The 72,089-nt window shown below is 33.8% G+C and overlaps 2 protein-coding genes across 6 annotated transcripts; both read right to left on the bottom strand.

Annotated features, from left to right (window-relative positions):
• Positions 1-18,019: 18,019 nt before the first annotated feature.
• Positions 18,020-20,210, bottom strand: LOC139841687 (UDP-glycosyltransferase 87A2-like). The gene is made up of 2 exons (XM_071831890.1): positions 19,624-20,210; positions 18,020-19,049 (listed from the first exon to the last, which is right to left on the bottom strand). The coding sequence occupies exons 1-2, from the start codon at positions 20,090-20,092 to the stop codon at positions 18,172-18,174; spliced, it is 1,347 nt and encodes a 448-aa protein (XP_071687991.1). The 5' UTR covers positions 20,093-20,210; the 3' UTR covers positions 18,020-18,171.
• Positions 20,211-38,260: 18,050 nt separating this feature from the next.
• LOC139841679 (transcription initiation factor TFIID subunit 15b-like) lies at positions 38,261-43,138 on the bottom strand. 5 transcript variants are annotated; one of them, XR_011757423.1, is made up of 8 exons: positions 42,696-43,138; positions 42,470-42,587; positions 40,879-41,590; positions 40,246-40,396; positions 40,089-40,164; positions 39,154-39,379; positions 38,987-39,037; positions 38,261-38,462 (listed from the first exon to the last, which is right to left on the bottom strand). XR_011757423.1 is itself a non-coding variant. In XM_071831882.1 (6 exons), the coding sequence occupies exons 1-6, from the start codon at positions 42,955-42,957 to the stop codon at positions 39,262-39,264; spliced, it is 1,437 nt and encodes a 478-aa protein (XP_071687983.1). In that variant the 5' UTR covers positions 42,958-43,138; the 3' UTR covers positions 38,479-39,261. The 5 variants fall into 5 exon arrangements, 1 of the variants encoding a protein (XP_071687983.1); XR_011757421.1 differs by having other exon boundaries at positions 38,987-39,379; XR_011757424.1 differs by lacking the exon at positions 38,987-39,037.
• Between the last annotated feature and the right edge of the window lie 28,951 nt (positions 43,139-72,089).

Raw genomic sequence — 72,089 nt, 5'->3', positions numbered from 1 at the left:
AAATGGTGTAGATTTGGAAGTCTCCTACACCAAGTGAAACATAACTCGGAAGACTTAACTTCCTTAATATATGGTCTTGAATCATCCTAAAGCGCTAACGTTTGAAACTTTAAACACTTGGTTTTGGTTTTGTTTGGGTTCAAGACCCAATCTCCTCACAAGTACCATGTCATCATGAAATGATGAATGTAGAAATTGAAATAGTTTAATGATGAGGATCAAATATCCGTTAGAAAACAAACGCTCTTTGAAACAAACAATTAAAACACAAACGTGTTATTAATTGATAAAAAAATCACGTAAACATGGACGTAACTAAAGGAGAATAAACTCATATATTTATTAATTCAGAGATAGATAGCTCGTACACATATATTGAGTATATATAATAATAAAAGACACCTAACCAACTAGCACTCCAAGTTTACACCGACTCTAATCCAAGTAATTTAATAAGTTAAATTAATAGATAGATATATACAATCTCAATAAAAATAAACTACCAATCTTTTAACTTTGGCTCCAAGCAATTGTAGATCTCGGCCTAATCAAATTTCTAGTGTGGTTCCACATCAGTCTTCCCCACCTAAAAAGAGCTCGTTCTCGAGTTCCAACTCGAATAAAACAATATACCCGGGTCAAAGACAAACCAATCAATGACAACTCGGTGAACAGTGCAACTCAAATAATATGATATGCCCGGGTCAAATGCAAACACACCAATTACAAATTCATCATTTTCATTCCGAATAAGTTTGCAACGACCTCTTGAAAAAGTATTATGCTCAAAAACCTTTTGACCCTTCTCCCCTTCTTGACTTCCTAAATGGATGGTTGGATTCATCATCAAAGGTAATTTATGGCTTAATTGTGACCAAAACTTTTCAACAACTCAACAAAACAATTGGAAAAATGTTAAAATTAGGTCATAATTTTGTTTAAGGGTAAGTCCACGAGAATTTATCTCTCCCCCCACACTTGAGATTATATAATCCTCTCATTACATGAAATCGAGATAAAATAATAAATTCGAGAGGACAAAAGTAAATGTAGGAGAATTAAAGGTACCCGAGAAGAAAGGTCATTTCCACAAGTGAGTGTCAAATTGCATGAAATCATCTTAACATATCTGCATCGACAAACTTCCTTTAGTTTTGATTTTAATTAACGAGTCTTTATTTTGACTCGAACTCATCTTCTCAATTTTCTCACCGGATTGGTTCTCCCCGACACTTTATCGGACGACATGTAAAATCGGTGGAAAAGGTTTCACGAATAAATAATGTGAGCCAATCATTAACCCCTCGGGTGGTGTCTAAGAAAAGAACAATCTTCTTCATTTGCATGGAAAAGATTGAACCAACCCGACAATTAACAAAAGACTCTCTTCCAAACATGGTTTTGAACACTAGGTTTGCTTTCCTAATCGGCTCACACAAACATGAATCATCAACCTCGATTTGAAAAACCTCCTTAAAACCATCAATATCATACCCGAGAGGATTGTTATAAACTTTAAAATTTTCAAGTATGATATCTTCAACCTCATCTTCACTATCATACTCACAATCATCATCACTGTCATCTTTGTCATCACTAAGTGGATTATCATAGATTGTAAAAACGTTGGGTGTTGGCAAAGTTTCACTCACTTCATCATCTTTCGCATCACTCTCACTAACTTCTTAATCATACTCCTTACTATCATCTTGACCTTCATCATTATCCTTATCGTCATCTTCATTCTTCTCTTCATCATTGGTTATACAAAATTCAGGTATTTGTTCAATTTTCACCACTTCGGTCTTGGCATAAAAACATCATCATCATCATCATCATCATCATCATCATCATAAAAGACCCAATTTCGTGACACGTAAGTGGAGACTACGGGTGTGGTGGGTGGTGTAAAGATGGTAGGCTCAAAAATTTCCTCATTGGGAAGATAAAGATTAGCTGGTTCTTCAACAATTTGAATCAAAGAACTCATTGTATTCTCTAAGTGTTGGATGACTTCTTGTTGACTAGCTAAATTTCCTGTAAACCTTGCTTTTCTTGGTTGAGAGTTTCAATACAGTCAAAGTGGATCCTCGTGAAGTTTGAGAATAACTCTTGTAAATTCAGATCAATCTCCTCTTGTTGTTGATCTTGAGATTGATGCTGAGAAGAATCCGATGTCAATTCATCCCCCTTATAACAATAGTCCATTGGTTGACCCATAAAGTCAAAATTAGAAATAAGACCATTATCACAAGGTTGATCCATATGGGTAATATCATTCATATAATTGTCACCATAACCCCCGTTTGGATAATACCCATCATAAGCATCACAATAACCTTCCGGCTCAAAATTAGCTTTCCAATAATCTATATAACTGTTGCCATTTATACCCATGTAACCATCATTCATATAACAATAACCATCATTCATATAACCATAACCATCATTCATACCTATATAATCTTCATTGTTCATACCCATGTACCCATTATCATCATTCATGCCCAAATAACCATTATTCATATCCATGTGACTTGAGTCTTCCATTAATTATAGATCATCATTCATGGTTTTTGACATCAAGTAGTCATACAAAGCATCATACTCCTCCATTTAGCTTAATCACAATACAAACACACAAACGTTTCCCGAATACAAGCAAATATAAACAAAAAAGTAACTTTTGCAAGAATAAAATTCTCACAAAAGGATCGAACAACTACTAGCAAATTTCAAAATCCAATTAAAAAACCGCTCCCCGGCAACAACGCCAAAAAGTATTGATGTTGCTTCGAAACTCTTAATAAAAATTAGATTCAAATACCACTATAAGCACATAAATAGCGAGCAACTAGGACTCGATCATCATAGCACTTTGCATGTAAGTATCCAATTCAAGTTCGTCCCAATAGAGTGGGTTTAATTGAATATCAAAAACTAATAATCGTCTTAGGTTTTGATTGGGGGTTTTGATTAATTTTGACTAACAACTAATACTTGCAATAACAAGCAAACAACGAAATATCGAAATAGAAATCTAATAACTAAGAAGTGTCCACTTGTCTAATCCACCCTTATGCTTGGATTGCCCCTTTTTATCCCAATTGTTATTACATTCGTTGTTGAACTATGAAACGTTTAATATCACTATTAAACCGTAATCGAGTTAAACTTTGCAAACTCACATAAGCATCGAATAACAAGATCAAGTTGAATCATGAGAAAGCCATTGAGATTATGCTTGGATTAAAATCACTTAAAATCCTTTAGTTATCAAAGTCACTTAAGAAAACTATACACCACTAGTTTTAACTAAGAACATTTTGAAAACCAATCTAATTAGATGACACAATCACTTGTAATCCTTTCCTTGATTGTCTAGATCATGCAAACATGTTGAAGTACAAATTGAATCCCATTTGAAATCACTTAGAAATGATCAACAACTCATATAATCAAACTTTAGTCCAAAACAACAATAGCAATGGATCATTAGCTAACTCGACAATAATTTCTCAATTATTTCATTCAAACAACATTTATTCAATAGATTTAGGGCTAATCCATAAACAAGGGTTTCATAAACAAGTAAACACAATGAAATTAGCCAATCATGGCTAAACAAGCACTAATCAATGATAAACTAGCATAAACAAACATCATATTGTAAATTACAAGTAAACAAAGTGAAGTAATGAAGAACAAAGGTGAGAATTACAACTCAAATTGAAGATGTAACAATAGACTTGCACCCAATTGAGCTTGATTCTTCAAATCTTCCTTAATCTCCTACTAGATGATGAAATTAGGGTTCTTAAGGTAAAATTTGAGGATAAGACTGCAACTCTAATGATGCACACCCCCAAAAACCCTATTCTTTCCTTTTTATATTCATGCTCTAGAATTTCCAATCTGCAAGTAGGAACGTCATTCCTACTTAAGGAACGTCGTTCCTCAAAGCATGAAACAGGTACGCCGTTGTTGGTCTAAGAACGCTGTTCTTGATAACGTGAAGCAGGTATGCTATTCCAAAATGTAGAACGTTGTTCTTGAAATGACCCAAAACTTTCTAATGTGATTTTTCCAATTTTCTTTGTAATGGTACGTCGTTCCATAATTGAGGAACACCGTTCTTGATCTAAAGCACAAAGGAACGTCATTCCAAACAAAATAACGACGTTCTTGAACCCGGTTTTCAACACTTAACCAATTTTTACTCATTTTGGCTCAATACTTGGTTAGGTTCATTCCTTAGGCTTAAGTGATTCCTTTGCACAAATATGATCTCTTAGACTACTTTTGCCCCGAAACGATCAAATACCACAAACCGCTCACTAACAATCACAAATCGTATCGAAATGTCACGAATGTAGGGAGATATTGCGAAGATAAAAATGTATATTTTGAGCAATATCAATGACTTCGAACTCTAAAAACATGAAAAATCCCCCAAAGAACAATATATATCAAAAGACGTAGGGCATTTAATGCCCTACTCGCGGATCAATGCAACATTAAATGTCCATCAGATCAAAGCAACATAACTAGCAATGATTCAACATAAAGGGCCTGCCACAATCGCGTGTGTACTCATGCCATCATTTGAATAACTGTCAGATCATGCATGCAAAATTTAAATTGTGGATTTAACAGATGATGACACGTGTACGCACGGGATGAAAACCTATGTGACCCGACCTGTTTGGCGTGCCCTATAAATAAATGTACAAGCCTTAACTTTCATTTTTTTACAAACTGTTTATAAAACTCTTCTACAGAACAACTACAGAATCCTGAGATATTAGATATATCTGTTTGATATGGATTGGAAGAAATCAATGGAAGTATTCAATGAATAAATCTGTCTCTTCAATTGCCTTTGGAAGTTGTACAACACACTTCATATATGAATTTGGGGCGGTGACGTGAAGATGAGGGATTGAAAGAATTGATGGTGGTTTAGGTTTTCTAGGGTTTTTTTTCTTCCATTTGGGTAAAAGGAGAGGATCTGGAGATTTGTGCAGTATCTTTGAAAGGACCCGTCCTAATCCATCTGGACGAAGTCACCAACATCTGGTTCTATTGCGATGATCGACTCCAAATAACGTCTTTAAAATGAGCAAATGCACAGCGGAAGATTTCTTTCAGACCTGAGAATAAACATGCTTTCAAGTGTCAACCAAAAGGTTGGTGAGTTCATAGGTTTATCATAAAACAATAAAATTCTTCATTTTGATAGACCACAATATTTAAATCCTGCATGGTACAAATGGGCCCGAATCCTATACCCACCTGTAATGTACATGCGATATCTTTTAAATACAGTACACCTTTCTCGTGTACGAAATCATCTTTCATAAATCTTAGTAACCGTACACATATCTCGTGCACAAAAATAACATACACATAACCTGTGTATAAAATCATTCTCTCGATACATAACATTCATTTCAATTGGTGGCAATTATCATGTCCACATAATTCAATGGTGGCAATTATCATGTCCACATAATTCAATGGTGGCAATTATCATGTCCACATAATTCAATAATAATCCGCAGAATTTCTGTCTGCATAATAATTCATTCGAGGAATGTTTTGCTTGTGTCTATCTCGTCAAACATTTATAAAAGCATTTCATGTATTCGCAGTTCAAAATATATTTCAAAAGCATTTAATAAAGCAGTTGTAAAAGCAGCGCATGTATTCTCAGTCCCAAAAATGTAAAGAGTAAAAGGGAGCAAATGAACTCACCATACTGTATTTTGTAGTAAAAATACATATGACGTCATTTAACAAATGTAGGGTTGACCTCGGATTCACGAACCTATATTATTCATATATATATTAACACATATAATAATATTCAAATAAATATATATTTTGATTTTAGTAATATGCTTGTGATATTAAATTTAATTTTAATAATTACTTATGAGTTTTCATTATATATATATATATATATATATATATATATATATATATATATATATATATATATTCTATTAAATTATCATAATAATCTATTATATACTTTATTAAAATATTTTGGATAAGTACTTAGTATTAATGTTTTTAAATACTCATACTTTTTAATATGATAACATTTATAATAAATTCGTGTTATATTAAAACGTAAAAGAACATATTGTATTTCATTAGTAAAAGTAGTATACTTATTACATATACTTCTATATATTTAAAGTTTGTATCTAATTTATAATATCTATCTTTTTAGTTTTAAGATCATAAAAATACAGTTATATTTTATATACGAAATATATTTAAAACTAAAGTTATACGTAGTAATATTAATTAATATAATGATAAAAATAATACTAACTTTAAATAAAAAAATTTTTTAAAAATAGTGATACTTTTAGTAATAATGATTATAATTTTAGTAATACTGATAATAATAATAACAATATTGGTTTTAATTATCAGAATACTACTAATAATAACAATACTTAGCATAACAATAATAACAATAATAATACTAATAAGTTAATTGATACTAATAATAATAATAATAATAATAATAATAATAATAATAATAATAATAATAATAATAATAATAATAATAATAATAATAATAATAATAATAGAATACAACCTTTGAAGACAAGCCCTTTAAAAATAAACGCCTTAGCCCAGAATTGAACCCACGACCTCTCACTTAGAAGCCACACCCCTAACCATATGATCTGCCATGTTTTTCTGATTAAGCTTACAGGATTCAATTATTTAACCCATCTTATTTGTTTCTATAATTCTTCTCAGCCCAAATCAGGAAATGGGATTATCTCGGCCCAACAACAAATCACGGCCCAGTAACAAATCACGGCCCAACAACAATTGGAATTCTCTCGGCCCAGCAGAGAATAACTTCTCAGCCCAACAACCAAAGGAGGTATACGCTTTTTTTTTCTTTTTTCTTTCTTTTTACTGACAAAAACAGAAAAAGGTACACAACATTATCATTATTAACTCCTTACTGTATCATCATCATCATTACTTACGTTTCTAAATCATAATCATATTATTTTGTTAACATTAATTCGTTCATCATCTTCACCCTCATCAAACCTCATCATCATCATAGTTTTAGCAGGAAATAGGAAACAGAAATAGTAGAACAGTGAGTAGCAGTGACAGATTTAATAGAACGGGAAACGAATATCAGGAGGGTTGTAGCAGCAGGTATAGAGGAATAGAAGTGGGTTGTTTACGTCTATCTTTAAGTGGAAACAGAAACAAGAGTAGGGTGGAAGGTTTCGATGGTGTTTTGTTTCTAGGTTTTGCGTTGGTGGGTTAAACAGAAAACAAACACAGAACCCTTGTGGTAGTAGTAGGGTTTTGGTGTTGGTGATTCGATTAAACAGAAACCGAAAGGATTTGCAGCAGTGGTAAGAAAACAGAAAAGATGATGTGGCAGTATTGGGTGATTCTTGAGTTGAAACAGAAACGTATATATATTTATAGCATCTGAAATTGGCTGTAGGAACCGAATAGAATATATATATATATATATATATATATATATATATATATATATATATATATATATATATATATATATATATATATATATATATATATATATATATATATATATAATAGAACAGGACATGAAATAAAAACAGCGAAAACAGTTTGTAGTAGATAGCGATTTAAATGGGTTGTTGAAGGATTTGTTGTTGAAATAGAGAAGTAACCTTAACAGTTCCATCAATGATATTAGGTGGCTGTTATGTGGTGGGTTACGATGTTTGAATGGATTTAGAAATAGAAAACATATAAGTTTCATTTGGGTGATGGAGAAAGTGGCGGTGATGACTCCGGTGGTGGGGTGTCGACGGATGACGCTCAAGCATGAGGAAGGAAGGTAGTTTGCAATGGGAAACAAAATGAGAGAGGTGGTGCGATGGTTTATCATGGTGGCTGGTGGTTTGATGAGGTCGGAATTCCTGTGGTGAGAGCCGTAGGTGGGTGGATGATGGTTGCTTCGAAAAAAATATATAAAGAAAGTGGTGATGTTGTCATGGTGGTTCACGGTGGTGAGATTGGTGTCTCATGTTGGTGGTTGTCGATGAGGGTGAGTCTTGGGTGGTAACCGGCGGTTGAGGACGTCGACTAATGGTGAGGGTGGTGAAGATATATCTCTAACTCCCTCTAACTCAATACATATATAGATAGATAGAGAATAGATAAATATAATAGATTAATTAATGATATAATAATAGAAATGTTGAGTTGTTCCTACTAACAAAACACTATTACCAGTTTTTAACGGAATCAAATGGTAAGCAAGTGGGGTTGTGATTGTAGAATAAAGAAATCAAATAATATATATAATATTAATAATAATAATATAATAATAAATAAAAACGTGTAATCTTATGAATTGAGATTTTAAAACAGTTAAGCAGCCATTCAATTGGCATCTTCTACCGACAGTTTTAACGGACTGTGTTATATCATGACCATTGCTAAACAGTTAGAATATAAAAGTGTTCCTAAAAATTCCAAATTTTTAGATTAAATATAATTAATTATTTCACTCATTAACTGTTTGAAACCTGATCAAAAAGGTTCGATAATTGTTTATTTTGTGTTCCAATTTATATGTACGGAGTACTAATATTTAAACTTAAAAATGTAAAAATATTTTTAACAAATTTAACGTCTTCGTAATCGATTTACAGTTCAACTTTTATTTTAGTCCTTCATGAACATGTAATATATCTATATTAAAACTAACGAAACGTCAACCGAGTGTTACTGACGTTTACTAATTAGGCTTGAAATCAATCATTTTCAATATACACATTCTATATATATATATATATATATATATATATATATATATATATATATATATATATATATCAAATCTTAATTAAGAAGTTTAAGTAATTAAATATATTAATTATATTCTTTTAAACAACTAAATATAATATTATATATTTACAATTAATATATATATATATATATATATATATATATATATATATATATATATATATATATATATATATATATATATTTAAATATATATGTAACTGTTTACAAATAGTTGTTCGTGAATCGTTGGGAATGGTCGAAGGTCAATTGAATATATGAAATAGGTCAAAAATTTTGAGACTCAACATTACAGACTTTGCTTATCGTATCGAAATCATATAAAGATTAAGTTTAAATTTAGTCGGAAATTCCCGGGTCGTCACAGTACCTACCCGTTAAAGAAATTTCGTCCCGAAATTTGAGTGAGGTGGTAATGGCTAACAATAAAAATGTTTTCATGACGAATATGAGTTGATAAATAGAGTTTTATCATTATTGAGTAATGAAGATAAAACGATTCGATTATTCGAAGAGTACGAATGAAGTTATCACAAAAGAGTGAATTGAAGAAATAACGTTTCATCTTAACTTTTGACGTAGTCACGGTTGATTTTAGAAAATAAGGTGCATCTTAGCTTTTGACAAAGCCAGGGTTGAATTCCGGAATTCAAGGGATTTAAAGAAAATCTTGGAAATCTAAAAGATTTGATTCTTCGGTGAATAGGGGAATTAAGATCTCTTTTAATAAATACGGTGATCTGTCTCGATTGCTCTGTCGGATATTTCCATTATAAATTCACTTTTTCCATTCCATTAGTTTTTGCCACCTCAATACTTTCTTTCTCAGTTCATATATCCAAAAGATTATAATAATGCCTAATCCGGTTCTAATCCTTGTTCCTATTCTGACTATCACAATGATCGTACTTCTTTTCCAATTCCCACTGGAGGAATCTGTTTTCTTCTACTTCACCCTTGGGGTTATAGTATTTTTAATTTTCCCGTGTCTTTATGTTGCGTTAAATATTGATATACACGGTTTGTATTTTATGTGTTGTTATCGAGCTTTATATTCTCCCTTACATTTCGAAGCTCTATGCTTTTGTTTTCTTTTCCCGACTTCAAGTCAAGCGAATAATGGTCCAGAATTTGTAGGTATAGAGTTTGAATGATTATAATGTTCTAAGCAGGAAGGAACGTGATAGCACAAATTGATTTGTCAAATTACCAGAATCACTGAGAATAGAACTATCAAGAACATACTTTCTTGATATGTTCAGAAGTTAAGCAGAATGAAAGAGTTATGTAACATGGCACATGATGACGTTATAATCTGTGAATCATCATGTTCCATTTAGAAACTCAGCATGACTTACTGTAATATAATCACGTTGATCAAGTGTCATTATATTATACTAACTCATGCATCAGTTCCCAACACTACTTCAAAAACATTCATATTTTAAGCTCGAAAGTTTACAGAATATAGAAACTAACAGTTTCTATATGATGTAACACTGATAGCGCGAAGAGATAAATGATTTCAGATAAGATTAGTTATGAAAAATATCTTCAGAAATATCGAGGATATTTATAATGAGAGATATGATGATATCTTAGAATATCTAAGATCAGAGAATGATGAACAATATTGTCCGTAAAATTTTAGAGTAAGGAACAAGATATTTGTTAATGACTTCAGCAGATATTGAATCATTTGGATTCTTTGAAGGCAGGTTTAGTCTTTGTGATTTGTCCACGACCTTCTTCATAGTTTCGCATAATTCGCTTTATGGTACTAAATTTTCTATTGAACGTTTCCAACACTCCATTCTTTATCATCAAACTTTCGACTGTTAAGGTGGTTTACAGTTTTGCTGGTTCCTTCAGCTTTTTCAACATTTAGTGTATAGATTGGTAGACTGGGTGCTTTTCATAGTTTCAGAATGGAAGATCGTAGTTCTAAGAGATAAATGTTATATGGATACATATAACTGTTGGTGTGGAAACGTTGCGAGACTCACAATACAGATTTGCTAATTCCCGGTAATTGGTATGGCAATTCTTGTTAAAAAAAAATGCGGATGAGTACATGATGAGACTTCAATAGATAAATTTAGTGATTTGTCGGAGAGTAAACCAAGGAGCGACGAGGTTGCTAGTACATCTGCTGATAATATGGTAAAATTTAATAAAAAGTTCCCCGGTAACAATAAAAGAGCACACATATAAATCAAGGTTATGATATGGTTGTTTCGAACGAAAAGCCAAAGTTGACTTGCTGGAGCTGTGACAAAATTTGCTAATTTGGAAAGGGATTGCAAAATTATTTTAGGTAATAATAACACTAAGAAATTAGCATAGCTACGTTTTAAACGTTTACTCAGTTGCCGAGAGTTTTCAGGTGTATAGCTAGATGCATCAATCTTTTCTTCCGTAGATAACGTGTGGTTGAATCATCCTCTCGATTGAGGTGTTTTCAAGAATAATGAAAGGTTTGGACGCAGATTGTAATTGTCAAGATACAAATGAGGTTTAAGATGAAATCAAGTGGCAAACTTGAAGAATTGTTTAGTTTCATATATTATAATCAATATTTTAATTCATTTTAATTGTCCAATGTTGGTAGTCTACAGTTAGAAATTCAATATTTCATATATAGTTTAATATATAATATTTGAATTAATTAATATGTGTCGTGACACGTGTACATGTCTCAGACTCGATCACAACTCAAAATATATATATTATTATAGAATCAACCTCAACCCTGTATAGAGAACTCGATCATTACTGCATATAGAGTGTCTATGGTGATTCCAAATAATATATATAGATGCGTCGATATGATATGTCAAAACCTTGTATACGTGTCCCGATATTTAAAGTGTGTAATATAAATAACAGAAATTAAATGACGATAAATTAAATGCGTAAAGTAAATAACAGAAATTAAATGACGATAATTAAAATTGCGAGAATGTAATTTGCGATAATTAAATTGCGATAAATAAAATGTAATCAGTTAGCTAGGAACAATTAGCTAGGAATAGTTAGCGTGTATTCTTAACAAAATTTTTCATAGTTAATTTGTTTGTTTCTAACAAATTTTATATTGTCAGATGTTTTCTTCACTATGCCACTTGTTGGATTCTGATAGATTAAAATCCAAATATGAAATTGAATGAAAATAGTTATTCTGTGGTGAATCAGATTCGTATATCTGTGGATGTAAGTAGGATAGTAAATGACTGTTGAATCAGCTTTGAAGAATGTACAGTGTAACTTATTAATGTGAATCTTAAATATTCCTCGAGTATTACCTACCCGTTAAAATATTTTTATCATTAACAGTTTGTACAAAAGAATTTTTAATTAAAATCTTTATGAAAACATATATACATATATATTTTCTTCAGATGTAATCATGGATTTAATGAGTCAATATGATATTAGACTCATTTGATTTACCGTTTAGAATAAGAATATATAATCTCTAAAACATTAGAGATTATATAATCGCCTTGTCGAACGAAGATAAATGATGTAGAAAGATTAGTGGAACGATAATTATACTCGAGGTACAGAATGAGATATTGAGGCATGGATTGTTGATAGTACTGGTGCTGTTACTGATGGTACTGTTGGTGCTAGTGATGTTGCTGAAGCTGGTAGATTTTGCACCATATTCTCCAAATTGATTTCTCAAGCGCGAAGTTCGTTGACTTATTACTCCAGGATGATTGTCGGTCAGAACGAGCAGATGAATAAGGTTTAAAATTGTGGATAGAATATAATCATGTCGAGCTACTCTGGAAATGAGGGTGAAGATGGTGTTTCAGATTGATTCACCGATAAGTGCTTCGGGTTATTTGTCAAGAGGTGAATTTGGTTGGTGGAAGGGATCGCCTTCTTCACATCTCCATTGATTAAGTCGACTACGAACCCATCAGATGAATTGGGGATGGCTGATTGATTCATTCATTCTGGTGACACCGCTTTCGGAGCTTAGGTGAATATCAATGTCGGAATAGCTGTCGGAATAACTATCGAAATAGCTATCGAAATCTGAGGGACTCGAACTGGTTGAGGGATTCGTCTCGTATGATCAGATGAAGGATTTTAGATAAGAAATAGATTATAGGATGTAGATTAGTACCCTACAATACATAATTTACATATGCATATATAATACTAAAATCCCATAAGTTACGGAGGAATCTACGGAAGCTGTCAGGCAAAGGTAACAATAACAGATACGCTAAGATATGAATTTATCTATACACTGTCTATGCAATAGAGGCAGTAAGACGTGTCTAGACTTTAAGGATGATAAGCAAATAATTTTTCGACACTAAATAATAAGCAAAACTTTTGACATGCAGACACGGTCGAAGTCCAGACTCACTAATGTATCTAAACAACTATCAGTTAGACACACTATTGTAAGACCTGGTTCGCTAAGACCATCGCTCTGATACCAACTGAAAGGACCCGTCCTAATCCATCTGGACGAAGTCACCAACATCTGGTTCCATTGCGATGATCGACTCCAAATAACGTTTTTAAAATGAGCAAATGCACAGCGGAAGATTTCTTTCAGACCTGAGAATAAACATGCTTTCAAGTGTCAACCAAAAGGTTGGTGAGTTCATAGGTTTATCATAAAACAATAAAATTCTTCATTTTGATAGACCACAATATTTAAATCCTGCATGGTACAAATGGGCCCGAATCCTATACCCACCTGTAATGTACATGCGATATCTTTTAAATACAGTACACCTTTCTCGTGTACGAAATCATCTTTCATAAATCTTAGTAACCTTACACATATCTCGTGCACAAAAATAACATACACATAACCTGTGTATAAAATCATTCTCTCGATACATAACATTCATTTTAATTGGTGGCAATTATCATGTCCACATAATTCAATGGTGGCAATTATCATGTCCACATAATTCAATGGTGGCAATTATCATGTCCACATAATTCAATAATAATCCGCAGAACTTCTGTCTGCATAATAATTCATTCGAGGAATGTTTTGCTTGTGTCTATCTCGTCAAACATTTATAAAAGCATTTCATGTATTCGCAGTTCAAAATATATTTCAAAAGCATTTAATAAAGCAGTTGTAAAAGCAGCGCATGTATTCTCAGTCCCAAAAATGTAAAGAGTAAAAGGGAGCAAATGAACTCACCATACTGTATTTTGTAGTAAAAATACATATGACGTCATTTAACAAATGTAGGGTTGACCTCAGATTCACGAACCTATATTATTCATATATATATTAACACATATAATAATATTCAAATAAATATATATTTTGATTTTAGTAATATGCTTGTGATATTAAATTTAATTTTAATAATTACTTATGAGTTTTCATTATATATATATATATATATATATATATATATATATATATTCTATTAAATTATCATAATAATCTATTATATACTTTATTAAAATATTTTGGATAAGTACTTAGTATTAATGTTTTTAAATACTCATACTTTTTAATATGATAACATTTATAATAAATTCGTGTTATATTAAAACGTAAAAGAACATATAGTATTTCATTAGTAAAAGTAGTATACTTATTACATATACTTCTATATATTTAAAGTTTGTATCTAATTTATAATATCTATCTTTTTAGTTTTAAGATCATAAAAATACAGTTATATTTTATATACGAAATATATTTAAAACTAAAGTTATACGTAGTAATATTAATTAATATAATGATAAAAATAATACTAACTTTAAATAAAAAAAAATTTAAAAATAGTGATACTTTTAGTAATAATGATTATAATTTTAGTAATACTGATAATAATAATAACAATATTGGTTTTAATTATCAGAATACTACTAATAATAACAATACTTAGCATAACAATAATAACAATAATAATACTAATAAGTTAATTGATACTAATAATAATAATAATAATAATAATAATAATAATAATAATAATAATAATAATAATAATAATAATAATAATAATAATAATAATAATAATAATAATAATGATAATAATAATAATAATAATAATAATAATAATAATAATAATAATAATAATAATAATAATAATAATAATAATAATAATAATAATAATAATAATAATAATAATAATAATAATAATAATAATAATAATAGAATACAACCTTTGAAGACAAGCCCTTTAAAAATAAACGCCTTAGCCCAGAATTGAACCCACGACCTCTCACTTAGAAGCCACACCCCTAACCATATGATCTGCCACGTTTTTCTGATTAAGCTTATAGGATTCAATTATTTAACCCATCTTATTTGTTTCTATAATTCTTCTCAGCCCAATCAAGAAATGGGATTATCTCGGCCCAACAACAAATTACGGCCCAGCAACAAATCACGGCCCAACAACAATTGGAATTCTCTCGGCCCAGCAGAGAATAACTTCTCAGCCCAACAACCAAAGGAGGTATACGTTTTTTTTTTCTTTTTTCTTTCTTTTTACTGACAAAAACAGAAAAGGGTACACAACATTATCATTATTAACTCCCTACTGTATCATCATCATCATTACTTACGTTTCTAAATCATAATCATATTATTTTGTTAACATTAATTCGTTCATCATCTTCACCCTCATCAAACCTCATCATCATCATAGTTTTAGCAGGAAATAGGAAACAGAAATAGTAGAACAGTGAGTAGCAGTGACAGATTTAATAGAACAGGAAACGAATATCAGGAGGGTTGTAGCAGCAGGTATAGAGGAATAGAAGTGGGTTGTTTACGTCTATCTTTAAGTGGAAACAGAAACAAGAGTAGGGTGGAAGGTTTCGATGGTGTTTTGTTTCTAGGTTTTGCGTTGGTGGGTTAAACAGAAAACAAACACAGAACCCTTGTGGTAGTAGTAGGGTTTTGGTGGTGGTGATTCGATTAAACAGAAACCGAAAGGATTTGCAGCAGTGGTAAGAAAACAGAAAAGATGATGTGGGAGTATTGGGTGATTCTTGAGTTGAAACAGAAACGTATATATATTTATAGCATCTGAAATTGGCTGTAGGAACCGAATAGAAATATATATATATATATATATATATATATATATATATATATATATATATATATATATATATATATATATATATATATATATATATATATATATATATATATATATATATATATATATATATATATATATAATAGAACATGACATGAAATAAAAACAGCGAAAACAGTTTGTAGTAGATAGCGATTTAAATGGGTTGTTGAAGGATTTGTTGTTGAAATAGAGAAGTAACCTTAACAGTTCCATCAATGATATTAGGTGGCTGTTATGTGGTGGGTTACGATGTTTGAATGGATTTAGAAATAGAAAACATATAAGTTTCGTTTGGGTGATGGAGAAAGTGGCGGTGATGACTCCGGTGGTGGGGTGTCGACGGATGACGCTCAAGCATGAGGAAGGAAGGTAGTTTGCAACGGGAAACAAAATGAGAGAGGTGGTGCGATGGTTTATCATGGTGGCTGGTGGTTTGATGAGGTCGGAATTCCTGTGGTGAGAGCCGTAGGTGGGTGGATGATGGTTGCTTCGAAAAAAAAAAATATAAAGAAAGTGGTGATGTTGTCATGGTGGTTCACGGTGGTGAGATTGGTGTCTCATGTTGGTGGTTGTCGATGAGGGTGAGTCTTGGGTGGTAACCGGCGGTTGAGGACGTCGACTAATGGTGAGGGTGGTGAAGATATATCTCTAACTCCCTCTGACTCAATACATATATAGATAGATAGAGAATAGATAAATATAATAGATTAATTAATGATATAATAATAGAAATGTTGAGTTGTTCCTACTAACAAAACACTATTACCAGTTTTTAACGGAATCAAATGGTAAGCAAGTGGGGTTGTGATTGTAGAATAAAGAAATCAAATAATATATATAATATTAATAATAATAATATAATAATAAATAAAAACGTGTAATCTTATGAATTGAGATTTTAAAACAGTTAAGCAGCCATTCAATTGGCATCTTCTACCGACAGTTTTAACGGACTGTGCTATATCATGACCATTGCTAAACAGTTAGAATATAAAAGTGTTCCTAAAAATTCCAAATTTTTAGATTAAATATAATTAATTATTTCACTCATTAACTGTTTGAAACCCGATCAAAAAGGTTCGATAATTGTTTATTTTGTGTTCCAATTTATATGTACGGAGTACTAATATTTAAACTTAAAAATGTAAAAATATTTTTAACAAATCTAACGTCTTCGTAATCGATTTACAGTTCAACTTTTATTTTAGTCCTTCATGAACATGTAATATATCTATATTAAAACTAACGAAACGTCAACCGAGTGTTACTGACGTTTACTAATTAGGCTAGAAATCAATCATTTTCAATATACACATTCTGTATATATATATATATATATATATATATATATATATATATATATATATATATATATATATATATATATATATGTATATATATATATATATATATATATATATATATATATATATATATATATCAAATCTTAATTAACAAGTTTAAGTAATTAAATATATTAATTATATTCTTTTAAACAACTAAATATAATATTATATATTTACAATTAATATATATATATATATATATATATATATATATATATATATATATATATTTAAATATATATGTAACTGTTTACAAATAGTTGTTCGTGAATCGTTGGGAATGGTCGAAGGTCAATTGAATATATGAAATAGTTCAAAAATTTTGAGACTCAACATTACAGACTTTGCTTATCGTATCGAAATCATATAAAGATTAAGTTTAAATTTAGTCGAAAATTCCCGGGTCGTCACAATCTTCAGCGTCACGAAATCAATTTAATGCAGTATAGCTGAGTGTTCCATTGTTCCATACTTTTTAAATTAAAAATCCTGTATTTTTTTATTAAATGTTTTAATTTAGTTAGATATAAATATAAATAGTTGGTGTTAATGACATTGTCAAATTATCTTCAAAAAATTTAGTTTATTTTTGATTTTTTTTTTTTAAATTTATGTATAGCTTATTCATGACATCATTTTATTAGTCTTTTGTAAGAATAGAAATAGAAATAGAAATAGATAGATAGATTATAATTGACACGCTAAATTCCTTAAAAGTTGAAATTATTTAAATAAGGGTGCAATAGTCATACAATGATACTAAATTCTTATCACAGATCTTATCTTATAATTTTATATATGTAGTACACTTTTAGTTTTTATATTGTTCATCAATCATTGCAATAAAGGTATGTGTTCTAATGATAATGACTCGTAGCAATGTCGTTAACGAATGAATCAATATCTATTTGAGCCGAGCCTCCTTCTTCCATTGCTCGTCGACAAATCGTGCTAATTTCTTTCGCTCGTTTTCTCATCTCTTTTCCCTCTTCGCTTTCCACGTCCATAAAACTTTTTACGAGTTTTATAATTACTTCTCGAGTGACCAAAACACCCTCTTCGATCATCACCCTTTTCCCTATTTTCCAATCTTCAACAATCATCTTACTATTAGGAACTTGATCCCAAAATATTGGAAAAGTAAGCATTGGCACCCCACAAAATGCACCTTCTTTCGTCGAACTCCACCCACAATGTGACCAAAATGCCCCTATAGAACCATGACTTAATACTCTTAATTGATCACACCAAGGTATAACTATCCCCTTTTCATCATTTTCGTGTTTGAACCGAGACGTTTCTCCACGTGCAATCCACATGTACCTTACCCCACTCTCGTGCACGCCCTCAATGATTTCTTCAAGTTGGGCGTTTGAGACCGATAGAAAGCTCCCTTGTGAAATGTATAACACCGACTCCCCCGGTTGCTTGTCTAACCACTTGATGTAGTCAGGGGGATTTTGGTCATTTTGCACGCTCGGCAACTTAAAGTAAGGTATTGCGGGTCCTATGGCGTAAACAGGTATGGGAAACTCGGATCTTAAAACATCGATGACACGGGATTCAAGCTCGTAAATTGAAACGAAAAGAAGAAATTGAGTTTTGGCTGCCATTAAAATGGCTTCTAAAGCTAGTGGCAAAACTTCTTTGCCTTTGCCATTGAAACTTGTGACAAGATCAGCCACACGAATTGGAGGGACTCCAGGTAAGTAATCTATTATTTCTTCACCCTTTTCTGCACAAAATTCATTACAGTAGTAAATATATATTCTTTTGTCAATTAATTATAGGCCGTACTCTAAAAGAAAAAAATCGTTTGTTAACATTCTAAGCTTATGTTTGGTTCCTTTAGTTTTGATACAACCATTTTTTTATTTTATTTTATTTTGTTGTAAATCTAATGTGTCATGAATTATGACATTTTTTTTCTTCTAATTTGTGTGAAATATGCTAGGTAGTTGTGTACTGTTGGATTCTGAAATTTTCATTAACTGAGTAAATAGATCACAAAAGGCGTATAAAATATCAAATTTATATTTAATTGTACCAAACTTACTTAAAGATACATTATTTAAAGATTTGTGTCGCAATCTAATTTTACCAAACGTACTTAAAGAGGCATTATATAAGATTAGTGTCGCATAGGACCGTGACCAGGTCATCAAATTATAATAGAAATAAAGATATTTTAAGTTAAAATTTATCAAGAAAAACTTGAAAAATCAAACAAAAAAATATTAAATTGAGCAGACAAAGTATATCATAATTAAACTCGAGAAAACAATGTAACACGTGTTTGCTAAACATACCTGAATAGTTACTTCCGACATGACCATTTTGTACGAGGAGATTATAATGATATGACATGGAGAATACAGTAGCCGACATAGGAAACAATGCGGCTACAGGAATATTCAGTTGACTCCCTAAATTCGTTACCCATTTAAGATAAATATCATATATAACTACACTTATAGGAACCTTCATCGTGTCAAGAAGTTGCTTGACCGGATCTACCATATTCGTTTGTGTGGCCCTCAAAAAACCCGGGAAATCAGCAGCCCGGTTCACTTCAGATGGGATGACATTGGGAATGGTAGCGAACCGGATGTTATCCGGTTTGGGCTCGGACCCAATGATTCCTAACCATTCTTCGGTTACAATGAACGTTATGATAAAATCTAAAGGGCGGCGAAGAGCGATTAGCTTGCAAAGATTCATCAGGGGGTTGATGTGGCCGCGGCCGGGGTACGGTATGGCGACCACGTGGCAGCACATGGTGTCTGCCCGAACTAAAATTTTGTGAAAGTAGAAATGAAGTTTGGATAGTATTATGAGCTTATCTTCTTGATGTTATTTTGGAGTAAACCTGAACCTCATGATATACTCTGTACGATTATATTCCAATATAAAGTTCTCATCTTTGAACCTAACCTAACCTACATAATTATGGTGGGGCCGACTACAAACACCCTATATTCATTCATATTTATTATATTTTTAAACTGCCAGGTTAGCACTTGGGCCAAGGGCCAATTTGTTTGCCCACATTTGTTGACCAAGTGTTAAACGACAATTTCAGAGCGTAAACGACAACCAACCCTTACGCTATTATTACGCTATTATTTGTGTTTGTAAGACGACTCCCAACGAGCCACCCTCCGAGCCGCCCTGCAACATGCTTGGGAGGGCGCCGTTGACAATCCTGATATTATGGGCCGCCCTCGATCAATTTGACCTCAATCGCCCTAAATGTTGCTTCACATAGCATTTACTAGTACGGGAGTATTAGTTTAAAAATGGAAAAATCAAACGATAATATTACCGTTAAAATACAAACGTTTTTTTTTTCTTTTCTTTTTTCATACAATATCTTATATATATATATATATATATATATATATATATATATATATATATATATATATATATATATATATATATATATATATATATATATATATATATATATATATATATATTGGAACCAATCGAGGGATAAGCAACTTTAGGGGTACAAACTGGATAAATAAATATGAGCCTCACATTTTATAAATTCCAATTTTATACTAAAAAAACGCGGAGGGGTATTTTGGTCATATTCATAATTTAATTTTTGTATCTCTTTTTTATCAGCATTTGAGGATCCTTTGTCCCCAATTTTCATAAACCCTAAATAAAAACCGTACTTGCTTATTTCAACAGAATTAGACACAAACACAATTGAATCGACATTGTTTTTATCGATCACCGTTGTCCTAAATTCAGTTCGTTCTCATTTCAATATTTGATTCAACTTTTTTATACCTAATTGATTGATCTAAGATTCAATCGATCGATTGATTGATTCATCAATCGGTTAATTTGAATCGAATCGAATCGAATCACATAACTGTCCGTGAAGCCACCGTCAGCCGCCGCAACCAGAAACGGACATCAAATCGGTATGCCGTGATATTTGATGCCGGTAGTTCAGTAAGTAGAGTTCATGTTTTATGTTTCGATAAGAATTTGGATCTCGTACACATTGGCCATGAGCTTGAGCTTTTTGAACAGGTAATTTATTTAATTGTTGCAGCATCATTCCTGGCTTATATGTTCATATATTGTTGCAGCATCTTAATATCAGAACCCTAGAAAACTCCGGCCTCCTTAGACAAGTTACTGGCAAGAGGTTTGTTTTTTTTATATACTATATGTACAGCTTTTGTATTTATATTTAAATTTTTAGCAGTTTGGTTATTGAACAACGGTTTACTGCTTATTGAGATATACTGTGATCTTTTTTACAGTTGAGTTTAGGTTAGTGTGAAAATGCAAAATGATGTTTTACATGTACATATACTGCTAAAGAGGAGTAATTAGGCTCAACTAGTCGAAATATCAAATTTCGATGTGTGTACTTGGTTGGTTAGTTTTAGAGTTAGTGAGCTACAAAAAGTAGAATATAAGTGGCCCCTTAGTATTGAGAGATGTTGTATGAAATATATTCGTGGAACTTGCATGGTTTAGAATTGATTTAATTTGAATGCCTGATGCAGCGATTCTTTTGTTAAAAATGGGCTTGAATAGCACTCTGTAAGTATATATGTTGTTGCTTTATGTAATTTATCCGTTCAGGCATTTTGAGAAAAGGATATCTAAAAGGTGAATCTGTAACGTTGAATTCAAAGATTTTTACTTATATTTTGAGCCAAATTTTGTGTCTTTAGCAGTTTATGGAAATTGAAGATGTTAAGGTTCACTTTTTCTTCTGCAAGTAGTCTAAAAGATAGAAATATTTAGGCTCAATTTCAGTGAGATTTCAACTTTTTATACGGGGTTTATAAATGGTAGTAGTATGGTACTGTATATGCTAGTTGGATAATAGTATTTAGCATATATGCACATTTGGAGATAGTGAGACACAATATGTGCAGGTAATACATTATAGTAGTTATAAACCTACATCATTTGTAGCCATATTAAGTGTGTCAACCATCATTCTTTCTATGACTTTAGTCACTCGTTATATATGCTTAGGACTTTGATACCTTATGACATGATAAAGGACATTGCACCTTTCTCCCGTGTATTATACATCTTAATTTACTTGAACTATTATTGACTATCCTGTTACAGGTAGAGGCAAGATGATGATAAATGGGAGCACGATCTCTATGAACAAGCTGATCCACAAGTAACAAGTACGAGTTCAATTATTACGCCTTCACACTAAAGATTATTTTCTTTATTGTAAACTAATCTTTATGTTATATGGCTTTCTCAGATCGAAGAGTTGGTGTTCTTGATCTCCGCTCGAAGCTCCACAACAAGGGATCTTTGTCAGGTGTAAGAGACTTGCGTGAAAAGCTATCCGGTTTAACGTATTCTCAACCAGCAGTAACAGCTCCGGGAAAGCCAAAAACGGCACCAATTAGTGGACCCACTAGGAGAAGTGTTGTAGATAAAGTACCTGCAACAGAAACTAAGAAAGTTGCTAGTACTATTTCTAAGAAAAGAAAGGTATGTTAATGTTTATGTCTCAATTAAATGTTAAAAAGTATGTCATTGCTTATGTTACCTTTTAATGAAGAAAATGTTGCCACTTAATATTGAAAACCCTCGAACAAAGTCAGTCATAAATCCATTTTTTGTTTTGCCTTGTTTAGTGTAAATGAAAATTCTAAGCCCATTAAAAAATGAGCCGGGGAAAACACCGACTTAGATAGTATCCTTTAAATATAAATTAATTATTACACTGTAATTATTTAACACATTATAAAAAACCTATATATAATTTAAACTAAAATCACATCATCTCATTTGTAAATTATTTATTTATATCAAAAATAATTTTGTTTGAATTATTTATATTAAATATCTCTTTATATTAAAGTCAACGCTGGTCAATGTGCATCTTGACCCGTCTCGACCGACTCGACTTTTCAAGGTTCTAATTGACTTGTCTTCGTGTGATGACCCGGAAATTTCTGACCAAATTTAAACTTAATCTTTGTATGATTAACATTTTCGACACGATAAGCAAAGTCTGTAAAACTGAATCTCAAAATTTTTGAACTACTTTTATATATTTAAATACCCTTCGGTTATTTTCGACGATTCGAGAACAATTATATGTAAATAGATACATATATACTATAACATGAAAAGGTAACAATGTATTAATTGTTTGATACCGTACATTAAACTTATTGGTTTAAATATCTATTTGAATGTATATGATAAGTTGAAATATTTATTATTAAAATTTATTTATAAATAACTTCCAATGTGTATTTAAAAACTGATTTATGTATATTAAAAAGATATATACATATATATAATAAACGATAGTAACATTCGTTTATTGATTCAATTGATATTTAGATAAGTTAACTAAAGCGTTTAAGATGAACCAGTTAAACACTAATTTGTTACAGTGTTTTCAAATTGCCACATTACTCAAAATGCTACAGTGTTTTCGAAAATCACTATTTGCTACAGTGAATTGCTACAGTGAAATTTGACTTTGCTACAGTAACTTTGCTACAGTAAAACGCTATTATAAAAATGTATTTTAACAAATAGCGAGACGATGATTTATAGAAGTAAATGACCAAAACACTCGAAAGTTTAAGATACACTTTGAGTGATATAATTAAGGGATAATTTAAGGCTATTGATAAGGCTAAAAAGGAACATATATTTCATAGCATTATCCCCCAAGAAAGACAGGATTTTAGTTGTAATTGTTCCATATTCAAGTAATATTCGTTTATATTTAATAAGTGCGAAGACAAAAGGCGAAAACGAAGAATTGAAGACGGAAAGGTCCAAAATGCTCAAATGTACAAGATACAATTAAAAAGGTTCAAATTATTGATGAAGAACGTCTAAAAAAAATGACAAGAGTACAAGTTGCGGAACGCAAAGTACACGATATAAAATAGTACGCAAGGACGTCTGAAAATCCGGAACCGGGACCCGAGTCAAGAAGAAACGCCCGACGCAACGGACCAAAAATATCTAGTCTACTATGCACAAGAATAAAATATAATATATAAATAATTATATTAATTATTTATATATTTATATTTATTTTATATTATGTCGACAAGCTAGGAGTCAAAACAATGTGAGCTGTCCCTGGTCCTCATGCGAGTCGCATGGCCAGAAGGCCATTTCCATGCGAGTCGCATGACTCCAGATTTCAGGCCACATCTATAAATTTCAGTGTTTTCGCTCGATTTAAATCACACACATACACAAATATATATATACTCTGTAATATTATTTATTATTTAATATTATTTATTATTTATTATTATTATTATTATTATTATTATTATTATTATTATTATTATTATTATTATTAATAAGATTATTATTAATCTTATTATTTTTTATTATTATTAGTGTTATTATTTTTGCGATACAAAAATAATAATGTACAAAAAATATTACGACGGAGTGCTGTCCAAGTAATTTTCAAAATGAGTTTTCGAGCAAGCTAGAGCTAAGGAAATTATGGGTTATTGCCAAGGAGGTTATGGGTAATGTTCGGGGGTATTTTTTTGTGAATCAAACCTCGTGTTTATCATCTCCGATGCGTCTACGTGCTTTCCTACAATATTGTATATCAATATTTAACTGTGAGTTTCACAAGATCCCTTTTACTCTCTACATTTTTGGGCTGAGAATACATGCAAATGTTTTATTAACCGATATACAATATTTATATGTGTGAGTTTCATATGCTTCCTTTTTAATTGCTTTTGCAATCTATATTTTTGGGCTGAGAATACATGCACTTTATTTTAAACGCAATGGATACAAGTACATACTAAATTCTACACCGAGTTTGAACCGAAAATCCCTTAGCTTTGGTAACTAGTAACTGCCGGTTATAAGAACTGGTGGGCGCGAGTAGTATTATATGGATCCATAGGGCTTGATATCCCCGTCCGAGCTAGAGCACTAGCCTTTTAACGGACGTATGCTATTTGAGAAGCGTACACGTTGGTTTGCGTGTATTATTAAGATGATTATACAAAGGGTACAAATTATATAAGCATTAAAGTTTAGTTACCAGGGTGCTCAATTTTGTAGAACCGATTGATAAACGTTTCGGATGAAACAACTGAAATCTTGTGATCCACCTTTTATTTAAAACATAATGATAAACGTTTTGAATAAAACAACTGAACTTTTGTAATCCACATTGATATACGGATTATGTGTAATATTAAAACTATGAACTCACCAACCTTTGTGTTGACACTTGAAGCATGTTTATTCTCAGGTTTCTAGAAGTCTTCCGCTGTTTGCTTATACGTGATACAAGATATGTGCTTGGAGTCATACATGCTATATACAAGAAACTTGCATTCACCAAACCATTACCATGTATCTTATTTTGACTGTATTGTCAACAGATGTATTATTGTAAACCATTAAATGGTGATTGTCTATACGTAGAAATCATCAGATGTTAAAAACCTGGAATTTATATATTCATTTATGAAATACCTTTTCAAACGAATACAATGTTACAAAATGTATCACATAGAGGTCAAATACCTCGCAATGAAATCAATGAATGACGTGTTCGTCCATATGGATTTGGAGCGATCGTCACACTTCGTCTCACATCCTTTTCAACCTTGCTCTTTGTACCTTCTCTTAATCAACTTTTGCTTCTTTGATAACTCAACTACTGATGGTGTTATGCACGTAGTTTTTTTTCTTCATGTAATAAATATCACTATATTGTACATTGTAATTGAAATTGTAATATAGTAATATACTGCAACTAAATAAAATTAATGTGGTCATACAAATAATACGGTCTTTAATGTTGATTAGAACAAAGTAGGAAGTTAGTTTAGAGATCTGTAATACCCCAATTGTTCAACTGTTAATTAAAGTGGTTATTTTTCAAACTTACGCACTTTAGTTAATCGTTCATGTTATTACAGGATCCGGACTTACAATTACAAGAAAGGAAATCCTTTGGATATATTGAACTATCACTGTGCAACAGTACGCCATTTGCCTTTTCGATCGTAGTCCCTTCAGTTACTCAGTGACTTGGAATGCATGTTATTATGCTAACTTTTTCATTGTTATTAAATAGTGTCAAATTGGGTAGGCCGGGCTGGTTGTGTATTGAGTCTAAATAGGTTGCGTAGTGTTTGACTCAAAACACTATATAATCTATATTTTATTGTTTTTATATAATAAAATAATATTAAGTATGATGAAAAATGAAAATGATTTAGGATGCTTTTATGCGTGGTAAATACACTTTTAGCCACCATCGCTTCATTTGAATTGTTTTAGCTATTTTTGCAATTTTACTTATTTGCTCGATTAGAGATTGAGCATAACTCAAGTCTATTGTGTGATTACTACTTGCTGAGTAAGTTAATGCTTTTCTAGGCATATGATTTTTTAGTGGTAATTGGTTGAACTTGTTTTTGGTTGTTACAGATCATGGAACCTTTAAACATAATGCCTGTTGTGAAAAGACCAATGGGTCTCATGATTGGATTAATGGTAGTGGTGGTTTCTTGATGCAGGGCATAGAAGAGAACATGTGTAAGCATTTCATATCTACTTCGGCCATTTCTTATCATAATCCTAGATGAATGATAACTATTTTTTGATGATTGATAACATTTGATGAATGATAACATTATTTTGATGAATGATAAATGTTTTTTGATTGATGATAAATATTTTCTTATGAAAGATTATTGTTTTGTTTTACATGATAAATGTTTGATGAATGATAACTGTTTTCTTATGAATGATAAAAATGATGTGATGAATTATAAACGTTTTCTGATGAATGATAAAATTTTTTAATCATTCATCACCTTGTTTTTCTCATTCATCTTGTTTTTTTTTTTTTTATCATTCTTCGCCATATTTTTATCATTCATCACCTCATTTTTATCATTAATCACATTCTTTTTAACATTCATCTTGTTTTTCATCATTCATCACCTCTTTTCATCATTCATCACCTCTTTTTTTATCATTCATCTTGTTTTTTTTATCACTCTTCACCTCATTTTTGTCATTCATCTTGACTTTTTATCATTCATCACATTCTTTTTATCATTCATCACCTCCTTTTTTTCATTCATCACCTCATTTTTTGCAACTCTTTTTATCATTCATTATATCTTTTTTTTATCATTCATTTTGTGTTTAATCATTCATCACCTACTTTTTATTATTCATCTTGTTTTTTTTTATCATTCATCACCTTATTTTTATCATTCATCACCTCTTTTTTTGTCATTCATCTTGTTTTTTTATCATTCTTCACCTCACTTTTTTGCAAATCTTTTATCATTCATTATATCTTTTTTTTATCATTCATTAAATCTTTTTTTATCATTCACTTCCTTTTTATCATTCATCACCTATTTTTTATATGAATGACTACAATTAGATGAATGATGATTGTTTGATAAATTGGGCATTTGGTCTAGTCGTATGATTCTTGCTTTCGGTGCGAGAGGTCCCGAGTTCGATTCTCGGAAAGCCTTTTTCTTTTTTATAAAACTAATCATATTATATCATCTATTTAAAATTCCACTACTTTTGTAATTATATTAAAATGTTTGATGATATAAAATATTTTAATGCAAGATAATCATTTTGTGATGAATGATTATTGTTTTCTTATGAATAATAACCGATATTTAAAAACGATAACTATTTGACGAAAAATAATTTAGATGAATGATATTTTTTTTCTAATGAACGATAAATGTTTGATGAATGATAATTGTCTGATGAAATGATAACTATTTGATGAATGATAATTGTTTTTCGATGAATGTTAAATGTTTTTCGATGAATGATAATTATTTTTCAATGAATGATAATTATTTTTCAATGAATGATAAATGTTTTTCGATGAATGATAAACGTTTTTCGATGAATGATAGATGTTTGATGAATGATAAATATTTTTTGATGAATGATAATTGTCTGATTATAATTGTTTATTGACGAATGATAAATGTTTTTCGATAAATGATAAATCTTTTTCTGATGGTTGGTGGTGGTTGGGGTGGTTGGTGGTGGTGGTTGGTTGTGGTGGATGGTGGGTGGTGGTTGTGATGGTTGGTGTGGTTGGTGGTCGTGGGTGGTGGTGGTTGGTGGTGGGTAGTGGTGGTTGGAGGTGGTACGCGGTTGGTGGTGGTGGGTGATGGTCGTGATGGTGGTTGGAGGTGGTTGGTGGTGTTGATTGATGGTGCTGGTTGGTGATGGTGGTGGTTGCTGGTGGTAGTGGTTGGAGGTGATGGGTGGTGGTGGTGGTAGTTGGTGGTGGTGGTTGATGGTAGTGGGTGGTGGTGGTGGTTGGTATTAGTGGTGGTGGGTGGTGGTTGGTGGGGGTTGGAGGTGGTGGGTGGTGGTGGGTGGTGGTTGGGGGTGGTGGTGGTGGTTGATGGTGGTAGGTGGTGGTGGGAGGTGGTGGTAGTTGGTGGTGGTGGTGGTAGATGGTGGTGGTGGTGGTGGGTGGTGGTGGTAGGTGGTGGGTGGTGGTGGTGGTGGTGGTAGGTGGTGGGTGGTGGTGAGGGTGGTGGTTGGTGGTGGTGGGTGGTGGGTGGTGGTGGGTGGTGGGTGGTGGGTGGTGGTTGGTGGTGGTGGGTGGTGGTGGTGGTTGGTGATGGGTGGTGGTGGTGGTGGTTGTGGTTGGTGGTGGTAGGTGGTGGTGGGGAGGGGTGGTGGTGGTTGGTGGGTGGTGGTTGGTGGTGGTGGTGGTGGTGGGTGGTAGTGTTGGTGGGTGGTGGTGGGTGGTGGTGGTGGGTGGTGGTGGGTGGTGGTTGGTGGTGGTGGTTGGTGGTGGTGGGTGGTGGTGGTGATTGTTGGTTGAGGTGTTTGGTGGTGGTTGGTTGAGGTGGTGGTGGGTGGTGGTGGGTGGTGGTGGCGGGTGGTGGGTGGTGGTGGTGGCGGTTGGTGGCGGTTGGTGGCGGTTGGTGGTGGGTGGGAGTGGGTGGTGGTTGGTGGTGGGTGGTGGTGGTTGGAGGTGGTGGGTGGGTGTGATGACCCGGAAATTTCTGACCAAATTTAAACATAATCTTTGTATGATTAACATTTCCGACATGATAAGCAAAGTCTGTAAAACTGAATCTCAAAATTTTTGAACTACTTTTATATATTTAAATACCCTTCAGTTGTTTTCGACGATTCGCGAACAATTATATGTAAATAGATACATATATACTATAACTTGAAAAGGTAACAATGTATTAATTATTTGATACCGTACATTAAACTTATTGATTTAAATATCTATTTGAATATATATGATAAGTTGAAATATTTATTATTAAAATTTATTTATAAATAACTTCCAATGTGTATTTAAAAATTGATTTATGTATATTAAAAAGATATATACATATATATAATTTCAATTTATTTAGTAAGCGATAGTAACATTCGTTTATTGATTCGATTGATATTTAGATAAGTTAACTAAAGCGTTTAAGATGAACCAGTAAAACACTAATTTGCTACAGTATTTTCAAATTGCTACAGTACCTAAAATGCTACAGTGTTTTTGAAAATCATTATTTGCTACACTGAAATTGCTACAGTAAAAAAATTGACTTTGCTACAGTGAATTGCTACAGTAAAAATTGACTTTGCTACAGTGGTATAGTTTATGGATGATTTAAGACTATATTTTGACAAAGGTAAGAGTCGCGAAACGAAAAGTACTAGTTTTCTCAGCGTACGAAAGGGCGTTCGAAAAACCGGAACCGGGACATAAGTCGAGTGATGACATACGACTTATCAGAACAAAAATTACAAGTCAACTATGCATGTGAATTTAATATAATATATAATTAATTATATAAATTAAATATATTATATATAATATAAAATTATGTCGACAAACAAGAAGTTAAAAATTTGTGAGCTGTCCCAGGGTTCCATGCGATAGCATGGCCTTGAAGCACAAATCCCATGCGATCGCATGGGGTACTTTTTCAGGTATGATTGCTATAAATTGCAGTTTTTGGCTCGAGATAATCACACACATACACAAATATAGATATACTCCGTAATATTATTTATTATTATTATTATTATTATTATTATTATTATTATTATTATTATTATTATTATTATTATTATTATTATTATTATTATTATCATTATTATTATTATTATTATTATTATTATTATTGATAGGATTATTATTAATCTTATTATTTTTTATTATTAGTGTTATTATTTTTGCGATACAAAAATAATAATGTACATAAAATATTACGACGGAGTGCTGTCCAAGTAATTTTCAAAACGTGTTCCAAGCGAGCTAGAGCTAAGGAAAATATGGGTTATTGCCAAGGAAATTATGGGTAATGTTCGGGGGTATTTTTGTGAATTAAACCTCGTGTTTATCATCTCCGATGCGTCTACGTGCTTTCCTGCAATATTGTATATCAATATTAAACAGTGAGTTTCATATGATCCCTTTTACTCTCTACATTTTTGGGCTGAGAATGCATGCAAATGCTTTATTAAACGATATACAATATTTATATGCGTGAGTTTCATAAGATCCCTTTTACTCTCTACATTTTTGGGCTGAGAATGCATGCAAATGCTTTATTAAACGATATACAATATTTATATGCGTGAGTTTCATATGATCCCTTTTACTCAATATATTTTTGGGCTGAGAATACATGCGACTGTTTATAAATACTGAAAATACTAGATTTATATGCGTGAGTTTCATTTGCTTCCTTTTTAATTGCTTTTGCAATCTATATTTTTGGGCTGAGAATACATGCACTTTATTTTAAACGCAATGGATACAAGTACATACTAAATTCTACACCGAGTTTGAACCGAAAATCCCTTAGCTTTGGTAACTAGTAACTGCCAGTTATAAGAACTGGTGGGCGCGAGTAGTTATATATGGATCCATAGGGCTTGACATCCCCGTCTGTTCCAGGTATAGAAACCCTAGCCTGAACTATAAAACAGACGTATGCTATTTGAGTTTAGTACACGTTGGTTTGCGTGTATTGTACATGTTGGTTGCATGTATGTTAAAACAGGGGTACTTATTATAACGTTAAAGCTTAGTTACCAGGGTGCTCAATCTTGTAGAATATTTTGATAAACGTTTCTGGATGAAACAACTAAAATCTTGTGATCCACCTTTATATACAGATTATGCGCAACATTAAAACTATGAACTCACCAACTTTTGTGTTGACACTTGTTAGCATGTTTATTCTCAGGTTTCCTAGAAGTCTTCCGCTGTTTGCTTAGATGTTAGACAAGCTATGTGCATGGAGTCTTACATGACATATTTTTCAAGGAAACGTTGCATTCACCAAATCATCACCATGTATCTTATTTTGACTGCATTGTCAACGGAAATACTGTTGTAAACTATTATTTATGGTGATTGTCTATATGTAGAAATCATCAGATGTCGAAAACCTTTGATTTAAATATTCATTTATGGTGTGCCTTTTCAAAAGAATGCAATGTTTACAAAACGTATCATATAGAGGTCAAATACCTCGCAATGAAATCAATGAATGACGTGTTCGTCCAAGTGGATTTAGAGCGATCGTCACAGTGGGGGTGGTGGGTGGTGGGTGGTGGTTATGGTGGTGGTGGGTGGTGGTGGTGGTTGTTGGTGGTGGTGGTTGAAGGTGGTGGGTGGGGGTGGTGGTTGGTAGTTATGGGTGGATTTGGTGGTGGGTGGTGGGTGGGGGTGGTGGTGGTAGGTGGTGGTGGTGGGTGGTTGATGGTGGTGGTGGTTGGTGGTGGTGGGTGGTGGTGATTGGTGGTGGTGGGTGGTGGCGGTGGGTGGTGGTGGCGGCGGTTGGTGGGTGGTGGTGGCGGTTGGTGGGGGTTGGTGGTGGTGGTGGTGGTGGGTGGGTGGTGGTGGTGCGTGGTGGTTGGTAGTGGTGGTGGTTGGTGGTTGTTGGGGGGTGGGGGTGGCGGGTGGCGGTGGTGGCGGTGATGAAGGTGGTTGATAATATGTTAACTTTTGTATAATTAATTTTTATTAGTTATAATTATTAAAATGACTTTTTACCCTTATATGCATTTTAAGTTAAATTGAAATTTTGTGATATTTTGTGGTCCATATTTGCTTATCCAGTTTGTACTCATTTTAAGCTTAGCTACGGATCGTGCCCATATATATATATATATATATATATATATATATATATATATATATATATATATATATATATATATATATATATATACACACACACACACACACACACACACACACACACACACACACACACACACACACACACTACTATCCCATATCGATCAATATCACCTAACAATAGCTCCAAAATTAGATACTCTCACACAATTTGCAATTGATATTACGAGTTCTGATTTTAACAATGAGGCACTCGATCTACTAGATATGATCGATGAAGAAGACGAAAAAATTGTCGAACCGATCCCAAGAGCGCCTAGAAGATTTATACCAAGAGATCAAGAGGGAACCGGTATGCGTTTATGCAATGATTATATTTCCGATAATCCCACTTTTCTCGGAAATTATTTTCGCAAACGTTATAGAATGAATCGGTTATTGTTCATACACATATGCCAATGTATAATTAATTTCTCTCAAGAACCTATTCCGGATTATTTTTTATATTTTCGTTAATGGCAAAACCACAAGTGGAACCTTCTAATACAACCGAAAATGATGATGAAGTCGAAGACGACGAAGAAAACGACGACGACGACGACGACGAATGTGATGAAGATGATGAGTAGTTTTATAGTTTTTAATTTGTGTTTAAGTTTATGTAATTTTTAATCATGTTTAAGTTTATGTAATTTTTAATTATGTTTTTTTTTTCATTAAAAATATAACCGTATTCATGCTATTTAATAAAAGTGTTTATTTATTTATTTTTAAGTTAATAATAATAATAATAATAATAATAATAATAATAATAATAATAATAATAATAATAATAATAATAATTTAGGAAGTATGTTATGGTTGACAATGGTGTGTTATGGGAGAAAGTAGTGAGAAAAGATGAGAGAGAAAGTTGTTGTGGCATTGAAAATTTTTGAGGAAGTATGTCATGATTTAGAGTGTCTAATATACTCCCTCCATCCCATATTAATAGTCCACAGATAAAAAATACACAGTTTAAAGAAATGTCATAAAAGTACCGTACTTTCTATTTAATTTCCAGTTTTACCTTTACCTTTATTTCTCCTTTAATCCTATCCACATATATTAAGGGCATAATAGAATTTAAACTTCTTCTTCTTTTGAAAGTGAACTATTAATTTAAAATATTTTAAAATAAAATATTGAACTATTTATTAATATAGGACGAATACAGTACTAAAGTCAGTGAATATGTTACTCAATCTTGTAAATACCTTCAAATTTAGGATATTTTGGTTAACCTTTTTTTTTTTAAATTCTTTATACTTTTCTTTTCTTTTATTTACAATTTTTTTTTAACTTCTCTTTTCATGGCACTATTTTTTAACCGTACAATAAACTGATCAAACCCACCGATCATTAACCGGCCAAAATAAAATAAGTCCCCGTTTCTTTACAACCTTTTTTCCCTTTTCTTTATTACCTTATATTCACTACCTTTTTCATTTCGTTATTTTTTAAATATCCAATTAACCAACCGCTAATCAACTAAAACCGCCATTCGGTAATCAACTGAAACTACTCACAGCGAAGCGCGTTGTTTTCCTCGCTTTTTTTTTTATCATTTGATTCAAATGATTTGATTGATGTGATTCAAGCTAGAGCTGCATGCAAAATGAGAATTGTGATACGGAGTACTCGATAATCAATATCCAATAGTAGTTTCTTTTGTCATTTTTTTTAAGATAGTAGTTTCTTTGTCATTTTTATTTTTAAAAAATGTATTAATTAGAAATCATTTTTAAAAGATAAAAGAAAGTCTCAAGTAAAAAAATATAATAATAAACTAATGATTAATATATCTTTGAAGTTGACACTTATTTTGAGATTAATATAAATATCATAGTGGACACGTATTTTGAGTAATACATAAGATACAACACGTTATTGTCCAATCATCGACTGAGAATTTCAAGTTAGGATTGTCGTTAGCAAAATACTTAATTGAATAAATATAGCACAAAATATTTGAAAAAGAATTTAATTACAAAATATGTGAAACATAATTTAATTGAACAAAATATGATTATGTAGTATTATTACCATATACACTAACAGACAAAACTTATAAATAGTACTATTCTCACGCTTTAATCACTTGTACATCGCGCAACAACAGTTGTACACCGGTCACTATCCACGTGAACAATACTATTCACGTGAACAGTCCTATTCACGGTACAATAGCTTTTTATTATTATTTTTTTGTTGTAACAGTTTTTTTCCCCATTTTTTTCTTTTTTGATTTCTTTTATATTTTTCTTCACCCGCAGCAAATATCTACTAGACAAAAAATATGAATAGTACCGATGTTTTCTTTATAATTAGCAGCAGCAACTATCTACTAGGCAAAAAATATGAATAGTACCGATTGTTTCCTTTATATTTTTCTCTACCAGTTGTAACAATTTTTTTTTTATTTTTTCTTTTTTGGTTTCCTTTATATTTTTCTCCACCCGCAGAGATGCACCTATATTATTAATTTAAAATAACATTTAAATCTTTGACGGGTTATACCTTTTAGTTCGACTCGAGTTGCGCTTCAACGACATCATCGTTAAACTAAACGCAATAAAATACATTGAAAACCGAACCCCCGGTGCGAAGCGAGGGTAAACAACTAGTTACTTATCATTGTTATTAAAAAGAATTGTAAATAAAAGATACAATAAAAAGTAACAAATGATAGATTTTGATAGCGAGAGCCATTAGGACTTCTGTTAACGTACATAAATTAATTCTACATTTAAATAATTATCATTAAAAAGTCAATCTAAATTGCTATGTTGAAACGACTCAAAACCATTTCTGAAAAAAAAAAAAAAAAAAAAAAGAAGAAGTCATTCACCAGACTGAGTTATACTGTGCGGCGCGCCAGATTCCTACGCGTTGCGCGGTACAACAGTACTTGACTCCAAATATTGATTCAAACTCTCGACATTCAAAACAACTCTCGACATTCAAAACCCGTTTTGGTGCGCGGCGCGCATGGAATTCACGCGTCGCGCCCCGACACATGAAACCAACATCAGCAAAGTTTACCACTATCGTCTCCATCTCCCTTTATAATGCGCGACGCGTGCATAATATGCCCTGGGCGCGATAATACAGAATTGGAACTGCAGTTTCGAAAATTAATTTTAATCCACAACCAAATCTCAAGGATGACCCATAAAAGTATTAAGTGTATATTTTGACTCAAAATACATTTAACCACATCACAAAACGAGCATGACCGTCGGGACCATTTACCCATAAGTAAGTCTTCAAAATACAAATACTCACAAGCAAGCTACTCCAATGTCTTACCCTTGTCCTTTACAGTGCTAGAATCTATAAAAATGTGCAAACAACGAGGATTTTTATGGAATATGGTGCTTATTTGATTTTTATGATAGTAGTAAAAGGGATAGTGGAAAATATCACCTAGAATTTGGCAATTATGGTATAGGGTGTAATAGAGGATTTTTATGGAATATGGTGCTTATTTGATTTTTGTGGAATATGGTGATTATTTCACAATTGTGATAGAGTGAAGGGATTCTTATGGAAGACTTCTTAAGCCGTTTTGAGTTTCACCTTAAACTGATCGCTTGAATATTAGTTAGTGTACTCGATGAAGAGCAAGTCCCACCAGTTTTTATAACTCAAATACTAACTCATGTTTTTATAAAACTAAACACATGAAAATATCAAAACGTCCTAAAAATTTAAAATTATAATAATTAAAACATCATAAAAATAAAAAATTACAATAATTTAAACTCCTAAAAAATAAAAATTTAAAATAATTTAAAGTCTTAAGACTTAATAATGCGATACTTTAACAATGAATAGGTCGAATCCTCACTCACATATCTTAATTCAAGACTACTCGAATCGTAATTGTATTCATGACTTTCATCAAAGGATATAAGATACAACTCCATTTGATTTGAGAATAGCGTATCTTGGCTTGTTGTTTATCAATTATCAACATCCCATTCATTATCCCGCATAAGAAACGTAAATTTTTTCTTGTCTTCGTCGAAATATACAATATTCGAGAAACGTAGGGTATTTCTTCGAAGTCACACAACCTTGATATATCAAAGTCAGTAACGTCGATATCATCACATGTTTTTTGCATTCTGCCAGTGTATGACTTCTAGCCATACGCTACTGCACCCCATAATGAACGCCCATTGAAATCAAAATCGAACTCATGAAAATAAGTAATGGTTGGAGTTAAATGATAAATTTAGGTGTGTGAAAAAGAACTGTTTGAAAGTAGAAAAAATATACAGATTCTGTGAGGAAATTGGTTGAAGTTATATGGTGTAAAAAGTTTAAAATTTTTTGAAATAAGATTAATTTTTTAAAAAAATTACAAAAATATATAGTATTTTGATTTTTTTTTTTTTTCATTGCAATGGCTATGGTGATATTTTCTGTTTTTGATTGGCTAATACCACATATATGCCATTACGCCATCTATATTTTCTGTTTTTGGGTATGTCTCGTGTGTCATCTATATATTTGTATGTATGTCTCGTGTCGTGTGTCTAGTGGGTTTACTTCTGTTTGCTTGCTGTCTCTGCAAGCTTCTGTTGTAAATATCGTGGTCTTTGAGTAGCCTGGGCTGGCATTTTTGGCCCTCTGCTCCTTGTGTTGTTTCTTTCCTTTGGTAATGATATCCTGCTTTTCAAAAAAAATATGCCATTACGCCACACATTTTCCTCAACATCACGCAACACTAATGGCGTGATGGTGGTGTGATCTGGTCACCTTCGAGCATGTCGCCACGTTAATGTTAAGTTGGTCTATTCATGTTTTATAGCATACAACTATTGTTACAATTTGCTTGCCAACATGGCCATTGGCCACACGGTACAACTTTGAATTTTGCTTTGCGCATCTTTATATGCTGTTTATGATAAAAACATACACGATCTATGCTCATTCACCAATGCATAGTTCAACTTAAGTTCATACTTTGTCTTCTTTTATTTTTTAAAACGAAAAATGTGCAGTCTAACACCAATACATACATAGTTCAACTTAAATTTTAGTTGCAGTTTCTAAATTTATATTTAACAAATGTGATTGTCAAGTGGTATTTTTTATAACAATAGACAGAAGACATTAATTATTCATAAATTAAATTAAAGTTGCATTTAATAAAACTGAATTTAGCAACGTTGAATAGTTGATAGTTTAAATGATTCAAAAATAATCTGAATGATTGAAAAACTCTCAATAAACTTGATTCTGAATGAAAATAAGTTGTTTCATAATCATATAAATAAACGATATGAATCGAATAAGATTACCTTATTTACATGTTACATGCATAAAAAATTCAATTACATGTTTATTAAGTGTTCTAGTTATGATTTGAGGAGAATATTACTAAAAACTTAAGTAGTTAATGGTTAGAATATGTTTCAAGTCTGAATGGTTCAACAATGAATATTGAATCATTTGAAAGGCTCAAATTCACTGAACCATTCAATTAAAAAAATAAACAGATATATTTATCACAAGTCCGTTTCAACAAATATGCAGCATATGCCCCGGTGTTCATATGTGAGCAGTTTTGTTGATCAAGTCAGAACTAGACTGATAATTATCACACAAAATTGGTCCGAGTCTCGTCTTTTTAGCATGTTCGGCACAACAGAGTTGTCCATGCATTGATGATACTTGACAAAAACTCACATAATAAACTACCAATCCACATGTTTGGCACAACCCGAGTCGTTCAATGGATAATAAACTACTGATTCACAAATCACAAATTGAGTTTAAAACATGATTGAGAGTAAAGGATGACATGTTTATACTTAATCATATATAACTTTTTACAAATTATAAACTTAAGGGCGGAAAGAGTCATTAGCAAGTTATTCCAGTCATTAACCCTCTTCAAGATAATCCTTCTCCGTTCCCTCCCTGCTTCACGTATATACAATAATAAAAGAAACAAAAAACGATTGGATATCTAATACCATAAAGCACCAATCTTGATACCTCAAATGTTAAAACAACCGATTAACTTCATCCTCGACATGAAAGCCCACAACAGATGGTTCGACACAATATATATATTTACGATAATCAGAACAAGTGTCCGATGAGTGCTTACAAGTGCATGCTTCATTATGTTTAGCGATTTAACTTTAACTTTAGACCAGACCAAAAGTGGATGTGATGTCAAAAAGGGTTTGAGGCCAAACAGAGCCGTTTTAAACCCAGTTTGGGACCCCTAGTATAGTTAATTTAAACTAGTAGAATAAGAAAAGGCAGCATCTTTTTGACAAACTATACCCCCTAAAGGTTTAACTAGTGTAATAAATGATCACCATGATATGATGCATATGTAAGAAGTTATAACAATCACACAAATGAATCGCGTTTATCTAGTGCTATCTGCATAATATCCAAAAACAACACTCACCTGAAAATCTCAAACCTACCTTATAGAAGCATTTGGAGTACATATATCATGATCCACTTGGCACTGGCCTCTATAAAAACATTGACACAATTCATTTAGATTAATATAATAATAATCCCAACTCAAGACATTTTGAAAAGGTTAAAAAAGGAGAGGAGAAAAGGGGTAAGTAAGTAGATAACCTACCTCTTAATCTCCTGGTAAGGGAACAATCCCCCTGCAATCAACTACAATAATGTCTTCTCTTTTGTTCACAGTTTTACTAATTATATTCTTGCTCAGCTCATGTGAAAATCAATATGGACGAGACCGGTTTCCACCATGATAATTCCTATCCGGACCACCATCTCTGTAGTTGTCTCTGCGTCCACCACCACTGCCACCGTAGCCGCCACTTCTTCCACCGCCACCACTGCACAAACAACCAATTTTAGCACATTCATAAAGCCAATAAACACACAAAAGCGCCAGTTCATACAACAAACGGGAGGCCTAAAACAAATTATTTTAATGAAAGTTTGGGTAAGCTAAGCACACAAACAACCTAAATGCATGTTTAACAACCATAAATGGCATCATTATACACACACACACACAGAATAATTACAAGTATCGCCTAGGGGAGACTGTCGATTATTAGATAAAACAGGTTCCACCTCCACCTATATTTCGCAGCCTCTATAGTAGATGAAATTTCAAGCACTGTATTTTATCGACTTAAGTAGAAACAAAGAGAGTTTCTTCATTTACTGTTCATACTGTATAAGCTAAACCAAAGTTCCAAAAACACAAAACTAACTCCACCAAATGTAGGCAATATATTAAAATAGTTTACTATCAAGTATAACAGAGTGGTTACATTTTATTGTGGTTGTCACCGTCATACAATTTTGATATTCGACAAAGAATATTAAAGCACAATAATAAACAAAATCAAATATTAGTGTCAAACCGCAACAGAAAACCACTAGGATCAATTTGTAAAGAAAATTGGTATCAATAGAATAAAGGTATTCAGTAAAACATATACTTTTTATACCATTCAACTAGCATATACCTAGAAACAATGCAAAATGTCACTCATGAGTTTATGTGCATAATGAGTTAATTACGACACATACCCTTGCGCGGGAGGAGGCCTTGGAGCCGATTTCTCAGCCATTCCAACGCTAATTTTGTGACCTCTCAGCTCATAATCTGATGAACAAGAAAACAATTACATTTAGCCGCATAACAAAGTAACATAACCTAAAAGAAAGTTCAGTAACAAGCGCATACTGTTGTAAAACCCGCCAGCAGAATGTGCTGCAGAAGGATCCTCGTAGACCAACGCAGCATCACCTTTGTTTTTTCCTTTTTCATCGGTGTAAATCTTAATGTTATAAGGCCACTGGTCCTTATAGCCTCGCTTCTGCTTAATTCTTCCAACCTACAAACACCATGAAATATATGCAATTGTCATTCAACAACTTCTCAAACTAAAATAAATAGAGTTCACAAGCCAGGTGAGACGAGGAACAAGCCAAAATTGGTTTATAGTGAGAGTGGGTCAAATTTATAATGAGAAGAAACCAACCAGGCCAGCTTGAGTACACACACCATACACTTAGAACCTTACAAATATAATATATACAGGTAGATTGGGATCTCAAGATCAAAATGTAATATATAACAATCCAAATCACTGAAGAGCAAAAAATTGGAGTCAAGTGGCGTTGCAGTGTCCAATTTTTGCTATTCTGTGATTTGGATTGTTTTATATTACATTTTAATTTTGACCCAATTGACCCATTAATGATGAGAGACAACCCAAATCGGCCCTAACATAAAATAAAGAAATTAAAATTTCCACATCCAACAGTGAAGTAACTTATTGCTTGACAATATAAGATAAACGACAATTCTATGTACCTGTCCAATGCCTCCGAATAGCTCTCTCAATTCATCAACAGTCACATCTGGGGGCAAATTCGAAATGTAGATACGTGCGTTGTCACAGGATTCGTCACAAGTTTCATCACACTGCTTAACCTTTATAGGTGCTTCAGCAGGAGCACCACCATAACCACCTTGACTCTGTGGTTGACCACCATAACCACCTTGACTCTGTGGTTGACCACCATAACCACCTTGACTCTGTGGAGCACCACCATAACCACCTTGACTCTGTGGAGCACCACCATACCCACCAGCTGAACCACCCCGACCACCACCACCGCGACTTTCGGGCAAAGAATCGCCAGCATAACCAGTACCAGCACCATAAGATGGTGGATATGAAGTGGGCCCACCATTATAGCTTGCAGGAGGGGGGACAGCTTCAGTTCCATAGGAACCACCATATCCACCTGCAGCACTCTGACCATAACCACCGCTGTCTCTGCCGCCATAGGAATCACCACTTCCTCTACTACCTCCACCACTAACACCATCGTAGTTTCCCCTACTGCCTCTATCACCACCCCTACTGTAACTACCACCATCAGTGCGCCCACCACCGCCTTTATTGTAACCTACTCCATCACTAAGACCACGATCTCCGCCGCCGCTGCCTGTTCCAGCAGGTGAAGGGGTGCCACATTTGTTGCATTCAGTTCTCCACGAAAAATTTGAGTTGTTACACCTGCAATAATATACGAGGGTCAATTTGAGAATACCATTAATAAAGACAAAGCTTGCAACTTCTATTATTTGAGAAAGCATATATACTCTTAAATACTATACGAATTGGGATAAGACTTGCCAGCAACTGTGTTCAGAAAACAAAATTGTAGATCATAAATTATTTGAAGTCACTTAAAGGTGTTTGGAATTTTGTTTATTTTGAACGGTTGATCCACTTTGTAGATAAAAGTTACCAACATATATTTTGTTAAGTGTTTACTCTTACTAGGATAAGCACACATGCATTTTCATAAAAATGTTTAGAACTGTTTCATTTAAATAAGATAATTCGTAGGTACTATATAAGCAATCCCAAACATTGAAACACCATAAACATTCAGCAATGATTTTATTCAGGTACATATAACGAAAATCCGGTCTCAAAAAAGAATTTATTGAATAACATGCCCAACACCAACAATTTAGACGCAAGTCACATGTCCTACCAGAAAATGCCAACAAAATAAACCTATTTGTATCCACCTATATCCTATTAACGCTATAGCTAGACACAGCATGAGCTTGTAACACGCTAAAATCTTTCTATCTCTATAAGTCACCGAATTAACATACACACTTTACGATTTTAAACTAAATAACTGACCGAGTTCAAGAATACCAACTATGACTTGTGAAAAATATTTCTTTTAGTAACCATTCTTTTTGAATACGATCGAAACATGATTCAGGCATTATAAGTTATACTATATCAGCATATTTCCATCCGACTAATGTCACTATCATGATATGCATTCAAATTCTAGTATAATTGCCAAAACAATTTCAGATGTGCATAATTTAAAAAACATAACCAAATCAACAAAAAAAAAAAATTTACTCTGGATTAGGGCACGGCCAGTCTCCTTCTCTACCACCACCTCGTCCACCAGAACCTCTACCACCACCACCTCCGCCACTGCGCCCTCGATCTCCACCACCTTGATATCCACCTCCACCTGAACAATTCAATTGAATAAAACGCAAATTCGATTACATATTCGAATTATTTAATTCTTATTTGATACGAAAAATACTAATTAGATAGCATCAATTATGTGATTTACCTCCGTATCCACCGCCGCCGCCTCCTTCTCTACCACCACCACGACTACCGTAACCGCCGCCGCCACCACCACCGCCTCCATATCCACCGCCACTTCCACGGTTTCCGCCATACGATCCACGTCCACCACTGCCTCCGTAACCTCCGCCACCACCACCGCTGCCACCGTATCCACCACCACCGTATCCACCGCCAGTTCCGCCGTATCCACCGCCGCCGGGCGGTGGAGCAGATCCATCTCCTTCATAACCGTATCCGGACATAGTTTGGAGTTAGGGTTTCGTTGGTTTTTAAGTTTGTTTTGTAAGACCGAGAAAGGGCGAATTTGCGTTATTTATATACTACAAGGATTGATTGATAGGTGAGGCACTGAATGACACGGAGTATATGGATTGGTCCTATCGACTTAAATTCACCAAAGCTCACCGACTCGTATGGTTTGTGTCAAATCTTACAATTTTAGGTGCTACTCCGTATGATTTTTTTTTTGTAATTTTATATATTGAGGTTTAAAAAAAAGGGTGATGTGATATATACACAATCTATCAAGTTTAATCACTTAATGGGTGATGTGATGTATACACAATCTATCTATTTTTGTTATATACAAGATCATCATGATTTATAGTGTTATACAATATAATACTGTAAAACATGATGTTGTGTACATAACAAATATAGGTTGTGTACATATCACTCCCCTTAATTTAAGCCGTTAAATCATGTGAAAGAGTATATTAATCCTTTTACATTTTTCTTTTTTAGCTTCTCATCCATGGGCGGAACTTAGGGTGCGTTTGATAAAACTGAATGATTTAGCGCTGAATGGTTCAGAATTTGAGTGATTCAAAGCCTCTGAATAAAGTTTGTTCTGAATGAAAATAAGATGTTTGATAATCATTTAGAATGAACGATATAAACTCAGTAAAATTACCTTATCAAAGTATAACATGAATAAAATATTCAATATACTTGTTAGTTAAGTGTTCAGGTATGATTTAAGGAGAAAATTACAGAAAATTTAGGCTCTTAATGGTTAAGAGAGTGTTTCATCTCTGAATGGTTCAGCACTGAATTCTGAACCATTCAGCATTATATGTCATTCAGAGGTCAGAAACAAACATGTTGAATGCTGAATGGTTCAGCATTCAGCACTGAACCATTCCATTAAAAGGCAAACAAACGCACCCCTAATGTATCACAAAGGGGTATTCGCCCCACCTGAATTTAACGGGAAAAAAATTTACACTAAAAAAAATTACCAAAAAATAATGTTTTTTTTTTTTTTTTCCCGAAAGGCAATAATATATATTAATAAAAATAGCAAGATGCTAGGAAGTACAACGATCATATCACAACAATGTTATAACGCCCAATACCGATGGACGCACATCAACCCGAATGACAACATATCTACAATAGCAACGATCCTGAAACACGATTTCTAACAACACACTAACAACATATGAAACATCGAATCATCAAGGAAATCCCCCATTATCCAAACCAAAACACAATACATAATCACATTAAGGGCAATCACCCGATAGAAAGTATGGAATATGAGCACATGAACAGCAAACAGGAAACCCGACGAAATCCAAACAGACAATCCAGCCACATTGTCAAATTGAGTGGTGATAATGAAATATGTCAAGATGGATAACAAGAGAAAACCACAATAGAATAACCGCCACATGATGAAACATATGTGGTGCCGAAAACATGAACAAATACCACTAAACCGGTATGATTTCTTCACCAATGAACTAATATGCTTCATCCACGAACATAAAATTACGAACCTACAGCCACGAACCTCCAAACATTACCAATCCAGTACAATTTAAAAATTTGTCATAGAGAGTCGAGCAATTGACATATTCTGAAAAAATAAGATGTTGCTTTTTTTTTTCTCTCTTTTATGAGCTATACAAGGTTGACTGACTATAACTCAACGAAGACTTTCTCATACGGTTGGTAGATGTACAAACTCCAGTTGCACCAATTCATACAACCATTAGACAAAGGCCAGGAACCTACAAACAATACACTACGAGATGGAACCCACAAACCGACAACCACGAACCTACAAACACTCAATCACGAGACGGAACCCATAAACCAACCACGAAACTATAACTCCAGTTGCACCATTTCATGCGACAAAGGGTCAACAGTTGAACCAACTCACGAACCAACGGAACACCACACGGTCCACACCTATCTGATCTACTCATCTATCGACATTCTGACACTACATAAATCAACGACAAAACCAACAAGAGTATCACACTTACCAGATCTAATACACCTACCAACAGAGCACGAGACGATAACCAACGGCAAGCCGACACTAGATCCGGCGACAAACCCAGTTTTCGGTCAAAGAAAACGAAAATCCGCAACCATATAATATCTCCAGTTAAAACACGCAAAAAAATTCGGAATAGGGCCAACACAAGTAAGAAAAAGAGAAAAGACTAAGAATAAAGAAGAAAAAATATGTAAAAGGAAACATGGTGGCTGGATCACCGGCGAAAGCCGGTGGCCGGAGTATAAAAACACTAAAAATAATGTTTTTTAGTGTTTACTCTTGCTGAGTTTGAAAAATTTATTAAATTTTTACACTCGCCTCATCTATATTCGGGTTCAAGTTCCGCCACTATCCTCATCTTCTTTAATCAGAATACTAAAAAAAAGCAGAAAAAATCCTTCAAATTAAACCCGCTAAAATTGCTAAATCAAACTCCACTAAAACTATAGCTAACGCTTCCGTCATTACCTTCGTCAATTTTCAAATTCAAAAGACAATGTAGGTATGTGTTTGTACACTTTTTCGGAAAATCTTAAGGTATCTTAAGATTGGGTTGATCTGGTCATAAAGTATGAATGATTTGGGTGTGTTCATGCATATTTTTTCCAAGGGAAAACCAACACACGAACAATAATGCGAAAGGGTTTTTTTTAGGCGTCAATGTCGTCGATCTCCGGTCCGGTTACCGTGAATAACCCGTACCCGAGATGATGATCTCGGGAGGGTGGCCAACGAATTGCCCGCCGGTCAATAGTCAGACCCTATCGACGGCAAAGGGAGAAAAAACCCTACAAGACCCGTAGGTAAAAACCCTAGTGTTGCGATCGTGAAGACGATCGTGGAGAAGATCCGGCGAGAACTGCTGTATGCGTTGCGAACTTGCAGTGGTGGAGGAGTTGCGGTATGATCGAATGACCGTATGAGGTGTTTTTGATGTAGGGAGAGATCCCTATATTTATAGGGGAAAGACTAGGGTTAAGGGATAATTAGGGTTTATAGCTTATGGGTCAAGCGTAAATGTAACCCTAATGGACCATACCCGATCAAGTCACCCCAGTTCGGTATGATATCTTTCGTTAAGTATCGTATCGAATTCTCCATTGCAATACAGTAAGAACAAAACAAGTGTGCGCAATAGCTATGCAGTAGATACACGGACAGCCTGCGGAAAACCAATTCCGCGTTAAGCTGCGCAAAAGTTGTGCGGGTAGTTGCGCGGAAAACCAATTCCGCTCGAAGCTACGCGAGGTCGCTGCATGAAAGCTACGTGGAAAACCAATTCCGCATATGTGTGCGTGAAAGATCGTAATGATAGCTGCGCATATTGTTTGCTCAAAACCGCACACAAATAAATAATTCAATAAAACAAAAAACAATACTTCGCAAACCGAACGGATTATGTTTCTAAATATATTTAACAGAGAATATAGGAAAGTAAAAGGATTATTATCTTCCCTTTTCGTAAAATTCGAGAAAAGATGCATATCACTTTTTTCTTCAAAAAGAATTTTGGTGATCCCTTGTTCTCTAAGTAAATAATTCTCTGTGAAAGTCAACAACATACATCTATGTGCATGAGTGATTGGCTATGTCTATTGTTGCTTTATGACTTTCGCATGTTACAGAGAATTTTGAGAATCTGTTGAATAAATATAGAACTTACGGATGTGTATGAGAACGACGAAGCTTATTATCACGGCCCCACGGTGGGCGCCACTTGTTCATGCATATTTTTTCCAAGGGAAAACCTACACACGAACAACAATGCGAAAGGGTTTTTTTTAGGCGTCAACGTCGTTGATCTCCGGTCCGGTTACCGTGAATAACCCATACCCGAGATGATGATCTCGGGAGGGTGGCCAACGAATTGCCCGCCGGTCGATAGTCAGACCCTATCGACGGCAAAGGGAGAAAAACCCCTACAAGAGCCGTAGGTAAAAACCCTAGTGTTGCGATCGTGAAGACGATCGTTGTAACGACCCTGGTTTTTCCAACGTTATTTTATTAATAATTATTATTATTAATACGCGTGATTAAACGAATGTATGTTATTACATTTACATGTTGCCATGATTGCCCGTACTTGACTTTAATTGCCCGGAACGTCTTTGTGACACACGAAACTTCACGAATAATATTTTTAGAATATTATTTGCATTCATGATTATTTATTTTTAATCATTTTAATTAATCAAGGTTAGTGATTAATTACTTGGGCTTTAATTATTTAATTTGCATCTTTAATTGGACTTGGGCCTTTAATTAAATACATTTGGACTAGTAAGCCCACCCTACACTTTTATGGACTTGTAAGCCCATTTCTTAAGCTAGTATTATGTTAAGGATAATCAAGGTTAATTAATTTAAGTAGGAGACCAAGTTGTCTCAAGCATGCAAGAGTTATTTTTAACTTATTACCCCTTCAAGCTTTCACCACCTTTCCAAGACTTGAAAGTGAAATTTGACCTTCCCTTTTACTCCCCAAAAACCGTCCCCTTTGATGCCATGGAAGGAGTTCTTTTTTTTTTCATTTAACTTGTTACTTGTTTGCAAGTATTTTTCATTTTCACACTCTCACATAATACTTACACTTTCTCTCAATTTTTCTCTCATCTTTCTCTCAAAACATAGTAAGTAATAATTTTTTTTTTCTTCTTCCTTCTTATTTCAAAACCGAAATGTATACATCCATCATCATCATCTAGATTACTTGCTTATTTACTTGTTTGTTGAAGCTTGTTACTTGTTGTTGTAAAGATCAAGTTCTTTAACTTGAATCTTCATAGATCTAGGTTTCTTCTTTTGATTTTGAAGAACCAAGAACAAGAACTCAAACTCACTAGTTTGTAGTTCCATATTTATGTAATTTCATGTTTCAAGTTCATAAACCTTAAGATCTTTCTTTAATTTCATGTTTGTAGACTTAAACACTAAGATTCAACTTTGTTTTTGAATCTTCCTAAGTATGATACGAACATGAACAAAAGACTTAAAGATCTAGTTACTTTCTTCATTGTTGTTCACTTTGAATTTATGTTTCAAGTTCATAAGTTGTAGACTCATCTTTATGTTTATATTGTTGACTTGAATTATAAGATCTACACTTTGGTTTGATCTTCTCAAGTATGAAACAAATGTAAACATGTAACTTGTAGATCTAGCCTACTTCTTCATTTTTACTTACTTTAATGTTGTGTTGATGTTCATGATCAAGTATTTACTAGTTAAAAACTTGGTTATTATACTTGAAACTTTGTAAGTTCAAGACATAGAAGTGTAACTTGCTAGTTACAACTTCACATACTTGTGTTGATTTAACTTAAGTACTAGATCTAGACTTTTGATACTAAGATCTTCAAGATCTACTAAGAACTAAGTTCTACAACCTAAGATCTTGCTTACTTAAGTTCATTTTCAAGTTTGTAACTTATTACTAGTTTTAAAGTTGATGTATGTGATAGATCTAAGACTTTGATGAAACTTTGGTTCATCAAACATCATACAACTCTTAAGTGAGTTGATCTACATGCCTTAGACTCACATTTGTGTTACTAGTGTCAAAACTTAGTTGTGTTACTCTTACATTTCATGTTTGTGCTAAATCTAAGATTTGATGTAACTTTGGTTCATCAAATTAATGTCTTAGACTTGCACTAGGGTTATGATGGACAAATCTTGGTTAAGATGATGTAAACACATCCATGAGTTGTGCACTTGAAGCTATACGCATCAAGGATGAGAACCATGATGAGCATCAAACACCAAGATCACCGGAACCCTTGAAAACCCACTGTTTCTGTCCAAAAGTTTCTGTTCAGCTGTTTCTGGACCATACCAGTAGGTCTGGGCTGATCCCATCTTTATTTTTGGATAGAACTTTTCGAGTAGATAATTTTTCATTCAGGACTCATCTTCATCCGAGTTACGGTTTAGGATTTATGGCCCTCCGTTCGTCACTATGTCCTTTAACGTGGTGCAGAAAATTTCAGACCTACTCGCACATATACCGTTGCCACGGTCAAACAAAGATGAGTTAGCTTCTGTAATTTTAACCACACTTAAACGACTCATATACGGAGCCATAGCCACTGGCCTCACCTCTGTTCGGTTTGTGTAGAGGCCGTGGTGACTGATCCAAGTCAGCCTTTGTTTTAAACTACTTTCTTAAACGAACCTTACTTGTTACCTTTTGTTTGATGATGATTAATGATGACCCTTATGACCTTAATTACATACTTATAAACCTTTTGAGATGACTTACTGACTTAGTACTATTTGACTTAGGTTGAGGATTTCGGACCGTTTACTTGCACACCTTTCCCGACTCAACTTAACCGCTACTACATATCATTGTGAGTTATAGCATTCCCTTTTTTCTTTAACTTGTTTTGGGAACTGAGAATGCATGCGGATTTTATGTTTTACATATTAGGCACGAGTACTTAAACTTTATATATGTGTGGGTTATATAACGGCATAAACATTCCCTTTAGCTCGGTAACGTTTAATCATTGGTTTTTGAACCGTGAACGCGAATCTTAGATATGGATCCATAGGGTTTGACATCCCCACTCGGGCTAGTCGCGCTAGCATTTAATGAGTTTTTAATACTTCGAGGTTATACGCACTTGCCAAGTGCACTTTCAGGGGGTACATAAACGTTAAGTTAGTTACCGGGTGCCCACGGTTGAGCATATACTTAAACATACTGATTTGGATTACTGTTTTGAAACGCTCTTTGTAGCACTGAAATCTCGTGGCCTACTTACCTTACTGTTATACTTAAACTATAGCTCACCAACCTTTGTGTTGACATTTTTAAGCATGTATTTCTCAGGTGCTTGAGGTTGCTTCCGCTGTTATACTAGTCTGGCTGTAGACACCCGCTGCTTTAGAGATGTCACTGCATGAACGCTTACTTTTGCATTCAAACATTATTACTTTTGAAACGATGATTTGTAACGACCCTTGGGGTCACATACACTTATTTATTGCTTCTATTTAGTGAAGCATACTTTTGGGATGTAAAACTTTAGACGTTGGTTTTGACGTCACTTTTATTAATGAATGCAAACTCTTTTTAACAACGCATATAGTACTTAACCTTGTAATGATCCTGTTGTTGATGGTCTGTACATGATGATTTAGTACGGGGCATCACATTTGGTATCAGATTATTGGTTGTAGGGAATTAGGTTGCATTAGTGAGTCTAAGACCGACCCGAGTAGGATTCACTGATAGGACTAATCTACAACTTGTTAGTTTACTTGCTTCCGCTGAACTTACTGCATGCTGCTGCCTACTTTTACTGCTATATGCTGTATGCTATTACTTGCTTCCACTACTGCATGCTATTGTCTATTTTCGATTGCATGCTACTGTGTTATATTTCTGCATGTTACCGTTTATTACTACTGCATGCCACCGCTTACTGCTACTGCTGTATGAACTTACTGCATGCTACCGTTTCCTTTTACTGCTATGTAAACCCGATGTATGCATTTGCTTATTTTCGCTACTGCGTGCTACTATCTGCTCCTAGTATATTACTTCGGTATGATACTGTTACTATTGCCCTGCTGCGTGCTGTTGTAAACGATCTAGGCTGCTGTAGTTGTTATGCCTGATTTCGCTCTTGCTACCTGTCTACTATCCGCTATACCGACTCGGAGGACTTATCCTTCCCGGTTCAGATGTCTTCCTGAACTACTTTTCCACTCGTCTAACCCTAAGAACTAGTAGTGTAATCCACCTGTTACAACTGTTCCACCGTTCCAGAGATCGAAACATTACTTCACGCAATCTAGGATATTGTTCAGTTGACACATACACTGTACGCTTTCATGACCGCCACTTAACTCTTTCATTCCTCACGACTGCTCAACGATCTAACGACACTTCTACACTTAGGTCCCTACCACTCCTAGACATTGGAGAAGTCGGGAAGGCATTCCCTTTAATGAGGTCATAGTACAACAACAACAACAACAGTACCCAATACCACTTGAGTGGTGTATGGGGGAGGTGAGATGTAGACAATCCTTCCCTTATCCGAGAATAAAAACAAGTCATTTCTCCACCCAGAAAAGTAGAGAAAGTCATCCCTCTCTTTATTCGGCGGATAAAGAGATTGCTTCCGAGTGGACCTCCGGCCTTTTTTTATTTATTTATAAAAATAGTAAAAAAAAAAAAAAAAAAAAAAAAAAAAAAATATATATATATATATATATATATATATATATATATATATATATATATATATATATATATATATATATATATATATATATATATATTGAGACGCCATGAAAATGATAGAATCAAAATTTCATGGGTTTAAAAGTCTCCCTGAAAATCAATTTAGGCTCTAAGCGGCTAAAAAATAAAAATACTAATACTAGTACTAGTGTTAGTAAAAAATAGTTAAAAGCAATAGTAATAATATTAATACCACAAATAATATTAATAATTAATATTAACACACCCATAATACAATAATAGTAATAATAATAATAATAATAATAATAATAATAATAATAATAATAATAATAATAAAAATAATAATAATAAAAGTAATAGTAGTAGTCGTAATAGTACCAGTACTAGTAATACCAAGGTCATAGTGTCTTCTACTAATACTCAGCCATACCCAAAGACTTGCGAGTCGCCTCGAGACATATCGTATCACTACTTGCTACACGTACAACCCTACGCGAGACTCTGAATGAATATCTAGAAGGAACCTAACAACGTTACCTGAATCCGAACCTTGAAGAAACTTCGGGACACTTAAGCATTAATACATGGTCTACGGAACCTACGCACCCACATCGAGAAACTGCGAGATTAGTTATGTTGATTCTATTTTGTTGGCACAGATAAAGCACCGTTAGATGAAATTTGTGTATAATTGGAAGTGATCACGTTACATTGACCATATGGATTAATATTGGAATGAACGTACGATTTATTATAATATAATGACGCCAGGCCAGCGTGATTATATTGAAGTAAATCATGCAGAAGTTCCAATGTTACTACATGAGGAATATGGGGTGATCCACGGAAAAATTTTGTTAGGAATTACTTGAGCATACACATTGTAGCCTGTTAAAGGTAGGGAAGGAATAACCACGTAACCCAGATACTGTACAGGAGGGGCCTTGATTGCAGAATTGATAACCCAAAAAATTTGTATTAGAGATCGACACCCTGGTCATTTAAGGAAAAGGTTCTCAAATTGGAAAAACTTTGTACTAACTTGTGGTAGAGCAATCATTATCTCAGTTATAGAACTCGCATGGATCCTGATTTTGGTTAGGGTACGTTTCATCACAACGAATTATTGTCTCAAGGCTGTTTAATATTGGAGCGATAGAAACCTTATATCTAAGAACCTTAGTCTTATGACTAATAAGCCATTAACAACCATGAGAGTTTAGTATTCAATAGGGCAAGCAAATGGTAAACTAAGGAAGATAGGGGAATAATTTAAGGTAGTACTTTAAGATTAACAGGTGGGTCATTTGGAGATGACCTCATATTAACCAAACTTGGGAGTTTTAATGTAGTAGTTGAAAAGGAATAGTTACCTACGTACAGGCATATGTTATTTGAGAAGATTGATAGAATTTGTTTTTCACAGTAGTACAGTAAGATTTGATTTGGGATGAACTTTAAGATTAACCTAATACTCAGCGAGCTAGGAAGCTTTGAGAAAATAGTTAGAACGAACTGACTTTCAAGGATGAAAGTGGAATTTGTTTATAATGAGGGAAAATTTATTCGTATACCTCGCAAGAATGGTGAAACTATTATGGGAAGAGATGTAGCCCGAGAACTGAACCTTATTAGTTACATGACAACAACTCGAAACCCCACAATGGAAATGGGAAGGAATTCATCGTTAAAATAGTAAAGACGGTAAGATGGTTAGGACATCATCTGGGTTATTATTGACCGCCTCACCCAAAACTGCTTACTTCCTAGCCATGAAAGAAACCGATACAATGGACAAACTTGCACAACAATACTTAAGGAAGATTGTATTCCGTCACTTCAGCAATTCAAAGCCTATATTGAAGACCTCCCAAGAATCTCATTTTGATACTCATTCTTATGCAACTCTAAGTCCTAGCTTATTACGAGAAATCTTTATTCGGTGATAACCACAACATCATCCTTCTTACCTCGAAATTCGTCATACCAGTTCGAAATTTTCCTAAAAATCAATGAGTGGTTAACTCTCATCCTCATACTCTCCCATTTGTATCTCACTTATAAGCAACAACTTCACACTTAATCATTTTTAGTCAAAGGACTTATGCCCTACTAATAGTCGTCAATCATACATAAATTTAATGGTTTTTATTACCTCAAATATCACTTCAAATTTTCAAAAGTCTTTTACTCGGCTCTCATCAATCTTTTCCAACTTGTATCCCCCGAAATATGAAAATTTTGTTTACCAAATTTTACACACATTATTTTACTGTGCTATCCTCTCAAAGCTTTATAAGAAAAATAAACTTATTTTGTTTGTCATTCATACAAATTTTTGAAATCATACCCATTATATAAAAATAAAGTAAATGATTACCTATTTTTGACAAGTACATACGAAACTTTACTTTCACTGTTACAAATCAAATCCTTTATTCAAAAGATATCATACTTTGAACGGTACGTGTTATACATAACCGCAATTTACTAAGAACTTCGTTTCTTCTCTTACCTTGTCACCATAAACAATTTCTATAAAATTTTCGTTGCTTATTATATAAAACTTTTCGTTTTATTCGTATCCAAGTCATCATAACGGCTTTATAACCGTCGGAATCGAGAGATTCATGTATATGTGATAAAGTCACTGACTACCACGTCATGCAAGGCCTTCGGACATCCACATAAACCATTCAAAACTATTGCGTCACCCCATGGATTTATTTCACCACACCAGTTAGAACAATGCTCTTCCTTACATAACTCTAAGTCCTAACTCATTCTAAGAAACTCTCATTAAGTAACATTAACACCATCGGTATTCTGAATTCATTATTAGTCACGACCTGTTTGGCATTTTGCAAATTCAAGAAGCGATTAACTTCTCATCCTCGTGCTCTATCCTTCGTACCTCACTTTTTAGCAACGGCTTCGCACGTAAATATTTTTGGCCCAAAGACTTGTATCCTGATAATTACCAAAACTGCATTTATATCATTAGTTTTCATTACCTAGTAACTGGTCACCCAAGGATTTCAAGCTTTTTCACTCAAATCTTTTCAATTCGTAACCTTTGAAATACGAAAAACTATGTTTATCAAAAAATTTTACACGTTGTTTATTTGTACAGCCCTCACAAGATTTACAGACAATGAAGGTACTAAAAACTTTTCGGTCACTTAAACGATTTATAAAATCATATATGTATAAATTTATACCTACTTATTTTGATACTAAGTTATATCTTTAAATTATTTAAAAACCACTCCTTTACCGAGCTATTCGACTTAAGTCAAATAGTTTTGAGCAAAATGGTACACATTGTACCTACTTCTAAATTTACTATGAACTTCGTCCATTTATGTGGCCACAACAAACGATTAAAGGTTTTGCTTTTCAAAACTCTCTCGGTGGACTTTATTAAAGGCTTTCGTATTAGACTACACCATGTAAGGATCACACTTTCTCTCACCCTCCGTTAGGAATGAAACCTACTATTAAGATCTTTGTTAAAAATTCTCGAGCCACTTTGGATGGCGGTTTTATAAAATTTGCTAGAAAATCTTTTGCACCCATAAAATGTACTTTTTAAAGCTAAACATGACAAAACGCGGGCCGATAATTCAGTGTTCTAGAGTACACCTAGTGGTCACCCTACCGCAGGGGAGGCTCTAGACGGGTTTCTACTCTCAACGTCCCACGGCTAATTACAACACCCTCGTAAACCTCATCTCTCTGAATCAGGATGTTGAGACACAAGAATTATTTTTGGAGATTCTTTTCACTCGGAGTAAACCATTCTCTAGGACCAAGAGTTCGCGTATCTTCTCATTCGCTCGTCCTCTTAAGGACATGGATAAATTCAGAATGAACCACTCGAAGAGTTCACCCTCGTTCAAAGACCACTCCTTTCGTGCGACTCCCTTTCGGAAATGTAATATAAGATACTTTGAGAACCTGTGAGTCTTGTTATCCCTTGGGAGGGGACTGCTTAAAACATTTACGACACTGATATGGATACTCTATATATTTTCTTCCTTCGTTGGCTGCAACTGTATGTTGCTCTAGTTAACGTTAACCCTAACTTCAACTTATAACTGAAAAGATGAGGATACATTACGGAACTGTGCTTTCATTTCATCCAAGGTTAGGTTCACCTGTAGTATGGTAAACTAGGGGATACCCCTCATTGCTCGTTCAGACCGTTCTGAAGACACTATGAATAATTATGGCTTACCGGTCCGATTGATCACTTTTAGCTAAATTTCAATTCACTTATTCAAATGAAACGTTCTTAAATATCGAGTTCTTTATGCCTCTGGCCTCCTTTCAAAATCAAAGGATTAGTACAATCCGTGGCTAACACTATCCAGACTTCAAAACGCATGGTTGTGATCACCATCTTTTCTATCCTACTTGTCAGATTATTATTGCGACATAAACGCTCAATGTTTTAAATGAGTTTAGAAACATTCAAGATGCGTTTCACGCATCCAGCTCGCTGAAGATGCCTGTAAGGCTAAACACACCATCTTCCCTTTTGTGGATGTACATTCAGATGATATACTCATATTAATCAAAAACGAAATCAATTTGTTGATCTCTTAGGACAAGAGACTAAATTAACGGCATGTATCTATCCTCACTTTCATACATCAAAGTACCTTTCAAGGTAAATAACTTACTCCTGAGCCCACATGTCTCACTGAACTATGATACACTCCTTCTTATTCGAATACGGTACCATTGTTGGTCACTCCTTAAAATTTCGGGACGAAATTTTCTTTAACAGGTGGGTAATGTAACGACCCTGGTTTTTCCAACGTTATTTTATTAATAATTATTATTATTAATACGCGTGATTAAACGAATGTATGTTATTACATTTACATGTTGCCATGATTGCCCGTACTTGACTTTAATTGCCCGGAACGTCTTTGTGACACACGAAACTTCACGAATAATATTTTTAGAATATTATTTGCATTCATGATTATTTATTTTTAATCATTTTAATTAATCAAGGTTAGTGATTAATTACTTGGGCTTTAATTATTTAATTTGCATCTTTAATTGGACTTGGGCCTTTAATTAAATACATTTGGACTAGTAAGCCCACCCTACACTTTTATGGACTTGTAAGCCCATTTCTTAAGCTAGTATTATGTTAAGGATAATCAAGGTTAATTAATTTAAGTAGGAGACCAAGTTGTCTCAAGCATGCAAGAGTTATTTTTAACTTATTACCCCTTCAAGCTTTCACCACCTTTCCAAGACTTGAAAGTGAAATTTGACCTTCCCTTTTACTCCCCAAAAACCGTCCCCTTTGATGCCATGGAAGGAGTTCTTTTTTTTTCATTTAACTTGTTACTTGTTTGCAAGTATTTTTCATTTTCACACTCTCACATAATACTTACACTTTCTCTCAATTTTTCTCTCATCTTTCTCTCAAAACATAGTAAGTAATAATTTTTTTTTTCTTCTTCCTTCTTATTTCAAAACCGAAATGTATACATCCATCATCATCATCTAGATTACTTGCTTATTTACTTGTTTGTTGAAGCTTGTTACTTGTTGTTGTAAAGATCAAGTTCTTTAACTTGAATCTTCATAGATCTAGGTTTCTTCTTTTGATTTTGAAGAACCAAGAACAAGAATTCAAACTCACTAGTTTGTAGTTCCATATTTATGTAATTTCATGTTTCAAGTTCATAAACCTTAAGATCTTTCTTTAATTTCATGTTTGTAGACTTAAACACTAAGATTCAACTTTGTTTTTGAATCTTCCTAAGTATGATACAAATATGAACAAAAGACTTAAAGATCTAGTTACTTTCTTCATTGTTGTTCACTTTGAATTTATGTTTCAAGTTCATAAGTTGTAGACTCATCTTTATGTTTATATTGTTGACTTGAATTCTAAGATCTACACTTTGGTTTGATCTTCTCAAGTATGAAACAAATGTAAATATGTAACTTGTAGATCTAGCCTACTTCTTCATTTTTACTTACTTTAATGTTGTGTTGATGTTCATGATCAAGTATTTACTAGTTAAAAACTTGGTTATTATACTTGAAACTTTGTAAGTTCAAGACATAGAAGTGTAACTTGCTAGTTACAACTTCACATACTTGTGTTGATTTAACTTAAGTACTAGATCTAGACTTTTGATACTAAGATCTTCAAGATCTACTAAGAACTAAGTTCTACAACCTAAGATCTCGCTTACTTAAGTTCATTTTCAAGTTTGTAACTTATTACTAGTTTTAAAGTTGATGTATGTGATAGATCTAAGACTTTGATGAAACTTTGGTTCATCAAACATCATACAACTCTTAAGTGAGTTGATCTACATGCCTTAGACTCACATTTGTGTTACTAGTGTCAAAACTTAGTTGTGTTACTCTTACATTTCATGTTTGTGCTAAATCTAAGACTTGATGTAACTTTGGTTCATCAAATTAATGTCTTAGACTTGCACTAGGGTTATGATGGACAAATCTTGGTTAAGATGATGTAAACACATCCATGAGTTGTGCACTTGAAGCTATACGCATCAAGGATGAGAACCATGATGAGCATCAAACACCAAGATCACCGGAACCCTTGAAAACCCACTGTTTCTGTCCAAAAGTTTCTGTTCAGCTGTTTCTGGACCATACCACTAGGTCTGGGCTGATCCCATCTTTATTTTTGGATAGAACTTTTCGAGTAGATAATTTTTCATTCAGGACTCGTCTTCATCCGAGTTACGGTTTAGGATTTATGGCCCTCCGTTCGTCACTATGTCCTTTAACGCAGTGCAGAAAATTTCAGACCTACTCGCACATATACCGTTGCCACGGTCAAACGAAGACGAGTTAGCTTCTGTAATTTTAACCACACTTAAACGACTCATATACGGAGCCATAGCCACTGGCCTCACCTCTGTTCGGTTTGTGTAGAGGCCGTGGTGACTGATCCAAGTCAGCCTTTGTTTTAAACTACTTTCTTAAACGAACCTTACTTGTTACCTTTTGTTTGATGATGATTAATGATGACCCTTATGACCTTAATTACATACTTATAAACCTTTTGAGACGACTTACTGACTTAGTACTATTTGACTTAGGTTGAGAATTTCGGACCGTTTACTTGCACACCTTTCCCGACTCAACTTAACCGCTACTACATATCATTGTGAGTTATAGCATTCCCTTTTTACTTTAACTTGTTTTGGGAACTGAGAATGCATGCGGATTTTATGTTTTACATATTAGGCACGAGTACTTAAACTTTATATATGTGTGGGTTATATAACGGCATAAACATTCCCTTTAGCTCGGTAACGTTTAATCATTGGTTTTTGAACCGTGAACGCGAATCTTAGATATGGATCCATAGGGTTTGACATCCCCACTCGGGCTAGTCGCGCTAGCATTTAATGAGTGTTTAATACTTCGAGGTTATACTCACTTGCCAAGTGCACTTTCAGGGGGTACATAAACGTTATGTTAGTTACCGGGTGCCCACGGTTGAGCATATACTTAAACATACTGATTTGGATTACTGTTTTGAAACGCTCTTTGTAGCACTGAAATCTCGTGGCCTACTTACCTTACTGTTATACTTAAACTATAGCTCACCAACCTTTGTGTTGACATTTTTAAGCATGCATTTCTCAGGTGCTTGAGGTTGCTTCCGCTGTTATACTAGTCTGGCTGTAGACACCCGCTGCTTTAGAGATGTCACTGCATGAACGCTTACTTTTGCATTCAAAAGTTATTACTTTTGAAACGATGATTTGTAACGACCCTTGGGGTCACATACACTTATTTATTGCTTCTACTTAGTGAAGCATACTTTTGGGATGTAAAACTTTAGACGTTGGTTTTGACGTCACTTTTATTAATGAATGCAAACTCTTTTTAACAACGCATATAGTACTTAACCTTGTAATGATCCTGTTGTTGATGGTCCGTACATGATGATTTAGTACGGGGCGTCACAATCGTGGAGAAGATCCGGCGAGAACTGTCGTATGCGTTGCGAACTTGCGGTGGTGGAGGAGTTGCGGTGTGATCGAATGACCGTATGAGGTGTCTTTAATGTAGGGAGAGATCCCTATATTTATAGGGGAAAGACTAGGGTTAAGGGATAATTAGGGTTTATAGCTTATGGGTCAAGCGTAAATGTAACCCTAATGGACCATACCCGATCAGGGTGATTGAGTGATTTGAATGGTGTTTGAAGGTTTGTTGGCGATTACCCAAATGTGGTGGAAAGGTATCCCACTTTGCGCCACCAAGATTTGAATGATCATTGAAGTGTCTTCAATGTGTGTGTGTGTTAGTGATAGTCGAGAGCATGCCTCATTCAAGGATTGTGTTTCCCTTTTTATAGCCTGACCAAGAAGTGTGTTCATGGTTTCAATGCCTTGATCTAGTTCCAAGACCGTTATAGAAGTGTTGGTGGACTTTCCTTTAGTGGAGTGGCGGAGCTACAGTGGCTGAGTAAAGCAAGGTATGTGTTTTCCTCTATTATCTAGGAGGTGCCGCCCACTGTTTGGAGGGAATATCTTCCACATCTCTTTAAGTTATGAAATCTCGTGACTACTTCCAGATCTTCGGCCTCGGTTATCGCGACATCTTCGTGGTCCAATTTCTTCGTAAAATACCTCTGTAATGTCAGTTTTGTGGCCGAGATATTGGGTATACTATCAAGCCTCCCAGTTTAAATTTACGAAGCAATTTTCTTATTTAGCTTCGTGAAATTAAACTACAAGCTCCGTTAAGCATTTGATTAGACAATTCGAGCTTGTCATCATTGTTTGCACCTCACGTAATGCCATTTTTACCCCTGGTAGGTCGGTAGCTCGTCTCCTATTAATTAAGGGTATAATTGTCTTTTCGTATTACGATTACCGAGAGAGTTTTGAATTTGCAGTTTGATTTGACAGTTTTGCAGGCTACTCATTCATTTATAATATTTATCTTTGTCATAATTTCTTTAATTCTCTCTTTCTTTCCTTTTCATTTTTCGATCAAGCTCTTCCGTCGATCTATTAAGGTATTTTTCTTAATCCTTGCTCTTCTATTATTAACTTCTTATGGCAAAACAAGGTTTGCACACCACGTGTAGTACCGTAACGCTTGATTAATGCGCTCAACTAAGAAAAACCCTAGGATTATCTGTTGACGACATCATCCTGCCGGAATAGTAGAAGAAAATGCTCGAATTTCTGAAAGAATATGTTGTGTTTAAACTCAGTTGTTTACCGAGTGCAACGTTGCCTCGTTGGGGTTCCAAATTCATCTTTTTACCTTAGCGTGTTGATCTAATTTAAGGATCATGTCTCGATTTTACACCCCTTAGCGACTAAGAAAATTATGGCCTTTGAGGTAATGTGTAGGGCTTATGGTAGGGAGCCTTCTGTTGACCTTTTTGTTGCTTTTTCAATATCGGTGATGCTGGTAACTAGATTATTATTGCTAAGCATCGAAAGAAAAAGGGGCAAACTTCCGAGAGCCCAATATGTTTTTTATTATAAGTTCCTGATGTTCGTGGCTGTAAAAGCTTGTTTGTTTATATGAAAGAGGATTTCTTTTTTCATCTTCTCTATCCCAATGTTGTTGATCCTACTAGAGCGATTATTCCAAAGGTATATAATGATCCAATCCCTGAAAGTGCAAAAGATCTTCATCTTTTTGGTAGAATTTGTCGTCATCCAATTATTGCTTCTACATTTTCTGATTCAATGCTCTTTAAGCTTGGAATGTCTCCTTCTTGGGAGAATGAAAAAGAGAATCCTGTTTTATGTGTGGGGATAAGGATAGGTTCCTCTTGCCTTAGGATTTTTATTTTTTAGATGTTTTAGCTTCATTTTCTGATGTTTGCTTCTTTTTCTTTTTATAGAAATGACTTTGAGAAATGTCATCAAGTATCTTGATGTGAAGGAAATGACTATTGCTGCTTATGCTGTTACTACCATTATTAAGGACATTGTATCTCCTTATGTTTCTGGTTATATGGAGGTTGAAATTAAACCCTGAGGTGCTACTGCTTCATCAACTGTTCTGAAGCTTCAAAGTGAAGCAAAGGTTGCTTCGGAACATGAGCTCATTGATGTTGATGCTCAACCTGATTCTCCTACTTCTGAAAAGATCTAGCTTAGGGCTTTGAAGCGTCAAAGGGCGACTAAGATGAAGAAAGAAGTTATTAAAGCTCCCTATGTGAAAAGAACAAGGTTATCATTTGATTGTGAAAATGCTAACAACTCTAGTCATGCCGAAGGCTCAGATGAGAATACTCTTTTAGGTGTGTCTTCGTATTTTATTCTCTTTATCATGTATCTATTGTAGTTGATACTTAGTATGTTTTATTTATTTGTATAGATCCTCTACCAATTATTCCTTCTCCTTCTACTTGTTATGGCATTGTGTGGAAACTTGTATCCCCAGATTTCAAAGCTTCCAACTCTGATCCAAAAAAGTTTGTTGAGGATTTTGTTGTGCAGAGTTATCATTCTGTCTTGATGGACCACCTTTTAATGTCACGTTGGAAGAAGTGAAACCAGGATTTGATGGTTATGCAAACAGAAGTGTATGGGTTGAAACATGTTAATGTGTCTAATGGTGAGTTGATTAAGAAGTTGCGGCATCAGATATTGATGAATCTCTCTTGGGAGGTAGAGGTAAAGTCAGCCAAAGATGAGATAAGCAGGATGCAGGTGCAGCAGAACCTTGACAAGAACGACAGGTGAACTTGGGTGCAGAGGGTGAGGTCCTTCGTCAGAAGTTGAGGGATGTGGTTGCTGAGCTGGATGATCAGAAGAAAAGGTGTGATGGTTTGAGGTCTGATTAGTCTAAGGTTGTTTCCCAAGTGGCTCTTTTTGTTTGTGTCTAAATTTAAAGTTTTATTTGATATAGGTAACAGATATCCAGAGAATAATTGAGAAGCAAGTCCAACAATCTATTTTGTACTAATGAGCTGCAATTGAATGGGTGTCGATTTAAAGAAGAGGTATGATACTTGCTGATATGTTGCCTTAACTCTTAACATCTCTTTTATCATTGTTCATATGGTTCATTAAGTTGTTAAATATTAAGATTCTAACTTCTGTTTAGTATTTCATACGGATTGCAGTGTGCTCTAAAGAGAACATGTACGATTCAGTGAAGTAAGAAATGGGAGTAGGTACAAAAGAGGCGGAGATGTCACAAATTAATTCCATACAAGGGATGGGTCCAATTGAAAAGTAGTTGAAATCAGTTAGAGGTTAGCTACTCTTACCAACAATGACACGTATGTGGGCATGAGTATATATATATATATATATATATATATATATATATATATATATATATATATATATATATATATATATATATATATATACATATGTGTATATATACACACACACACACACATAAATTATACACATGAAGCACATTGTCCTACAACTACCATGCAATCCATTCAAGTAAGCATTTATTCCTAAGTTAAGCATAATCTTATTGAGAAATCTTTTTAACCATTTAGAGGATATGCAATTTTTGAAATAATGACACTTTGACTTAAAACCCATTAGGTTTAAATACATAATCATCTTTTCTTAAAATTTGATCATTGATTCTCATTTATCTTAAGGTTACCCAACCTTTGACTTATCCCTCCTATAAATTTTCTAGATTTGTTTACCCTTCCTAGGTTTTCAACTTTCTTGATAATTGACCTTGGACTTAGAGTATCTTGTTTGTGTTTACTAGAATTGTGACAAGATTTCAAAACAACTTTATCTTTAAAATCATTTTTGTCATTTAAAGATCTTTTCAAATAATTGTTTTCATCACTTAAAATTTTGCTGAGTTGGTTTACCTTTTGTAATTCTTTTTCCAACAATTTTACTTTGTCACAACTTCTAGTATACACAAATTTTATCGCTTTGTACTCATCTAGTAAATCTTCATAATTAGAAGGATAGAATACATATACCTCATCGCTTTGAACGCTTGAGCTTTCGCCTTCTTCTTGTCTTGATAGCACGATTCAACCTCATTTTTACTACGAGCATCTTGACTTGGAGAGTATCTTGAACCCATGAGACAAAAGTCTCCATCTTCATCTCCATCTTGATTAACCAACCAATTCCCACTAAGACATTCAAGTCTTGTTACCTTTTCCTCAAACCCATTCTTCATCACGCAAATAGAAGCTCCTTCATCTTGAGGACATAGTTGTAGTGACCCGAACTTTTCCATGATTATATATTATATGATATTAATATTTACATGAATAAATGTTTCCAACATGTTAAGCAATCAAACTTTTTAAGACTTGATTAACTGAAATGGATTTAGTGTTAACGTTTGACCACCCAGTTTTTCTGATGATTCACAAACGTTATAACATGTATATGATATGATATTATATTTATGAAAAGATATATATATATATATATATATATATATATATATATATATATATATATATATATATATATATATATATATATATATATATATATATATATATATGTTTAACATGATGAAATGATAATTAAAGTATCTCATTATGTATATTAACAATGAACCTTATACATAAAACAAGACTACTAACTTAAGAAATTCAAAACGATATCTATACGTAACGATTATCGTTGTAATAACGTCTTAATATTTATATATCATATTAAGATATATTAGTACATCATGTTATCATTATAATGTAATAATTTAACATCTCATTAGATATAATAACAATGGGATTAATAATATTTAACATCGTTAACTTAAATGTTCCGAAACAACATGTACATGTAACGACTAACGATGACTTAATGACTCAGTTAAAATGCATATACATATAGTGTATTAAGATGTATTAGTACACTTTTGAAAGACTTCATGACACATATCAAAGTACTTCTACTTAACAAAAATGCTTACAATTACATTCTCATTCATTTTCATCGACAATTCTACTCGTATGCAACCGTATTCGTACTCGTACAATACCTAGCTCCTAAATGTACATACTATTGGTATATACACTTTAATGATCAGCTCTTAGCAGCCCTTAGTGAGTCACCTAACATGTGGGAACCATCATTTGGCAACTAGCATGAATGATTACACAAAATTACAAACTAATGGAGCCTATATACCAACCCCATATTCACGTGAACTTGCATCTCCACAAACATATTCATTTTTCAATTTCCATGCATCAAACTACTCTCTCTCAAGTTCTCTCATATTGTTCTAAGTGTTCTTCATCATTTCCTTCATAATCTACATCAATCTAGCTCATAAATCCTAACCTAGATCAACTTACAAAACAACTACTCAAGAACACATCAAGAACACTTTCAAGTTTGTTAACTTACTTCCAATCTTGCAAATCCATTTCAAGTGATCATCCAACCTCACTAAATCTTTGTTATTTACAGTAGGTTATCATACTAAGTCAAGGTAATACTCATATTCAAACTTTGATTCAATTTCTACAACTATAACTATCTTAATTCAAGTAGTAATCTTACTTGAACTTGTTTTCGTGTCATGATTCTACTTCAAGAACTTCCAAGCCATCCAAGATCCTTTGAAGCTCAAGTTATTTCTTCATCATTTCTAGTAGGTTTACCTACTATACTTGAGGTAGTAATGATGTTCATAACATCATTCGATTCATATATATAAAACTATCTTATTCGAAGATTATAACTTGTAATCACTAGAACATAGTTTAGTTAATTCTAAACTTGTTTGCAAACAAAGTTAATCCTTCTAACTTAATTTTTAAAATCAACTTAACACATGTTCTATATCTATAAGATATGTTAACTTAATGATTTAAAACTTGGAAACACGAAGAACACCGTAAAAATGGACATACGCCGTCGTAGTGAAACAGGGGGCTGTTTTGGGTTGGATAATTAAAAACTATGATAACCTTTGATTTAAAAGTTGTTCTTATGGGAAAATGATATTTCATATGAACATGAAAATATATATCCAAAAATAATGGTTAAACTCAAAGTGGAAGTATGTTTTTCAAAATGGTCATCAAGATGTCGTTCTTTTGACGGAAATGACTACCTCTTAAAAAAACGACTTATAACCTATATTTCTGACTATAAACTTATACTTTTTCTGTTTAGTTTCATAAATTTCAGTTCATTATAAAATCATAGCAACTTGATTCACTTAAAACGGATTTAAAACGAAGAAGTTATGGGTAAAACAAAATTGGATATTTTTGCTTGTTTTAGCTACGTGAAACTTTGTAACAAATCTATACTAACCATAACTTAACTAACTTATATTGTATTATACATATATTCTAACATATATTATGTAATCTTGATAGACCATAGACACGTATACAATGTTTTGACATATCATATCGACGTCATCTATATATATTATTTGGAATAACCATAGACACTCTATATGCGGTAATGCTCGAGTTAGCTATACAGGGTTGAGGTTGATTCCAAAATAATATATATACTTTGAGTTGTGATTGAGTCTGAGACTTGTATACACTGGGTCATGGATAGATTCGAGATAATATATATTGACTTATTTTCTGTATTACTAACTGTGGACAACTAATTGTGGACTACTAACGTTGGACTGTTAACTCAACAAATTTAAATCGTTAAAACGTAATAAAATATGTTGTGAATATATTTCGATAATACTTTGATATGTATGTATATATTTGTTATAGGTTTGTGAATCGACGCGTGGCCAAGTCTTGTTTTCTGACAAAGTGAAAATACGTGAAAGTGAGTTATAGTCCCAGTTTTTTAAAATCTAATATTTTTGGGATGAGAATACATGCAGTTTTATAAATGTTTTACAGAATAGACAGAAGTACCTGAAAATACATTCTATGGTTGAATTATCGAAATCGAATATGCCCCTGTTAGCTTGGTAGCCTAAGAATTAGGGAACTGACCCCTAATTGACGCGAATCCTAAAGATAGATCTATGAGCATTAACAAGCCCCAGTCAGAGAATTTGAACTGTTTTAGTACTTAGATTTTATCATGTCTGAAAGGAGTCCTGGAATGATGGGGATATTCTATATGCATCTTGTTAATGTCGGTTACCATGTGTTCACCATATGAATGATTTTTATCTCTATGTATGGGATATATATTTATGAGAAACGGAAATGAAATCTTGTGGTCTATTATTATTATTATGATATAGGCTAAACCTATTACTCACTAACATTTTTGTTGACGTTTTAAGCATGTTTATTCTCAGGTGATTATTAGAAGCTTCCGCTGTTGCATGCTAAATTAAGGACAAGAACCGGTGTCAGCATGCTTGTAATATATTGTTTAAAAACTGCATTCGGAGATTTAAATCGATGTGCAATATTATTGTAAACTATTATGTAATGGTCGTGTGAAAAATGTTATCTTTTAGATTATCATTACTTGATAATCTACGTTTTGGTTTTAAAACCTTTATCGATAAAATAAAGGTTATGCTTTGTTTTAAAAACGAATGCAGTCTTTGAAAAACGTCTCATATAGAGGTCAATACCTAGCAAGGAAATCAATTAATATGAAACGTTTATAATCGATATGAACGGGACATTTCAGTTGGTATCAGAGCGTTGGTCTTAGAGAACCAGAAATTTGCATTAGTGTGTCTAACCGAGTTTGTTAGAATGCATTAGTGAGTCTGGACTTCGACCGTGTTTACTTTAAAAATGATTGCTTAACACTTTTGTTGAAAACTGTATATATTTCTACATGTAAATATTATATTAATCTCTTAACATGTTTGATATTGTGTGATAGATGTCTACCTCTAGTACAAATCCCATCGACTCATCTAATAATAATGAAGAGTCGAATGTATTTTGGGAAGATTCATAAATTCCGGAAGAAGAAGAAGAACCGGAAGAAGAGGAACCGAAAGAAGAGGTTCCGGAGGAGAAAATATTAGGAACCACAGAAAAATAGATAAATAAAAGAAAATCCTCAACCAATGGACCAAAATTAAAAATGGTCAATGGTGTTTCCGCCAAGGAAGCAAAATATTGGGAAAATTACCAATTTTCTGATGAATCGGATCCCGACGAGGATTCCGATGATGTTATAGAAATTACCCCGGCTCAATTTAATATAGAAAAAGAAAATAATAAGGGAAAAGCTATCAAAATAGAGAAACCCGAGTCCAAAACCGATGAACTTTATGTTAACATGAAATATCCCGATGGGATATATCGTAAACACCCGTATTTCTTAAATTTTAACTATAATCAGGGAACATCTAAACCACCAGGTTTTTCTAAACCATTTGTGGAAACGACAGCTCATATTAGAGGAGCACCATGTATCCCTAGGAAACTAGCAAAACGAACCAAGTCCGAGGAGGAAGAAATAAGTGAGTCGGAATAAAGAATTGTAATCATGCTGTGTAATATGTGTTCTGTAGTGTGCTTGTACTTTTATGTTGTATGTAAAAATTTCTTGTAATGTTTGTATTCTATCATCCTTTACAAGATCTAATCATCTCTTTTACAGTATAAAAATACAAAATGGACGTTAAGGATAGACAACCGAATATTTTAGAAGACCTACCAAGGGATATGATTGATGAAATCTTGTATAGAGTTGGTCAGAATTCATCGAATCAATTGTTTACGGTGAGATTAGTTTGTAAGAAATTTGACAGACGTTCTAGGCATGCCTTGGTTTATAAAAGGCTTTCCTTCGATAGATGGTGTATATCGCATTGGGGAGACCTTAAGTTACGCCATGTTTTCTTTAAGGCATTGTGTGCGGGAAACCCTAATGTAATTTTCCGCTACGGGTTGAGAGCCTATTTTGACTCCACATATCCCAACATAGGACTTCGTTCTTTAGAAAGAGCTTCAAACATGCAACTTAAAGAAGCATGTTATGTTTACGGGTTAGTGATGTTCGCTTCTCACCAATTTGAGAAAAAGAACATCGGATTGCAAGTCCTTAATAAAACATTCCCACAGGTGACGGATTCAATAGTTGGGGTGAGAAATAAGGTTTTTAACTTGTTACGGGGCTGTTGGATATTTCGTAACCCCCGTCCTTTTGACGATGTTACAACGTACTGCCTTGCCAATGGTTACAACGGTTATTCCCCACTTGATCAAGGATGGGAAATAGTACTAGTGAAACCCGAATGCATAACTTGTTTCTGGTCTTATGAATTACGTGTCTTTATCTCCTTCACTGAACAGTTTGAGTTTCACTAGAATTGTCCTAACAGCTGCCTGGTATTATGGTCATCGTGTGCCTTATTTCATGATGTATGTAAAATAACGATATTGTATGATTGTATGATATTGTATCGAAAAATTAAGCGTGAAATGTTAATGAATTAAAGTTTTTCATGATAGAATATTATGTTGATAGTAGTAGTAATTTTTGTACTAGCTATTAAGTATGAACTTTAATGGGTAGGTAATACCCTAATCACAATTATAAAATGCTAATATGAAGAAAAAGCTTTTATAATAAGTTCATATCATGCTACAAAATACTACTCTTAATATTCTATATGATTAACTTAATTCTTTTGGCTATTTTTGAAGAAAATGGCACCAACTACTAGGCAGAACTTGAATTTGAGCGAGGAAGATTTTCGTGCATTCCTTGCTGCAAATATAGCCGCAGTACAGGCTGCGATGCAAAATAACAATAACTCTGAATCTAGCAATGGAACAAATTTCACAAGAAATCGTGTAGGATGCTCCTACAAGGAATTCACTGCCTGCAAACCTCTGGAATTCGATGGAACCGAAGGACCAATCGAATTAAAACGGTAGACCGAGAAGGTAGAATCGGTGTTTTCCATAAGTAAATGTACTGAAGAAGATAAGGTAAAGTACTCTACGCATACCTTCACAGGTACTACGTTAACATGGTGGAACACTTATCTCGAGCAGGTGGGACAAGATGATGCTTACGCATTACCATGGTCAGCATTCAAACACCTGATGACTGAACAGTACCGTCCCAGAAACGAGGTCAATAAGCTCAAGGTAGAGCTTAGAGGATTACGAGCGCAAGGATTCGACATTACCATGTACGAACGACGATTCACAGAGTTGTGCCTATTGTGTCCAAGAGTGTTCGAAGATGAAGAAGAGAAGATCGACGCATTTATAAATGGGTTACCATAAAGGATTCAAGAAGATGTGAGTTCACACGAGCCTACCTCCATACAAAAGGCAAGTCGAATGGCTCACAAACTCATAAACCAGATTGAGGGAATAATTAAAGAGCAGGCGGCCGAAGAGGCCAACATGAAACAAGTCAAGAGAAAGTGGGAGGAAAACAGTGACAAGAGTCACCAGTTCAACAACATCAATCACAACATCAATCGCCACAACTATCCCAACAACCGCAACATCAATCGCAACAACAGCAATCGCAATTCCAGCAATAACTACAATAACCACCATAACAACCACAACAAACGTCCCAACAACAACAACTACAATAATTTTTTTTTTTTTGAAAGGCAATGTTAGTGGTTAGAAGTTAATTCACGAAAATCCCCCCCCCCCCCGAGACTCGAACCCTGGTCTCCTCGAACACCATGTTAACATGGTGACCAATGAGGCAAAGCCCCATTGGCACAACAACTACAATAATCGTTCCAACAACAATAACAACCGCAACAACAACAATTCCTATAACAACAAGAAGCAGAAACAGCCATGTCAAAGGTGTGAAGAGTACCATCCGAATGTGTTTTGCATGACATTTTGTACCAATTGTAATAGAAATGGTCATGGTGCGACGAAGTGTGAGGTCTACGGACCGATGAATAACAGAGTTAAAAGAACAAATAATGTCGGAACAAATAATGCGGTTGTAGTTTGTCATGGATGTAGAAAACCGGGCCACATTATTAGAAATTGCCCGAATAAGGGGAATACTAATGGACAAGGCCGCAGAAGAGTTTTCAATATTAATGCAGCAGAAGCGCAGGAAGACCCGGAGCTTGTTATGGGTACGTTTCTTATTGACAATAAATCTGCTTATGTTTTATTTGATTCAGGTGCGGATAGAAGCTATATGAGTAGAGATTTTTGTGCTAAATTAAGTTGTCCATTGACGCCCTTGGATAATAAATTTTTACTCGAATTAGCAAATGGTAAATTAATTACAGCAGATAAAATATGTCAGAATCGAGAAATTAAACTGGTTAGTGAAACGTTTAAGATTGATTTGATACCAGTAGAGTTAGGGAGTTTTGATGTGATAATTGGCATGGACTGGTTGAAAGAGGTGAAAGCAGAGATCGTTTGTTACAAAAATGCGATTCACATTATGCGCGAAAAGAGAAAACCCTTAATGGTGTACAGAGAGAAGAACAACGCGAAGTTAAATCTTATTAGTAATTTGAAGGCGTAAAAGCTAATAAGAAAAGGTTGCTATGCCATTCTAGCACACACCGAAGAAGTCAAAACCGAAGAAAAGAACATCAATGATGTTCCCGTCGCAAAAGAATTTCCCGATATATTTCTGAAAGAATTACCGGGACTACCTCCACACCGATCTATTGAATTTCAAATAGATCTTGTAACAGGAGCTGCACCAATAGCTCGTGCTCCATACAGACTCGCACCCAGTGAAATGAAGGAACTCCAAAGCCAATTACAATAACTTTTAGAGCGTGGTTTCATTCGACCAAGCACATCACCATGGGGAGCTCCTGTTTTGTTTGTCAAAAAGAAAGATGGTCCATTCAGGTTGTGTATCGACTATCGAGAGTTGAACAAACTTACCATCAAGAACCATTATCCACTACCAAGAATCGACAACTTGTTTGATCAGCTGCAAGGTTCGTCAGTTTACTCAAAGATTGATTTACGTTCTGGATATCATCAAATGAGGGTGAAGGAGGATGATATTCCAAAGACTGGTTTTAGAACGCGTTACGGTCATTATGAGTTTATGGTTATGCCGTTTGGATTAACTAACGCACCAGCTGTGTTCATGGACCTCATGAACCGAGTGTGTCGACCATATCTTGACAAGTTTGTCATTGTTTTCATTGATGACATACTTATTTACTCAAAGAATGATCAAGAGCACGGGGAACATTTGAGAAAAGTGCTAGAATTGTTGAGGAAGGAAAAATTGTACGCTAAATTTTTAAAATGTGCATTTTGGTTGAAAGAAGTTCAATTCCTCGGTCATATAGTGAGCAAAGAAGGTATTCAAGTTGATCCGGCAAAGATTGAAACCGTTGAGAAGTGGGAAACACTGAAAACCCCGACGCAAATATGCCAATTTTTGGGATTGGCTGGTTACTACAGAAGATTCATCAAAGATTTTTTCAAAATAACAAAACCCTTGACCGCATTAAGCATAAAGGGAAGAAATTTGAATGGAAGAATGAACAAGACAGAGCATTTCAATTGTTAAAGAAAAAGTTAACTACGTCACCTATATTGTCATTGCCTGAAGAGAATGATGATTTTGTGATTTATTGTGATGCCTCAAAGCAAGGTCTCGGTTGTGTATTAATGCAACGAACGAAGGTAATTACTTATACGTCCAGACAATTAAAGATTCACGAGCAAAATTATACGACTCACGATTTGGAATTGGGCGCTGTTGTTTTTGCATTAAAGACATGGATGTCATAACCCAACCTTAACCATAAGGACGAATACAATAACATATGATTTCATCGCGAGGTATTGACCTCTATATGCGACATTTTTCAAAAACTGCATTCGTTTTTACAATACAAACCATAGCTTTTATTACAAATACAAGGTTTAAACAACTTAATAATGATTATCATTTAGCGATAATCTTAGACTTACAAACTTTACATGTGAT

Source organism: Rutidosis leptorrhynchoides, chromosome 4 (assembly GCF_046630445.1).
Source record: "Rutidosis leptorrhynchoides isolate AG116_Rl617_1_P2 chromosome 4, CSIRO_AGI_Rlap_v1, whole genome shotgun sequence".
NCBI lineage: Eukaryota > Viridiplantae > Streptophyta > Magnoliopsida > Asterales > Asteraceae > Rutidosis > Rutidosis leptorrhynchoides.
Note: the sequence above shows the minus strand (reverse complement) of the source record. Positions and strands in the feature narration are given on the sequence as shown.

Bases quoted from the DNA above. Each gene is read 5' to 3' on its own strand.
- LOC139841679 (XM_071831882.1), bottom strand. From the start codon at position 42,957: ATGTCCGGATACGGTTATGAAGGAGATGGATCTGCTCCACCGCCCGGC. The intron at 41,591-42,469 runs GTAAATTTTTTT...ATATTATTGCAG, and splicing joins TGGCCGTGCCCTAATCCAGA to GTGTAACAACTCAAATTTTT. The intron at 40,397-40,878 runs GTACATAGAATT...TGGTGTTTGTAG, and splicing joins TATTCGGAGGCATTGGACAG to GTTGGAAGAATTAAGCAGAA.
- LOC139841687 (XM_071831890.1), bottom strand. From the start codon at position 20,092: ATGTGCTGCCACGTGGTCGCCATACCGTACCCCGGCCGCGGCCACATC. The intron at 19,050-19,623 runs GTATGTTTAGCA...AATTTTGTGCAG, and splicing joins TGTCGGAAGTAACTATTCAG to AAAAGGGTGAAGAAATAATA.